This window comes from Nicotiana attenuata, unplaced genomic scaffold, assembly GCF_001879085.1.
Source record: "Nicotiana attenuata strain UT unplaced genomic scaffold, NIATTr2, whole genome shotgun sequence".
Classification (NCBI taxonomy): domain Eukaryota; kingdom Viridiplantae; phylum Streptophyta; class Magnoliopsida; order Solanales; family Solanaceae; genus Nicotiana; species Nicotiana attenuata.
Window position 1 is genome coordinate 9,311 of NW_017674632.1, and position 72,089 is coordinate 81,399.

The following is a 72,089-nucleotide window of genomic DNA, read 5'->3' on the forward strand; positions in this document are numbered from 1 at the left end:
CTGGTTGCATTATTTTCTACATAGGGTACGACATCCCCTAGTAGCATTTCAGAGAGCCACGAGCCTCATTTTATTGCCAACACAGGGTACTACATCCCCTGGTTGCATTATTTTCTACATAGGGTACGACATTCCCTAGTAGCATTTCAGAGTGCCACGATTGCCAACACAGGGTACTTCATCCCCTGGTTGCATTATTTTCTGCCAACATAGGGTACGACATCCCCTAGTTGCATTTCAGAGTGCCACGAGCCTCATTTTGTTGCCAGCACAGGGTACTACATCCCCTGGTTGCATTATTTTCTGCCAACATAGGGAACACAGGGTACTACATCCCCTGGTTGCATTATTTTCTACATAGGGTACGACATCCCCTAGTAGCATTTCAGAGTGCCACGAGCCTCAGCACAGGGTACTACATCCCCTGGTTGCATTATTTTCTGCCAACATAGGGTACGACATCCCCTAGTTGCATTTCAGAGCGCCACGAGCCTCATTTTGTTGCCAACACAGGGTACTACATCCCCTGGTTGCATTATTTTCTGCGAACATAGGGTACGACATCCCCTAGTTGCATTTCAGAGTGCCACNTAAATTATTCACTAAAAAAAATGCTAGTTTGGGAATAATTATTGAATTTTGTAGTATTAAAATAGACAATAAATTGGTTTTAAAATCTTAAACAATAAAGGAAAAATACCAAAACTTTGGGGCATGCTTATATATGCCTGTACATGCTATTTTGAAAGTATTTAGCATATATAAAAATATAGGAAAAAATTGGGTATCAACAACTGTCCAGTTGGACAAGGACTTGACCTATGAGGAGGAGTCGGTGGCTATTCTAGACCGACAGGTTCGTCAGTTGAGATCAAAGAGTTCTCCGTCGGTTTGTGTTTAGTGGAGAGGTCAGCCTATTGAGGTAGCTACCTAGGAGTCCGAGTCTGATATGCGAAGCCGATATCCCCATCTTTTCACCGACTCAGGTACTTTTCTATGTCCGTTCGAGGATGAACGATTGTTTTAGAGGTGGAGAATATCATCTCTTGTTTTAACAGTCAAATCTGTGTTTTCAGGCCTTAAAAACCTCCTTTTATCTCACCTTGATTTGCGTGCGCAGTCTGGGCGTATATCCGGAAAGCCTTTATGTGAAAACTTGAGAAAAATGCTAATTTTGCCTTTAAAATTAAATTTAAGTTGACTTCGGTCAACATTTTGGCTAAACTGACCCGGTCCCGTGATTTGACGGTCCCGGAGGTCCGTGGAAAAATATGGGACTTGGGCGTATGACTGGAATTGAATTCCGAGGTCCCTACCCCGAGAAAAGAATTTTTAAAGAAAATTGTTTGCTGGAAAATGTAAAGACTTTTGGAAATGAAATGGTGTGTGTTCTTGATGGTATCGGGCCCATATTTTGGTTTCGGAGCCCGGTACAGGTTTAAAATAATGTTTAAGTCGAATTTGTAAAATTTGGTAAGAATCGGAGTTGATTTGATATAAATCGGACCCTCGGTTGTGAAAATAGTAACTTTAGGTGTTCTTGAGAATTTCATTGATTTTGATGCTAAATTTATTGTTTAAGATGTTATTTTGGCTAGTTGATCGCACGAGCAAGTCCATATGATATTTTTAGACTTGTGTTCATGTTTGGTTTGGAGCCCCGAGGGCTCGGGTGAGTTTTGGATAGGCCACGAAGTGTTTTGAGACTTAAGGAAATTGCTGGTGTGATTGCAGGTCTGCAGACTTCGCATTTGCGAAGTCTGGCTCGCAAATGCGAGCACCGCAATTGCGAAGGCTCATCGCAATTGCAAAGACTGGCTGGGCAGGGGACCTTCGCAACTGCGAAGTTCATCGTCGCAAATGCGACATGTACAATAGCCGCAATTGCGAACAAAGTTCGCATTTGCGAAGGTAGTAGGCCAGGCCAACCTTCACATTTGCGAAGCATTGGTCGGATTTGCGAGTTCGCATTTGTGAACCTGTCATCGCAAATGCGATAACTGCGATTATGTAAATTATAACTTAGACGGGATTTTCATCATTTTTCAAATTCTCTCAAACCCTAAGCTCTCATAGGCGATTTTCCAAAGAAAAGTTCTTCCCCGTATCATAGGTAAACAGCTTCTAACTCATTTCTCTCAATCTACATCATCTTTTTACAAGATTTAATCACAAAATCTAGGGATTTTCATGGGAAATTGGGTGTTTTTGGGTGAAATTTGGGAATTTCGAAATTTGGGGAATTAGACATCAAATTGAGGTCGGATTCCACAAATAATTGCATATCCGGGCTCGGGGTGAATGGGTAATCGGATTTAGGTCCGAACCTCGAGTTTTGACCAAGCGGGCTCGAGGTCGATTTTTGACTTTTTGGGGAAAATGATAGAAAACCTATAATTAAGCATTGGAGTTGAATTCTTTAGCATTTATTGATGTTGTTAAGTTTATTATGGCTAGATACAAGTGAATTTGAGACGAAATCTAAGGGGAAAGCGGTATTTGAGGCTTGAGTTAGGCCGTAGAATTCGAGGTAACTATTTGGCCTAACCTTAGCTTGAGGGAATAGGTGTTGTGTCTTATTTGCTACGTGTTAGTGTTGTGTACGACGTATCGATGTGGTAACGAGTATCTATATGTTGGTGTCAAGTATGCACGTAAGTCTTATATTGTGATTGTGGTGATTCTCATTATGTACTATCCATGCTTAAATTGAAGATTACCCCTGTTGAACAAGATTATGATATTTTTTTTGGTATTTGATCATTGTTGAGTATTGGTTCAAGTTGAGATTCATTTTGTGAAGATAACTGTTGGAACGAGATTGGTTATAGCAGATTCCCTTGCCGGGATTTGTGTTTGTTTCCATTGTTGATTCCCTTGCCGGGATGTTATTGTTTCTATTGTTTGGGTGAGGAAAGAGTGATAAAGCACGAAGGGTGATGCCGTGCACATTTACATTTATATTGATGCATATGGTGAGTAAGAGAGATAAAGCACGAAGGGTGATGTCATGCACATTCATACTGATGCATATGGTGAGAAAGAGTGATAAAGCACGAAGGGTGATGCCGTGCACATTTACATTTATATTGATGCATATGGTGAGGAAGAGTGATAAAGCACGAAGGGTGATGTCGTGCACATTTCCATTATTGATTGCATGGTGAGGATTGAGAGTAAAAGCACGAAGAGTGATGTCGTGTATTTGTTTTCTGTTGCTGTGATTATTTCTTGTTATCGGTTCAAGTGCCTTGATTGTTTCGTTTCCGTTATTTATGTGTTTTCTTATTCTGGTATCCCCCATAGCATGTTGCCCCTTCCCGTAAACTTCTGATAGCTTCTATTATTGTTATTCTGTTAGATATCGTTAACTGCACAGGTTTATGATGTTGGTCGTGTCCTAGCCTCGTCATTACTTCGCCGAGGTTAGGCTCGGTACTTACCAATACATGGGGTCGGTTGTACTGATGCTACACTCTGCACTTTTGTGCAGATCCTGATACTGGACCCTACGGACCATAGTTCGAGGTTGCTGCCTTCAGTCTAACGGAGACCCGAGGTAGTCTTGCAGGCGTCCGCAGGCCTTGTCTTCCCCTTCTATGTTGCTTCTATTCTGTTTTATCTATTTCTGAGACAGATTTGTATTTTCTTTTTCAGACCACTATTTGTAGTATTCGTAGATAGTCCGTGAAATTGTGACACCAGTTTTGGGTGGAGTTTTATTATGGATTTCGTATTGTATTAAGTTAAACTGTTAAATTCTGTTCTTCCGCATTTTGATTTCCGCTGATTTTCTTATATCATTTGGTAAATTGTTAAAGATAAAGGAAAAAGGCAAAATAACCAATAACGTTGGCTTGCCTAGTGGGTTCAATGTTAGGCGCCATCACGGTCCTGGCGGTGGGAAATTCGGGTCACGACAAGTTGGTATCAGAGCTCTAGGTTTCTTAGGTCTCACAATTCACGGACAAGCTTAGTAGAGTCTGAGGGATTGGTATGGAGACGTTTGTGCTTATCCCCCAGAGGCTACAGAGTTAGGAACAATTTCACTTCTATTCATCTTTGTCGTGCGGTTTGAATTCTCAATGCTAATTGAACTTCTACTCTGTTCTTTCGCAGATGGTGAGAACACGTACCGCTTCGTCAGCTGATCAGCAGCCCGAGCCCCCAGCGGCAGCTCCTACGAGGGGCAGAGGACAAGGCCGAGGTCGTGCTAGAGGCCGAGGCAGGGGCAGAGCTCAGCCCAGAGCAGCAGCACCAGCGGCGGAGCCTCAAGTAGAGTTTGATGATGAGGTTCCGACCTAGACAGTTTCAGTGGGCCCAGCTCAGGTCCCAGAGGGGTTCATCGCCACCCCGGTACTCCAAGATGCTCTGGTCCGTCTAGTGGGCCTTATGGAGAGTGTCACCCGGGAAGGCTTTCTTCCTGTAGCACCAGCCGTCTCTCAGGCTGGAGGAGGGGCCCAGACTCCTGCTACTCGCACTCCGGAGCAGGTGGCTCCCCAGTTTCAGACTCCAGCAGTTTAGCCAGTTGGAGCGGTTCAGCCGGGTGTGGTAGCCTAGACCGGTGACGAAGCAGCTATGACTCCCGATGCCTTGTGGAGATTGGATAGGTTCACCAAGCTCTTCACTGCCACTTTCAGCAGTACATCTTCTGAGGATCCCCGGGATTATCTAGACAGCTGTCACGGGGTTCTCAGGAACATGGGGATAGTGGAGACCAATAGGGTCGATTTATCTACTTTTCGCTTATCTGGATCCGCCAAGACTTGGTGGAGAGATTATTGTTTGGCTAGACCAGCCGGATCACCAGCTTTGACTTGGGAGCAGTTTCCTTAGCTATTCTTGGAGAAGTTTCTTCCCGTTACTCAAAGAGAGATCTATTGGAGGCAGTATGAGACCAGGTTTATCGAGTTGGCCCGTCATGCTCTACTTATACTTCCCACTGAGAGAGAGAGAGTGAGGAGGTTCATTGAGGGACTTATCCAGCCTATTCGACTTTAGATGGCTAAGGAGACGGGGAGTGAGATTTCTTTCTAGGAGGCGGTCAATGTGGCCAGGAGAGTTGAGATGGTTTTATCGCAGGGAGGTGGTCAGGGGTCTGACAAGAGGCCTCGTCATTCAGGCAGATTTAGTGGCACCTCGTCAGGAGGCAGGGATTCGTATGGTAGAGGCCATCCTCCTAGGCCTTTTCAGTCGGCACTTCAGGTTTCTCACGGTGCTTCAGGTGGCCGTGGTTCTCACATGCAGTATTCTGATCAGCAGTCCTACAGTGCACCACCAGCTCCTATCAGTGCGCTGCCGCTCCAGAGTTTTCGGGGTGGTCATTCAGGTCGTCAGGGTCAGCAGTCTCAGCAGCTGAGAACTTGTTATACTTGTGTGATACGGGTCACATTGCTAGATTTTGTCCTCGAGCATCGAGCATCTCTTAGCATCCGGGTTCCTGTGCCATGGTTCAGGCACCGAGTGTTCGACTGCCCGCCCATCTAGCCAGAGGTGGAGGTAGAGGTGCTAGAGGTGGAGATAGAGGTGTTAGAGGTGGAGCTCAGGCTGCTAGAGGTGGAGGCCAGCTAGTAGCATGCCATCCTAGAGATGTAGTCCAGGGTGGTGGGGCCCAGCTCTGATGTTATGCTCTTCCATCTAGACCTGAGGCTGATGCTTCCGATGCAGTTATCACAGGTACGGTTCTGGTTTGTAGTAGGGGTGCTTCAGTGCTATTCGATCCAGGGTCTATATACTCTTATGTGTCATCTTATTTTGCGCCGTATCTTGGCATGCCTAGTGATTCTTTGAGTGCTCCTGTTTGTGTGTCTACACCGGTGGGTGACTCTATTGTGGTAGATCGTGTTCATTGTTCTTGCGTAGTTGTGATTTGGGGTCTTGAGTCCCGAGTAGACTTGTTACTGCTAGATATGCTTGATTTTGATGTCATATTGGGGATGGACTGGTTATCACCTTACCACGCTATCTTGGATTGTCATGCAAATACTGTAACCTTAGCCTTACCATGTCTACCTCGTTTAGAGTGGAGAGGGACTCCTGGTCATTCTACCCGTAGTGTTATCTCATATATGAAGGCTCAGCGTATGGTCGAGAAGGGGTGTTTGGCTTATTTAGCATATGTTCGTGATTCTAGTGCTGAGGTCCCTTCTATTGATTCTGTGCCTGTAGTTCGTGAGTTCCCTGAGGTATTTCCTTCAAACCTACCGGGTATGCCACCCGACAGGGATATTGACTTTTGCATTGATTTGGCTCCGGGCACTCAGCCCATTTCTATTCCGCCGTATCGTATGGCCCCGCCTGGATTTAAAGAGTTGAAGGACCAGTTGCAAGACTTGCTTGATAAGGGCTTCATTAGGCCCAGTGTCTCGCCTTGGGGTGCGCCGGTGTTGTATTTCAAGAAGAAGGACGGGTCGATAAGAATGTGTATAGATTACCGGCAATTGAACAAGGTCACAATCAAGAATAAGTACCTGTTGTCGAGGATTGATGATTTGTTCGACCAGCTTCAGGGTGCCCAAGTGCTTTCTAAGATCGACTTGAGATCGGGCTACCATCAGTTGAGGATTAGGGCATCCGATGTCCCTAAGACAGCTTTCCGCTCGGTACGGACATTATGAGTTCTTGGTGATGTCATTCGGGTTGACAAGTGCCCCAACAACTTTCATGGATTTGATGAACCGAGTGTTCAGGCCTTACTTGGATTCGTTCGTGATAGTCTTCATTGACGATATTTTAATTTATTCCTGCAGCCGGGAGGAGCATGAGCAGCATCTGAGAGTGGTTCTTCAAACTTTGAGAGATAGTCAGTTGTATGCTAAGTTTTCGAAGTGCGAGTTGTGGTTGAGTTCAGTTGCATTCTTGGGTCATGTGGTATCAGCAGAGGGTATCCAGGTAGATCCGAAGAAGATAGAGGCAGTCAAGAACAGGCCTCGGCCCACATCAGCTACAGAGATCCAGAGTTTCTTGGGTTTGGCAGGCTATTATTGTCGGTTTGTGGAGGGGTTTTCATATATCACAGCCCCAATGACCAGGTTGACACAGAAGGGTGCCCAGTTTAGGTGGTCGGATGAGTGCGAGCTGAGCTTCCAGAAGCTCAAGACAGCTTTGACTACGGCGCCAGTGTTGGTTTTGCCCACAGGTTCAGGGTCATATACAGTTTATTGTGATGCATCTCGTGTTGGGATTAGTGCGGTGTTGATGCAGGATGGCAAGGTCATTGCTTATGCTTCACGTCAGTTGAAAATTCATGAGAAGAACTATCCAGTCCATGATTTGGAGTTAGCAGCCATTGTTCACGCGCAGATTTGGAGGCATTATCTGTATGGCGTGGCATGTGAGGTGATCACGGATCATAAGAGTTTGCAATACTTGCTCAAGCAAAAGTAGCAAAATTTGAGGCAGATAAGGTGGTTGGAGCTGTTGAAAGACTATGATATCACCATCTTATATCATCCGGGAAAGGCCAATGTGGTGGCCGATGCTTTGAGTAGGAAGTCAACCAGTATGGGCAATCTTGCGTATATTCCGGTCGGTGAGAGACCGCTTGCTTTGGATGTTCAGGCTTTGGCCAATCAGTTCGTGAGGTTGGATGTTTCTGAGCCCAGCCGTGTATTAGCTTGCACAGTTGCTCGCTCTTCTTTATTGGAGCGTATCCGAGATCGGCAGTATGATGATCCTCATTTGTGTGTCCTCAGAGACACGGTGCAGCACGGAGGTGCCAAGCAGGTTACATTGGGAGATGATGGAGTTTTGAGGATGTAGGGTCATATTTGTGTGCCTAATGTGGATGGACTTCGGGAGTAGATTTTAGAGGAGGCCCATAGTTCCCGGTACTCTATTCATCCGGGCGCCGCCAAGATGTACCAGGATTTGCGGCAGCATTATTGGTGGAGGAGAATGAAGAAGGACATTGTTGCGTATGTGGCTCGGTGTTTGAATTGTCAACAGGTTAAGTACGAGCATCAGAGGCCTGGTGGTTTGTTCCAGAAGATTGAGATTCCTGAGTGGAAGTGGGAGCGTATCACTATGGACTTCGCTATTGGACTCCCACAGAATCAGAGGAAGTTCGATGCAGTGTGGGTTATTGTTGATAGGCTGACCAAGTCAGCGCATTTCATTCCTGTGGCAGTCTCCTATTCTTCTGAGAGGTTAGCTGAGATCTATATCCGGGAGATTGTTCATATTCATGGTGTGCCCGTGTCTATCATCTCGGACCGAGGTACGCAGTTTACCTCATATTTCTGGAGAGCAGTTCAGCGAGAGTTGGGCACACGGGTTGAGTTGAGCACAGCGTTTCATCCTCAGACGGACGGGCAGTTCGAGCGGACTATTTAGATTTTGGAGGATATGCTCCGAGCTTGTGTTATTGACTTTGGAAGCTCATGGGATCAGTTTTTGCCTTTAGCGGAGTTCGCCTACAACAACAGTTACCGTTCGAGCATCTAGATGGCTCCTTATGAGGCTTTATATGGTAGGCGGTGTCGGTCTCCGGTTGGATGGTTTGAGCCGGGGGAGGCTCGGTTGTTGGGTACGGATCTAGTGCAGGATGCCTTGGACAAGGTCAGGATCATTCAGGATAGACTTCGTACAGCTCAGTCCAGGAAAAAGAGTTATGCCAACTGTAAGGTTCGTGATTTAGCATTCATGGTCGATGAGCGGGTATTGCTTCGGGTGTCGCCTATGAAAGGCGTGATGAGATTTGGGAAGAGGGGCAAGCTTAGCCCTAGGTTCATTGGCCCATTTGAGATTCTTGATCGAGTGGGAGAGGTGGCTTACAGACTTGCGTTGTCGCCGAGCTTATCAGGCGTGCATCCAGTGTTTCATGTGTCCATGCTTCGGAAGTATCATGGCGATCCATCCCACGTGTTAGATGTTAGCACTGTCCAGTTGGACAAGGACTTGTCATATGAGGAGGAGCCGGTAGCCATCCTAGACCGGCAGGTTCGTCAGTTAAGATCAAAGAGTTTTCCTTCTGTTCGTGTTCAGTGGAGAGGTCAACCTGCTGAGGCATCGACCTGGGAGTCCGAGTCCGATATGCGGAGCCGTTATCTCCATCTTTTCTCCGACTCAGGTACTTCTTTCTCATGTCCGTTCGAGGACGAACGATTGTTTTAGAGGTAGAGGATGTGATGACCGAAAAGGTCATCAATTGTTTTAGAAACAAATTCAGTGTTTTGAGGCCTAAAAACCTCCTTTTACCTCACCTCTATTTGCGTGCGTGGTCCAGACCTATATCCGGAAAGCCTTCTATGTGAAAATATGAGAAATAGAAATTTCTAGAGTTAAAATTTGATTATGGTTGACTTCGGTCAACATTTTGGATAAACGGACCCGGACCCATGATTTGACGGTCCCGGAGGGTTCGTAGGAAAATATGGGACTTGGGCGTATGCCCGGAATCAAATTCCGAGGTCCCAAGCTCGAGAAATGAATTTTTAAAGAAAATTGTTTTCTGGAAAATATATGAGTTTTTGGAAAGGAAATGTGTTTGAAATTTATGGTATCGGGCCCGTATTTTGGTTTCGGAGCCCGGTATAGGTCTTATATGTGATTTAAGTTGAGTCTGTGAAATTTGGTAAGAAACGGACTTGAGATGACGTGAATCGGACCTTATTTGAGAAAATTGGAAAATTTGATGTTCTTAAGTGATTTCATGATCTTGATGCTAAATTCATAGTTGTTGATGTTATTTGGGTGATTTGAATGCACGAGCAAGTCCGTATGACATTTTTTAGTTAGTGAGCATATTTGGTTTGGAGCCCCGAGGGCTCGGGTGAGTTTTGGATAGGCCACGGAGTGGAATTTTAACTTAGAAATTGCAGGTTTTTCAGCTGGTATGATCAGGTCTGCAGGCTTCGCAAATGCGAAGCCTGGCTCGCAAATGCAAGAAGACCGCCGCAAATACGAAGGGACCTGGTCTGCCTTGGGGTCGCAAATGCGAAGCATTCATCGCAAAAGCGATGTCGCAAATGCGAAAGGGCCATCACATTTGCAAAGTGGCCTGGAATCCCCCTTGGTCGCAAATGCGAAGATCCGGTTGCAAAAGCGACTTCGCAATTGCGATACTTAGTCGCAAATGCGACAATAGCAGATATCTGAGGGGTTCGCAATTGCGAACCCTTGTCGCAATTGCGACATCAGAGACCTGTAAATTCATGACTTAGACGCATTTCAACTATTTTTCACACTCTTTCAAAACCAAAGCACTCTTGGGCGATTTTTCAAAGACAACTTCTCTTCCGAATCAATTATAAGTCATTTCTAACTTGTTTTCTCTAATCTTTAACATCTTTTCACATGATTTCAACTCAAAATCAATGATTTTCATGAGGGAAATTGGGTGTTTTGGGTAGAACCTAAGTTTTTCAAATTTTGGGGATTTGGACCTCGACTTGAGGTCCGATTTCAAAAGAAATTGTACATTTGAGTTCGTGGGTGAATGGGTAATCGGGTTTTGGTTCGAACCTCGGGTTTTGACAATGTGGGCCCGGAGTCGATTTTTGATTTTTTTGGGAAACACTTTAGAAAACTTGTTTTCATGCATTAGAATTGATTCATTTAGCATTTATTGATATAATTAAGTAACTTGTGGCTAGATACGAGCGAATTGGTGGTGGAATCAAGAGGTAAAGCGATAGCTGAGGCTTGAATTGTGTTCAAGGCATCGAGGTAAGTGTTTGGTCTAACGTTAGCTTGATGGATTAGGAGTTGTGTCCTATTTTCTATGTGTTATTTGTTGAGTACGACGTATAGGCATGGTGAAGAGTATCTATACATTGGTGTCAAACATGCCCGTGAGTCTTATATTATGATTATTATGACTCTGTTTGTATTGTTTATGCCCTTTTGTGATGATTTCTATTGTTGGGCAAAGTTTGTGGAAGAAATGGTAATATTTGAACATTGAGGAGCGTTGGCTCAAGTTGTGAAGTGAATTGTGAAAGAATAATTGGCAATTGAATCTTATAGAGCATTGGCTCAAATTGTGAATCGAGTTGTGATGTAAATGTGAAAACGAGAAGAGGACTATGGTATTATTCCCTTGCCCGGATGTTGTTGTTTTGATATTGTTCCCTTGCCGGGATCTTATTATGAGTCATTTATTTTCTTGCCCTTATTGTTTGTGTTTGTTGTTTGGGTGAGGAAGAGTGTAAAGCACGAAGGGTGATGCCGTGCATTGTTTTGGTGAGAGAGTGTTAAAACACGAAGGGTGATGCCGTGTATGATTTTTGTGAGGAAGAGTATAAAGCACGAAGGGTGATGTCGTGCCGCACGATGTACCATTCCGTGCCGATTATATTGATTTTATGGTGAGGATGAGAGTAAAAGCACGAAGGGTGATGCTGTGCAGTTTATATTGATTTTTATGGTGAGGATGAGAGTAAAAGCACGAAGGGTGATGCCGTGCACTTGTTTGATTTTGATTCTTGTTGAAAATTGAGTTATGGTGTTCCTTATTTTTACATGCTGTTCTCCCGTTATCATTTGTTATTCCCCCGCAGCATGTTTCCCCTCCCATCCTTGACTGTACATTTCTGCTTTTATTTTTCCGTTGTATATGATTTATCTGCACAGGTTTATTTGGTAGTCTGGTCCTAGCCTCGTCACTACTTCGCCGAGGTTAGGCTAGGCACTTACCAGCACATGGGGTCGGTTGTGCTGATACTACACTCTGCACTCTTTTGTGCAGATCCCAGTGCTGTAGATTTCGGACCGCATTGAGATTGCTGCTTCTTGTTCATCAGGCGACCCAAGGTAGTCCTGCAGGCGTCCGCAGGCCTTGATCCTCCGTAGTTCGACTAACCTACTATATATGTGTTCAACTAGCTAATGTGTCCGCGCTTTACGCAGTCGGACATAATTTCTTTATAAACTTAATTGATAGAGAAGCCATAAAGTCGCATGTGCTTGGGCCAGGATATGATCCCCATCTGATGTCTTTCCTTTTAGAGAAAGATGAAAATACATGGTTAGTGAAAAGAGGACTACTCTATTTTACAGTTTTGTTGCTATGAACAGTTAAGATAGAAAAAAACAAAAGGAGTAAATGAACTATGATATAGTTATACAAATGATCATATGAAACTACTTTTAACCTTGTAAACGTCCTTGGCTCCAAAACAGTGGAATATAACAATAGATTCCTCAAAATATTGCAACTTCCTTTTGTTGTCTTTTACCTATGTGAATGTGCCTCGGCTAGTGGAACACAAAATCTGATTTTAGCTTAATGGATCTCATGTATGGTATGATGTATCAGTTTGTCTTCGATTTCCTTCTACCTTCTTTCCTTTCTTCTTACTGATTATGCTTTCTCTTAACTAGTAAAACTATAGAAAAGTTTTATAACACTTGTCATGTTAAATGCTTTTCGTTCTTTTACTTTCTATTATTACGTTATGTCTTTTTATTTTGTATAACAATGTACATGCTCTTATTCTGGAGTAACGACGAAGTACAACTGGAGTTCCGAGATACATGGATAGCTGGCATGTTGTGAAGGAAACTGCAAGGTCAGGATAAATTTCAACCATATTTACTGCTGATGCACTTGATTGGCATCAAGCATTGAGTTTCTTTATATTGAACTGTGTTTAGAATTTAAATCTGTTCATTGAATTCTCTTAATTGTGGCTGACAGTATCAGGGAATCAAACTGAGAATAAACAAAAGCCAAAGAAATTCTCATTCCTTTTTATTTATTTTTCTAAACTACACTGTAATTCTTTTTTAAGACCGTTAAGTTTAAAAGGTATCCAGTCCGTATAGAACTCTTTAAAAGAATACTTAATACAAAAGGATGTGCATGGGGAGCAAATTACATGCTTCAAGTTTCCTAAGTCCTCTCTCAATCCTTATTTTTTCCCATCCCGTGTCTTCCCGTCATCTAATAAGAGAAGAAAGTAGAACCCCCTTCATTGGCAAAAGTACTCCTTAGTTTTTCCCCTCTTGTTCTTTTCTTTCACATTGTAGAAACCGGTAAACAAATAATATGAAATTTGAGTGAACTTTCATCATTTAGTTATTGAAGAATTTGTAAATTATACATTTGATTGTTTCTTATCACCAACAAAAGAAAAAAAAGAATCACACAGTTGATTGTTGGAAATTTTGTGATTTCCTTGTCACGACCCCAGTTCACCCTCCATGAACATGTCGTGATGGCACCTAGTTCCTACAACTAGGTAAGCCTAACAATGCGGAAATAACAACCTAACTTGCGGAATAATGAATTAGAACTGAACATATCAAAATAATAACTGCATATAAGGCCGCTCGGCCTATACAACTCAAGGAAATGCGGAAGTCTACAACACCATCCCAAAACCCAGAAACTCACGGGAACCACAGGCTAATAGAAACAATGTAAATGCTCTAATCTCCAGAATATCTACACCAAAAGTATGATAGAATCTAAACACTACAGATAGAATGAGGAAGGAGAATCTTCGGTCTGCGGACGCTGCAGATATACCTCAAAGTCTCCGTAGCTCTCCCCGTCTCAAGGATAGCGCGCCTGAGTGGAGGTACCTAGATCTGCACATGAAAAACATGCACAGGAAGGGCATGAGTACACCACAGCGGTACTCAGTAAGTGCCAAGCCTAACCTCGGTTGGGTAGTGACGAGGAAGGTCAGGGCCCTACTGAGGTTAACCAATATAATAATAAATCAACAGTATGAAAATAGGCAGTGATAGTAAGTGGAACAGTGGAATAAGACAGACTAAACAAGGCAATAACAAATACACAAAGAACGGAGCAAACACAGAATAAGTACAGCTCACTACCAATGGTAACAATGAGGATCTCCCAAGATACCGTCCTGTAGTCCCTTTTTCTCAACTGTCCAGTGGATCTCCCGGGACACTGTCCTGTAATCCAACCATCAATGTGCAGGGAGGCATCTATCGGGAATCTAACCCGCAGTCCCAAAGTAAATAGGCAGGGGGATCTATCGGGAATCTAACCCGCAGTCCCAAAGTAAATAGGCAGGGGGATCTATCGGGAATCTAACTCGCAGTCCCAAAGTAAANTTTTTATTATTATTATTATTCCCATCCCCTTAGGTTAGTTCGATCATACTGGCCTCATCAGCATATTACACCAGATCGAGAGGCCCTCCACCACCTCCTCCTCCAAGCAACACAAAAAGCAGAGGGAAAGCAAAGATGGACGATTTAAGTGGAATCCGAAAGGAAACGTTGAGAATGCAGAGACTTCCGACGGCCGCAGTACTCCGGCCCCGAATGACCTAGTCCTAAGACTAGAACAAAGGATATTAGAACTGCAAGGAGAACTTGAGCAGGTCCGCAATTTGGCAAATTTGTCACTAACCCTCAATGTCCCTAATATCCACCAACAGAACCCAAAGAACCCAACACCTCCTCAAAATACTCAAAACCAACAGCCACTTACTTCGAACCGGCTCAAAATCAACTAGAAATCACGCCTTTGCCACGAGTATCCGACTCCAAATGGCCCAAATCTATTCAATTCAATTACATATTGTGAATAACATCGCAACCAACTGGTTTTACTATTAAATTCAAAGCTACGGCGTGAAAGTAGGTAAAATGAACAAAATGCCCTTCAGGCCAACGCCTCGAAAAGGAATAATTTTCACATTATCAGAACCCTCGCACTCTCACGAGTGAAACCATATAAAAATCTCCCAAATCGGAGGTCAAACACTCACTCAAAAACCCAATAGTTTAGCCTATGAAGTTTCACCCAATTTTCCAATTTTTGATCCCAAATTCGAATTTTTAATGATGGATTTAACTACAAAATGATGAAATATAACTAGAAGGGATTAAAGAAACGTTACCCAATAGTCTTCTCTTCAAGACCCTCTGAAAATCGCCCTTCCCCGAGCTCAATTTGATTTTTCCAACTTATGAAATCTAACCCTCGGAATTTTTTATATCTGCACAGGCATTTTCGCTTCTGCGGACAAGGGACCGCATCTGCGGTCCCGCTTATGCAGAACAAATGCCGCTTCTGCGGCTATTAACTAAAATCCAGGGGTTCTGCTTATGGGGTCTTAAAACGCACCTGCGGTGGCCGCTTTTGCGAAATGCTTACCGCTTCTGCGGTTTATCACAAATGACCCAGGGCCGCATCTGCGATAGAAGTCTCGCAGGTGCGTAACCGCATCTGCGGTTAATCTTCCGCACCTGCGAAAAGCTGAGGGAGCCCAAATTCCGCTCCTGCGATGGGATGGCCGCTTATGCGGCTCCTCTTCTGCGGTTCCCAAGCCGCAGAAGCGAAAATACCAGAAGAGGAGAATTCAGTTGCTGCAACACTTCAAAATTTTCTCCGTTAACCACCCGAAATCATCCCGAGGCCCCCGGGACCTCAACCAAAAGCATCAATAACACCTAATACCTCATTCAAACTTGTACCAATCCTTAAACCTCCTAAAACAACGCCGAAACTTGAATTAAACAAGGATTTGAGCCTAAGAACTTCGAATTTTATCAAAATACACTTTCGATCAAAAACCTAACTGAAACACGTCTGAATGACCTGAAATTTTGCACACACATCCCAAATGACATGACGGAGCTACTGAACTTCCGAAATTCCAATCCGACCCTTGGATCATAAACTCACTATCGGACCGGAAACTTCAAAATTCAAACTTCGGCATTTCAAGCCTAAATGAGCTACGGACTTCCAAAATACATTCCGAACACGCTCCCAACCCCAAAATCACCTAACGGAGCTAACAAAACCATCGGATTTCCATTCCGAGGTCGTCTTCACACTGTTCCAACTACGGATCACTTTTCAACACTTATGCTCTCATTTAGGGACTAAGTGTCCCAAAACTCTCTGAAACTAACACCGAACGTCCCGGCAAACCAAAATAGCAGAAATGAACTTAGGGGAAGCAGTTCATAGGGGATCGGGGCATAAATTCTTAAGACGACCGGCCGGGTCGTCACATCCTCCTACATTTAAACATTCGTTCATCCTCAAACTTGCATAGAGAACATACCTGAAGTAGTGAAAAGATGAGGGTAGCTGCTGCGCATATCCTGCTCGGTCTCCCAGGTCGCTTCCTCGGCCGGCTGACCCCGCCACTGAACCTTCACTGAAGCTATGTTCTTTGAACTCAACTTCCTGATCTGTCTGTCCAATATAGCTACTGGCTCCTCAACATAGGATGGATCCTTGTCCAACTGCACTGAAATCCAACACGTGCGACGGATCACCGTGATACCTCCGGAGCATCGAAACATGAAATACCGGATGAACTCAGGCCAAACTGGGAGATAAGGCAAGCTCATAGGCAACCTCCCCAACTCGCCTCAAGATCTCAAAAGGGCCAATAAACCTCGGACTCAACTTCCCTTTCTTCCCTGACCTCATGACGCCTTTCATAGGCGAAACCCGAAGCAGAACCCGCTCACCAACCATATATGAAACATCACAAACCTTCCCGTCCGCGTAACCCTTCTGTCTAGACTGGGCTGTACGGAGTCTATCCTGAATCATCTTAACCTTCTCCAATGCATCCTGAACTAACTCTGTGCCCAATAGCCTGGCCCCACCCGGCTCAAACCAACCCACCGGAGATCTACACCTCCTACCGTATAAGGCCTCATACGGCGCCATCTGAATGCTGGACTGATAGCTGTTGTTATAAGAAAACTCCGCCAATGGCAAGAAATGATCCCAAGACCCTCCAAACTCCATCACACACGCCCGAAGCATATCCTCAAGAATCTGAATAGTGCGCTCGGACTGTCCGTCCGTCTGGGGGTGAAATGCTGTGCTCAACTCCACCCGAGTACCTAACTCCTGCTGCACGGCTCTCCAGAACCGCGATGTAAACTGAGTACCTCTGTCTGGAATGATAGAAACTGGAATACCATGCAGATGGACGATCTCCCGGATATAAATCTCCGCCAACCGCTCCGATGAATAAGTGGTACACACAGGAATAAAATAAGCGGACTTGGTCAGCAGATACACAATAACCCAAATGGAATCAAACTTCTTCAAGGTCCGTGGGAGTCCAGATACAAGGTCCATGGTGATGTGCTCCCATTTCCACTCCGGAATCTCTATCTGCTGAAGTAACCCACCGGGGCGCTAGTGCTCATACTTCACCTACTGGCAGTTGAGGCATCTAGACACATAACCAACTATATCTTTCTTCATCCGCCTCCACCAGTAGTGCTGCCTCAAATCCTGATACATCTTCGCGGCACCCGGATAGATGGAATACCGCGAACTATAGGCCTCTGCTAGAATCAACTCCCGAAGACCATCAACATTGGGCACCCAAATCCGGCCCTGCATCCTCAATACCCCGAACCAGTAGGCAATATCAAAACTGGGGCTGTAGTCAAAGCTGTTTTGAGCTTTTGAGAGCTCGCCTCGCACTCCTCTGTCCACTGAGATGGAGCACCCTTTTGGGTCAATCTAGTCATAGGGGCCGCAATCGATGAAAAACCCCTCCACAAAACGACGGTAGTAGCCCACCAGGCCAAGGAAACTGCGAATCTCTATAGCTAAGGACGGCCTGGGCCAACTCCGCACGGCCTCTACTTTCTTCGGATCCACCTGAATACCCTCACTCGGTACTATATGGCCTAAGAATGCCACAGAATCCGACCAATACTCATATTTGAGAACTTGCATGTAACTTCCTCTCTCTCAAAGCCTGAAGCACTGTGCATCAAATGCATAAAAGCTGCTGGGGCATTGGTCAGCCCAAATGACATAACAAGGAACTCGTAATGCCCATACCGAGTCCTGGAGGCAGTCTTCGGGACATCTGGCTCCCGAATCTTCAACTGATGGTAACCGGAGCGCAAATCAATCTTAGAAAACACATGTGCGCCCTGAAGCTGGTCAAACAGATCATCAATACGAGGCAAAGGATAACGGTTCTTCACTGTAACCTTGTTCAACTGGCGATAATGGATACACTTACGCATAGAACCATCCTTTTTCTTCACAAACAAGACAGGAGCACCCCACGGTGGAACAGTGGGTCGAATTAAACCCTTATCGAGCAATCCTGTAACTGATCCTTCAATTCCTTCAACTCAGGAGGAGCCATACGATTCGGAGGAATAGAAATGGGCTGAGTGCCCGACAACAAATCAATGCCAAAATCAATGCCCCTATCAGGCGGCATGCCTGGAAGATCAACTGGAAGCACATCGGGATAATCCCGTACCACTGGGACCGAATCAACAGAAGGGGTATCAACACTGACATCTCTCACATAAGCTAAATACGCGACACACCCCTTTTCAACTATGCGCTGAGCTTTGAGGAAAGAGATAACTCTACTGAGAGTGTGATCTAAAGTACCACTCCACTCAACACGCGGTACACCTGGCATAGCCGGCGTCACGGTCTTGGCGTGACAATCAAGAATAGCATAATGGGGAAACAACCAGTCAATGCCCAAGATAATATCAAAATCAACCGTGCTGAGTAACAATAAATCTGCTCTGGTCTCAAAACCACAATAGTAACCAAACATGACCGATAAACGCGGTCCACAACAAGAGATTCTCCCACAGGAGTAGAAACATAAACAGGGAAACTCAAGGAAACTCCGAGGTACACCCAAATGCGGAGCAAAATAAGAAGACACATAAGAATAAGCGGAGCCAAGATCGAATAGAATCGGTACACCTCTATAACAAACCATGACAATACCTGTGATGACAGAATCGGAGGCAACAACCTCGGTACGGGTAGGTGGGGTAGCAACTGGGGCTGTAACTATGGCCTGAGAACTCTGCGGGGCACGCTGTGGCGGAGGAGGCTGCGAAGGTGCACCCCTCCTGAGTCTGGGGCAATCTCTCACCATATGGCGTGTGTCACCACACTCAAAACAAGATCTGGGGGGACGTGGCGGTTGTGACTAGCTCGGGCCAGGTCTGCTGGACTGACCACTGGAAGCACCCCGTGCAGGAGGCGCACTAGAGACTGGAGGTGCGTAATAAGGCTCCTGAGGCCTAGGTGGAGCTGGAATACCACTGGCTGCTGGAAGAGCTGAATGAACGGGACTATCCATATCACCCCTACCATGACGACCTACAGCTGGGGAACGGGCACCAGAATAATGGCCCGACTCTCGAGGACTCTTGGCCTTCCTCTCCTCTCTGTCCCTAGCATGCATACCCTCAATCCTCCTAGCAATACTCACCGCCTGCCGATAATGAATATCAATCTCCAACTCGCGAGCCATGCTAGACCTGATGCTAGGAATAAGCCCCTCAATAAACCGGCGAACCCTCTCGCGAACAGTAGAAACCAAGGCTGGTGCATGTCTAGCCAAGCTGGTAAAACGGACAGCATACTTTGAGACGATCATAGTACCCTGGCGCAAATGCTCAAACTCTGCGCGCCATGCGTCCCTGAGGCTCTAAGGAACATACTCTCTCAGGAGCATATCTGAAAACTGAGTCCAAGTTAGGGAAGCTGCCTCATCTGGACTGTCTAACTCGTAAGCACGCCACCACTGATAGGCGGCTCCTCGAAGCTGGAAAGTAGTGAAGGAAACCCCGCTCGATCCTGATATGCCCATAGTGCGGAGAATACGGTAGCACTCCTCCAAAAATCCCAAGGCATCCTCTGATGCTAACCCACTGAATACAGGGGGATCATATTTCTTGAACCTCTCTAGTCTCCGCTGCTCGTCCTCTGAAGCAGCTGACCCATCCTCAGGCTGAACTGGCGCTGCAGGCGCTGCAGGAATAATCTCGGGAGCCTGCTCAGCCTGCACTCACTGCTCAAGAGTGCGGACGGCGGGAGTCTGTGCTCCTCCCCCAGCCTGGGATGTGGCTGCAGCAAGGGGGAGCAACCCTGCCTGAACCAAGGTGGTGTACATACTCATGAACTGAGCGAAAGTCTCCTAGAGCGCTGGAGTAGTAGTGGCAGTAGCAGGTGTGCCAAGTGCCTGGGCTCCGGCTGGATCTACTGGTGGTACCTCGGTGGCAGCTCGCGCAGGTGCTCTGGCTGCACCATGTGCGCGTCCTCAGCCTCTCCCCCGGCCCCGGCCTCTGACAGCTGCAGTAGGGGGCGCGGGTGCCTGATCATCCCGAGTAGCACGTGTCCTCACCATCTGTGAGAGAATAGAAGTCGGAAGTTTAGAATTGATGTTCAAAAATATCGCACGACAAGGAATTCAAATGAAATGAAGATTTTTCCTAAACGGTTACAAAGCCTCTCGTAGATAAGTACAGACGTCTCCGTACCGATCAGCGAGACTCTAATAAATCGGCCTGTGTTCCACGACTCCTATGAACCTAGAGCTCTGATACCAACTTGTCACGACCCCAGTTCACCCTCCATGAACATGTCGTGATGGCACCTAGTTCCTACAACTAGGTAAGCCTAACAATGCAGAAATAACAACCTAACTTGCGGAATAATTAATTAGAACTGAACATATCAAAATAATAACTGCACATAAGGCCGCTCGGCCAATACAACTCAAGGAAATGCGGAAGTCTACAACACCATCCCAAAACCCGGAAACTCACGGGAACCACAGGCTAATATAAACACTGTAAATTCTCTAATCTCTAGAATATCTACACCAAAAGTATGACAGAATCTGAACACTACGGATAGAATGAGGAAGGAGACTCTTCGGTCTGCGGACGCTGCAGATATACCTCGAAGTCTCCGTAGCTCTGCCCGCCTCAAGGATAGCGCGCCTGAGTGGAAGTACCTGGATCTGCACATGAAAAACATGTGCAGGAAGGGCATGAGTACACCACAGCGGTACTCAGTAAGTGCCAAGCCTAACCTCGGTTGGGTAGTGACGAGGAAGGTCAGGGCCCTACTGAGGTTAACCAATATAACAATAAATCAACAGAATGAAAATAGGCAGTGATAGTAAGTGCAGCAGTGGAATAAGATAGACTAAACAAGGCGATAACAAATACACAAAGAACGGAGCAAACACATAATAAGTACAGCTCACTACCAATGGTAACAATGAGGATCTCCCAGGATACCGTCCTGTAGTCCCTTTTTCTCAACTATCCAGTGGATCTCCCGGGACACTGTCCTGTAGTCCAACCATCAATGTGCAGGGAGGCATCTATCGGGAATCTAACCCGCAGTCCCAAAGTAAATAGGCAGGGGGATCTATCGGGAATCTAACCCGCAGTCCCAAAGTAAATAGGCAGGGGGATCTATCGGGAATCTAACTCGCAGTCCCAAAGTAAAAGTGCAGGGGGATCTACCGGGAATCGAACCCGTAGTCCCAAAGTGAACAAACAAGGGGGGGGGGGGAGCTACCGCAATCCCACATCCGTAGTCCCAATATAAATGCGCAATCACACCGAGAAGATACCAAGGAATGAAGTACAAAAGACAAGCAACAGATAGTACTAGCCTAGCATGCTTCACGTAGTACAGTCAAGGCAACTTAAGCAATTAGGCAGGTTAAATCAACTAAATATGCTTCCCTAATCTAGCACAGGTTATAATTTGCAGGTAGAGTAAAGCAAATATGAAAGAAACTCGATCTCAATGTTTTAAGCAAATCAGGATTTTCAACAATCGGCTTAAGTACGCGCTCGTCACCTCACGTACAAGGCACTCAAATACCAAATAACAAATCCTAAGGGGAAAGGTCCCCCACACAAGGTTAGACAAGCCACTTACCTCGAACCGGCTCAAAATCAACTAGAAATCACGCCTTTGCCACGAGTATCCGACTCCAAATGGCCCAAATCTATTCAATTCAATTACATATTGTGAATAACATCACAACCAACTGGTTTTATTATTAAATTCAAAGCTACGGTGTGAAATTAGGTAAAATGACCAAAATGCCCTTTAGGCCAACACCTCGGAATCGAATAATTTTTACATTTTCAGAACCCTCGCACTCTCACGAGTCTAACCATATAAAAATCTCCCAAATCGGAGGTCAAACACCCACTCAAAAACCCAATAGTTTAGCCTATGAAGTTTCACCCAATTTTCAAATTTTTGATCCAAAATTCGAATTTTTAATGATGGATTTAACTACAAAATGATGAAATATAACTAGAAGGGATTAAAGAAACGTTACCCAATAGTCTTCTCTTCAAAACCCTCTGAAAATCGTCCTTCCACGAGCTCAATTTGATTTTTCTAACTTATGAAATCTAACCCTCGAAATTTTTTATATCTACACAGGCATTTCCGCTTCTGCGGAACAAATGCCGCTTCTGCGGCTATTAACTAAAATCCAGGGGTTCCGCTTTTGCGGTCTTAAAACGCACCTGCGGTGGCCGCTTCTGCGAAATGCTTACCGCTTCTGCGGTTTCTCACAAATGACCTAGGGCCGCATCTGCGATAGAAATCTCGCAGGTGCGTAACCGCATCTGCGGTTAATCTTCCGCACCTGCGGAAAGCTGAGGGAGCCCAAATTCCGCTCCTGCGATGGGATGGCCGCTTATGCGGCTCTGCTTCTGCGGTTCCCAAGCCGCAGAAGCTAAAATACCAGAAGAGGAGAATTCAGCTGCTGCAACACTTCAAAATTTTCTCCGTTAACCACCCGAAATCATCCCGAGGCCCCCGGGACCTCAACCAAAAGCATCAATAACACCTAATACCTTATTCAAACTTGTACCAATCCTTAAACCACCTAATACAACGCCGGAACTCGAATTAAACAAGGATTTGAGCCTAAGAACTTCGAATTTTATCAAAATACACTTTCGAAAAACCTAACCGAAACACGTCCGAATGACCTAAAATTTTTCACACACATCCCAAATGACATGACGGAGCTACTGCAACTTCCGGAATTCCAATCCGACCCTCGGATCAAAAACTCACTATCGGACCGGAAACTTCAAAATTCAAACTTCGACATTTCAAGCCTAAATGAGCTACAGACTTCCAAAATACATTCCGAACACGCTCCCAAACCCGAAATCACCTAACGGAGCTAACGGAACCATCAGATTTCCATTCCGAGGTCGTCTTCATACTGTTCCGACTACGGATCACTTTTCAACACTTAAGCTCTCATTTAGAAACTAAGTGTCCCAAAACTCTTCGAAACTCAACACCGAACGTCCCGGCAAACCAAAATAGCAGAAATGAACTTAGGGGAAGCAGTTAATAAAGGATCGGGGCGTAAATTCTTAAGACGACCGGCCGGATCGTCACATTCCTGATGCTCTGCAGAAAGAAAAATTCAGACCTTGAAAGATTAACACAAACTCAACTTGAAGAAAGAAATCTAAAAGTTTGTCATGATTTAATGAGGTAGTTCTTAAAAGAAACAAAATAGATTTATGCCACATTACAGAAGTGTTCAACCTTGGAAGAAGGTATAGTTCTTGGTATCCCTTATTGAATCTTCTTGGTGTAAATTGGAATGGTAGATTATAGTGAAACCCTGTTATAGTTCATTAAATCTTATGTACAGATAGTGTTTTTCTCCTTCTTTATATTTCCTTTTGCTATCTTTTCGGATGTAACTACAACACTTTCTTAGTGGTGGCTTCTGACATTAATAATACTTACCATTTCAAATAAAAGTTGTATACCATATTTCTCTATAAAAATAAAATAAATAAACATGATTTGCTAATTACTCTTAAGTCTTAATCCACGTCACCAAGTTAGCACCCACTTGTGTAGAATGTTATTGCACTTATAGTGTAAGATATAAACTACTTTATCTCAAAAATCTAGTAAAGCAATTGCAGTTTAATGCTAGGGGTTTTGAAGAGTCAATCCTGAATTCTTATGAAGATCTTCACGACTTATAATACTAGAGAAACGGCTAAAGTTTCTGTCATATCATGTATCAATGGAGTTATAGTTGTTACCAGATATTGAATTTTTTGTGCTTACAGGTTTGAGGGCATACAAGGCTTTTACAGAGGTATCACCGCGAACATGCTGAAAAATGTCCCTGCAGCTTCCATTACATTCATTGTCTATGAGAACGTACAAAACCTGCTAAAATTGTCTATGAGGCATCATTGTGGTGTGGGGATAACTGGGAGGGAGGTGATTGCACTCCACTGGGAGTTTGTAACAAAAGGATATGGGGGTGTTCTGGTGAGATACTGAGAGATGCAGTCGACTTTGTATCCTCTGGACTTGTTGTTTATTCTTGTTCTTATGTGATTCTTCTGTAGTCTCATAAGTATTCTATCTTATTTATCTTGGCAGGTGAATAGCAAAAGAGGAAACTGTAAGAAGAGGTCTATTGTGGAGGTAATAGCAAAAGAGGAAACTCTTAAAGTTCTTTTTCTTCTTCTTGAACTTCTTCTTAAAGTTCTTGGGGATGTTTCCTCCTCCTTTCTCTGCTTAACTACTGCTGGTTTTTTGCGCCCAAACGTCACCTTTGTTCTGGTTCTATTGAAGTAGATCCACTGGAATAGGTTGTGACATCTAGGAATTCTATGTTAGCGAAATTGATAGTTAGGAGCAGTTTTCTATGTTTCCCACTGATGATATGTATCTATTAAGTTATTGTTTTCTGGGGATGAACTGGGGTGCAAAAGGCACAATTTCTCAGTTGAAAAAGCTACCTAAATGCACAACCACAGGGCCTTGAGCTTACTAATCCCGAAAGCTGGTGTACATATCAGAAAGGTGTACGTATCATAAAGGTGAAAAAGCTACAAGTATGCATATATATTTTTTTTGTTGAAACTTTATAAAATTCTTGTTGTAAGCTTCATTAGTGATATAATAATGTCAATAGCTCTGATGTTTTGAGGAGGTTGAAAATTTTGGGATAGTCATATTTATAAAGGAAACTCTACCGAAAAATTTAAGAATTTAGGGAGTTTGAAAATTTTCAAGTTATCAAATTGGTCATTCAATTACTTTGTGATTCAATTATCCTAAAAATTTTATTTAATTATTTCTCATTGTGTTTTGTAGGTGCAGCGATTGCGGATGAAAGCAGTGACGAAGACCTTACTTGAGTGTTGTTGATCGTTGTTAGACTTTCTATTATTATGTTTAAGGATATTTTAGTTTAGAACTTTTTGTATGCAAACTCATTTATTTTGACTTTTGAATTGTTTGACCAAACAATGTATCCATATTTTATTTTTGTACATGGATAATGCTAGTTGGATATGGTGTAACCAATTTCATAGAACAGGAAACTATTTCTCATTTTGCTTCCATAAATATCAGAAATTACAATTTGTTGCAATAGAGAATATAACCGTTCCAATAGACCTAGCAAATAATAAGAGCAGCCCCTAATAACCGTTCCAATATGTTATAATATCCATTGCAATAGGGGTACTAATAATTGTTCCAATTAGGGGTGTGCATTCGAATCGGTTTATCGATAAATCAAATCGATTATTTGTTATCGGTTTATCGATTTATCGATTTCGTTTTCGATTTCGAAATTTTACTTATCGAGTTATCGATTTCGATTTCGATTTTGTCCTCTTCGGTTTATCGGTTTATCAATAAACCGATAAGAAATAGTAAAAAAAGTTAATTTTTTTTAAATTTTTTTTTTTAATTTTTTTTTTACCCTTATTCTATAATACCATTTCCTTTACCCTAAGTCCCTAACCCTATTATTTCATCTACCACATTTAAGAAATGATAATACTTAAAGCTCAAGGGAATGAAGTTCAAATTAATGGAAAATAGAATTAGCTGTGATGATGTTTTTTTTTTATACCGTTGGAGTGTTGGTGGCATACATTTGATCCCTTACTTTAGTTTCGTTGCATGTGCTTGTTGACACAATTTTTATGTTATAAACGGTGTTCGTCTTATTTTAGCTTCTTTTGGTCCATATTAGTTAGGCGTGTTTATAGCGATATACATTCCGTGGAATCCCGCAAATTTTCTTATTGGTGTAATCGATAACCGAATCGATAAGCCCCAAAAATCGATAAATCGAAATCGAAAAAATCGAAACCTTATTAAAAAGATAACGATAAGCATATGTACAAATCGATAATCGATAAGTAATTATCGATAAGGGTCAAAATCGAATCGATAAATCGAATGCACACCCCTAGTTCCAATATATCACACAAACCGTTGCAATATATCATGACAACCGTTGCAATAGACTTAAAAAAATCGGCTGTATTATTTACCAGGACGGTTTATAACCATCCCAAATGACAGGGAAACCGTTCCTGTAGATAGAATAGTGGTAGCAGTCCAAACCGTTCCAATACCATATCTATGGAGACGGTTTGTAAACCGTTACAAATAACCGTTCCAATAGACCTATTGTAACACTAAATCCCGGAACACATCCAAATCCGTCCCATTAGCCCTATAGGGACGGTTAGCTTATTTATTGTAACGGTTTTCGAAGGGTTGCCATAGCTCCAATTTCTAGTAGTGTTGGCGTCTCCTTCTATTTATTATTCTTGTTTTCTTCTTGTATTTTCAGAGACAGTGTTGTATTATTTCTTTCAGACCTTTATTTGTAGTAATCTTAGACAGTCTGTGAAGTTGTGACACCAGTCTTGGGTAGATTTGTTATGGAATGGTATTAGCAGTATTATTAAAACTTGAAATTAAATCTTCCGCTTGTTAAATTTTGTTGATTATTAACTGTTGGTTTATAACTGTTAACGAATTTAAAAAAAAATATAAACAAGGTAAATAATTCAGTTGATTGGCTTGCCTAATTTTCACTAGTAGACGCCATCACGATTCCCGAGGGTGGGAAATCCGGATCGTGACAAAAGCACCACCCGAAAAAAGGAGTCAGGTATGTATCTTGGTATTTCATCATTGCTTGCAAGAACATATATGCCATATGATGGTGGAATTATTTCTAATGTCCAAGCATATTAAAATATCCTGGAAATATTTAGAAACTATTGGATCGGCCAAGTTCAGATAATTTCTTTTATCTTGGCCTATTTAAACATGGAAAAGAAAATAAAGCTTATGGAATACCATCTCTTTATATAAAAACAAAATTTGAATTCATAGGGTACACGATTTGGAAGAAGGTTAATTTGGTGTGAGGACTATAGGATGTCATTGGTACAAACAATTTCAATTTTTTAAAAAAAAGATTATGATAATGACATGATTGATCTAGAGCATATATATATATATATATATATATATATATATAGATGCTTTAAGGGGATAAGAAATCTACAATTCCTGTGCCATTAGATAATTGGAACGGGCTAGTAGGCTACCCGCTAGGCCGCTACAACTTGATACCACTCGCATGAGTAAAAGTAAAATATATTATTTTTTCTGGACAAGCTAATACTGTTAGGTTTTCTTACTTTATGTCGTTCTGTCTGAAATTGCTTGCTTAGACAACAAAGTGCGACAGGACATTAGAAGGAAGAACATGCTAAATAGCTATGACCTTAAGGACTTCTAGCCACTCAATTTTGAGACCCTTAGGAGTATAATTCCTATAATCAGAGGGTCCACATGGATACTTGCAGACATGAGTTCCACTCAGATGATAAGCTGAAATTAATGCCATAACTCAAGTACTAACAACAGAGATAGAGCAATTCTAATAGATTATGTCACAAGATACAAAGAAAATCGAATAGAGAATATCATTAAACAAAATGAGATGACCATTCCATTATACAAATGTTCAAACTATAGTAATTCACCATACAAGCAGGAGGTGAAGTTTAACATAGTTGTTCAGTTCATCATCTTCCACTTGAACCCTCCACTCTTCTCCCCGTTTCATGTCCCTCAGGATTCCAACCTCAGTGTTGTGCTCACAAAGACACAAAAAGAAAAAGGATTGAAGCTTATTTTTCAAACAGAGCCCTGTGACTCAAGGTAAGTTAACATCTACCAGGGCATGGGCTATATCTGGAAGAAGATGGGGAAGATGTAACACTGAGTTTTGATTCAGAAAAGAGAAGGCGGAGTGGGATAGGAGTGAGATGAAGATGAAGATAAAACTAAAGGAGTACAAAATCTCATGAGTTTCATTTACCTTCCCAACATGCTCGAACAAGAGATCTATTTCATCAGATGATCTCAATTTATTGGATTCCTTTCACCCTTAGAAAAGCATTACATCACATGCTGCACAGAACATATAACACTTTGTGATAGAAGGAAGAATTACGACTGGCTTAGTTTTAATAACTACCCACCGTTCATTCTTATTTTTACACGTCGACGGATAAGGAGCGTAATACACTTGATTCACATTTTGTGCTATAACAAATGGATCATAGCTTTCGTACTCCTTCGCATGCTTAACTTCTACTATTTTGTATTGTGGGTGTACCTTTGTACCTCTTTTTGGTGTGGGATCAAACCACTTGCATCGAAAAAGTACCAACCTTTTCTTTGGCCAACCAACATACTATATTTCTAAAATCTCCTGAAGCACACCATAATAATCAATATCCCCACCTTGGTAACCATCACCACCTTTCACTCATACCCCGCTATTAATGGTTTTCTTATTCTTAGACCATTCTTCCGTATGAAACTTGTATCCATTGACAAAATACGTAGACATGGTTTTGACTTGTGGGGTAGGTCCCCAAGCTATATCACGCAAAAAAGGATCACGTATTCCATTATTTGGATTATGAACCTATATAGAGTTAAAGAAAATCGAGAAGTTAGAAAATCATATAGTGTGTAAATAATGAAAATTTTGTTACATATTAATTAACACTTAATCTCTAAACCACTCTGAAAATCTAGGATAAACATCAGCATGGCCGAACTAACTCACAAAGTAACTGTCAGACATTTTACAATGTTTATTAGTTAAAAGAGGAATAGATTATGCACATAGGTCAATAGTATAATTCCAAATCTACTTGTAAAATTGTTGAACTTCGGGGCAATTCAGTGATACATGTGTTGTAGCCGATTTTTTTCCTTATCAGTCCAACTTCTTTTTTGACGACTTCTCGGACCTCTACCCAATTGATTGAATATGGATACAGGGAGTGCCAAAGGATCATTATCGCCTTCATCATGCTGATTCGGCCTATTTATCAAACATGGAACATGATTCTCAAAATAATACGAACAAAAATGAGAGGTTTCTCTAACTAGATATGCTTCACATATTGATCCCTCCAATCTTGGCCTTTTGTTTCACGGTCCGTTACATTTGCCAATAATCCTGCATAGCATACTTTTAGATAGGAATTCTTTTTACCAAAATACATAAAGAGAAAATAATTAATGGCCATTACCTCTCGAAGGAGTACATTCATCTACATTGAACCGGTCCTCCAAGTCGTGCCTCTTGTGCAAGGTGAATTGGCAGATATTCCATTACATTGAAGAAACCACATGTAAAAGCTTTCCCTAGTTTATTTATGATTAAAGGAATATTACTTTCCATGAAAATTAGATTTTCATCCCTTAATTTGTTAGAACACAAGTCCTTAAAAAATAAGCTTATCTCTGTGATGGGTTTCCATATTCCCTCAGGCAATGAACTAAATGCAATAGGAATTAATGATTCCAAGAAAATGTGACAATCGTGGCTTTTCATATACATCAACTTTTCTTCTTTCATGTCAACACACCTGGATAAGTTTGACGCATACCCATCGGGCATCTTCAAATTCCAAACCCAGTCACAGATCTTTTGTTTATCATCCAAAGTGTATGTATGACTAGCCTTAGGCTTCATCATCCTGTTATTTACTTCTTTTAGTTCTAATTCTCTTCGCCTGCAGTATTCTTGTAAATCCATCCTGGCCTTCAAGTAATCTCTTGTCTTGTTCTTGTCATCCATAACAGTATTAGATAGGTCATCAAAAAATATTTTCTCAATATGACATCCAAATTATGTCGAAGAAGATTATGCTTCCAATAAGGTAACTCCCAAAATATGCTTTGTTTAGTCCAATTATGCTCAACGCCATAACCAGGTATTCTAGCTGATGGAGACTCCAATTACCTTAGGTAGAACTTTAACCCTCTTCCAAATTTCCTCACCTGACAAGGTTGGTGGTGGCTCATCATAATCTGTTTGATTCTTCATAAACGCACTAGTATTTCTCCTGAACTCATGATCCATTGGCAAGAACCGCCGGTGACAGTCAAACCATGTGTTTTTACCTCCACGTCTCAAAGTGAATGCTTTTGTATCTTCCATAAGTAGGGCAAGCTAACTTTCCAGCAGTCGACCATGCAGGAAAAATATTAATAGTCCACATCAAAGCAGCACACAATCTAAAGTTTTGCTTAGTTGATATGTCGTATGTTTCAACGCCTTCATACCACAATAATTTTAGATCATCAATCAACGGCTGCAAATATACATCAATTGAACCTTTTGGATTACTTGGACCCGGAACTATTCAAGTTAGGAACAAATATGGACTTGTCATATACATTTCAGGTGGAAGATTATATGACGTAACAAAGACAGGATAACATGCATATGGTGCAGCAGAGACAGAAAATGGAGTGAAACCATCTGCACACAAACCCAACCTAATATTTCTTGGTTCATTAGCGAAGTTTGGAAACATCCTATCAAAATGCTTCCACGCTTCTCCATCCGAAGGATGACACAAGACACCAGGTGGCCTTCTATTTTCATGGTGTCATCTCATATGAGGAGCAGAACTCATTGATGCATACATCCTCTTTAATCTAAGTATAATTGGTATGTAATGCATCTTCTTAACTGCAACTTTCTTACCTTTGGCATTTGTGACTTCCTTAAAACGAGACTGTCCACAAAATTTGCATGCTTCTAGGGCCGCATCATCTTTATAATATAACATATAACCATTTTCACAACAATCAATTTTTGTTGAGGAAAGTCCTAACTTGGAAACCAATTTCTTTGCATTATAGTAATCATTGGGTAAGTTAATGCTCGGACTAACTTCACTCATGAGCCCAATTTTAGCATTTATGCCCGCTTGAGAAATATTCCAATCTGATTTAATAGTTAGCAATTTAACTGCAACAGACAACTTAGAGTGCATTGAGCCTTTATAGAGTGGACGACTAGCCGACTCTAATGATTCATAGAAGCGCTTTGCCTCATCATTGGGAGGCTCAACTACATTTTGTTGGGATTGAACCCCTGGGTAAAAACCAAAAGCATCTGACACCATTTCATGTAATCGAGAATTTTCAATATTATTCTCCATTTGTGTACTTCTCTCACCACTAACTAGATTTAGAAAATGAACATCACGAACCCTACAATAGTTCTCTCCATGAACAGTCCACACATAATAGTTTTTCCTAAACTCCTTGCTATAAAGATGAACTTTAACATTTTCCGGTTGCAACAACTTTGTACACTTGCATATCACACAAGGACACCTAATTGTTCCTTCGTTACAAAATTCAGGAAGTATTTTTGCATGAGCAATAAATCCTTTAACACCTTCAACAAATTCTTCCTTTAATCCACAACGATTAGGATGATTCCTATCGTACATACATCTACGATGTTCACGTTCCATCTAGTACACAAATACACACAAACAAATGAATAGACATAGAACAATTTCTTTGTTTCAAGTTAGTTTACAATTAATCTTGAATAGTATACCTTAAAGAACTCACATAATTTACAATCAATTATGAATAGTATACCTTAAAGAACTCACTTTTATTCGTCTTTTTATAAGTCAAGAAAAGGCTATGGTTATAGATCAAATTACTATGAATGAAAAGTATTTTTTCATAGAAATGCTCCTATTAAGTTCTTGGAATCAATTTAAAAGTCAAACCAAGATTCTAACACATTGTTTATCATCCATAAATAAATTTAAACTTGGAGGATAGATATAATATTCACAATAAAGGATTTTTTATCAAGGTAAAAGCAACATAAATTCATGTAGTTGTTCTAGTAATTTAACATCTAAACTTACATTTAACAACTAAAACCAACTTAGAGATTAGCAAATGAAGTTACCTTAAGACTTATGACCTGATTTTGTCTTCTTTCACACTTTTGTATCTTCACTTCCTGGTCATTTTAAAAAGCTGAAAACTTGTAAGCATATATTCCATGACAACTGTTTGGAGAAATAACTATTAATGCACAAGGATAAAAAAACAAATTAATGATATATTTACATTGATTAAGGTGGCTATGGAACTTTAGAAGAACTTCTTGAAGTTATAGCTTGGGCTCAACTTGGAATACATGATAAACCAGTAGGACTATTGAATGTTGACGGTTACTACAATTCCCTTTTGATATTCATTGACAAAGCTGTGGAAAAAGGTTTCATCTGTCCTAATGCACGCCAAATCTTTGTATCTTCCCCTATTGCTAAGGAACTTATGAATAAACTCGAGGTAATTTCTCTTTCACTAGTATTTTTAGCAGACCTCAACTTGTTTGAGACTGAGACGTAGTTATTGTTGTTGTTGACTTTTGCAGGAGTACTCTCCTAGCCAAGAGAATATTGCTTCAAAACTTAATTGGGAAAAAGAGGAGCTAGAATATCCCCCCAAATGTCAGATACGATTAAGGTAGTCTATTAGGAAAATCAGCAGAAGCAAAGAAGATGGTATTACGAAAATCAGCAATTTATAGTAACATGATTGCAGACATCCTTAACTCTTTTCAGACCTTTCTGTCTATATGAAGGTTGTCAATTGATATTGATGAGATCAATTCATGTAACACAAGTAACAAACATATTTCTATTAATCACACAAGTAACAACTTTACATAACCATACCCAGCCTTGACATAGCTAGCTATCAAAAAGAAAAAACTGTACAGACTATGAACTGATACAACCTAACAACAGAAAACTATCTAAATGGGATAAGGGTGTAAGTGAAGTCTCATTCATCAGGTTCATCCCATCTCTACTAACATGCATAGATCTATTCAAGTACACACATGTTTTAAGACTATGTTCAACCAGGCTACAATAGTTACATTGTGAGACATTGACTTCTTAAAAGCCACAGAACACTTCAGAAATCTTATAAGAACGCTAATCTGCTGATTATAGTACACTAGCTAAATTGAAGCAAAATGAATGAATATCTAATGCAAACCCTTTAGCACTATGAATATCTGATACAATTCTGAAAACTATCTCCTAGTTTTCTACTCTTACCCCCCAGTTCCCTAGTTGCTGCTTATTCTATTCCTAATAATTGTCTTAAATGAATTGAATGTTTCCAACTTCAAGATCACTACTTTACTTGTTTCCAAGAGATAAGCTTGAAACTTCTTTCTGTTTGGCTTAATGTACCACATCTACTAAATTTGGCAGCTTAGTAGTATTCAACAACTGAAAGAACCAGCTCCAGAGGATCAAATTTACCTTGTTCTCTTTGATTTTATATTTACTTCAACTATAATTCATCAGTCATCGTTCAGGTAGTCGGAAAACACCGTTGTACAAGGCAGAGTGAAGAATCATATGTTAGATCACACTTTGTAGGATCAGGCCAGCTTGCCAAATGCAATGCTTTCTTACTTGTTTAAGTCTTCTTTTATCTCTAGGTACTTTTCCTCAGAGATGGAAAGGATGTATATACTATAGGTTTGAAATTTCATTTTCTAAGATGAAAACAGCAAAATATTTCCAGTTCAAAAGACTAAAAAATGGAGGATGAAAATTATCAGGTATCATAGCGGGATCACATTCTTATGTCCTTTTACTCCCAAGTCCCAATGGTTTTAAGAAACATGCCTCTGTTGCATATAACCCAAAAATGAATCAATTTAACAACGTTAACCGAATAAGTATTTAGGATTCATAACATTTACTGAGCATTCATAACAATAACTGTTGAATCTATACGTTATGCACACTTCGCTAATCCCTCCACCAACTCGAAACTAAAAACAGAAACAAATTTCCAATATTCGAAAAACTTTAGTCTGTATCAAAAGAGCAAGTGAGAAACAAAATCTAGCAAACAAAACATAAATTACATCAATTGGAAAAGATTACAAACATTTATTACTATATAATGGGATGATTTGCACTTCCCTCTCTAGATTTTCAGGCATAGAGGAACCCTAGGTTTTTAGGCATTTAGGGTAAAATCAGAAAAGGGAGAAAGAAAGGGGAGAGAAAGAGAGAGGCCTTACCGATTTTGCATGAGCTTAGTGAAAGCTCACTGATTTCTGAAAATGGGGGAAAGGTCTGGTCTGCAAAGAGAATGAGAGAGAAAGAGAAGAATGAGAGTGAAAAAGAGAAGAAAAATTGTCACGACTCGGATTTCCCACCCTCGGGAGTCGTGATAGCGCCTACTCGTGAAAGCTAGGCAAGCCAACTACTATGATTTTAACACAATAGCAATCAACCTAAACAAATATAAACAGTAACTGTAACTAAGCAGATATAAAATGCAGAAGTGCTATAACAAAATCAATACTCCAGTACATGTCTACCCAAGAATCTGGTGTCACAATTTCACGAACATCTACGAATGTCTACAAACACTGGTCTAGAAAGAAAAGTACAACTGTTCTCGAAATGAAAAGAGACAGTATATAAAAAACATAAGGAAGGGGACTCCAGAGTCTGCGAACGCCGGCAGATCTACCTCGGGTCTCCTATGGACTGAAGGCAGCAACCCACGATCTACTCACGAGGTCCAGCACCGAAATTTGCACAGGAAGTATAGAGGGAAGTATCAGTACAACCAACCCCATGTACTGGTAAGTGTCGAGCTTAACCTCGGCGAAGTAGTGACGAGGCTAGGACACGAAACCATATAAACCTGTGCAGTTAAATAATATACAACGGATAATAAAAACAGGAAATAACAGATGAAGAGGGGAAGGGAAGCATGCTGCGGGAAATATCAAATACTCAACAGAAAATTCAGTAAAGAAGCACAAAGAACACCATAATGATATCAACAGGAATAAGGAAAACAGTAACATGTGCACGGCACCACCCTTCATGCTTTTACTCTCGTCCTCACCATAAGAATCAACAGAATCGGCACGGCATCACCCTTCGTGCATTAACTCTCATAATCATGGCACGGCATCACCCTTCGTGCATTAACTCTCGCAATATTGGCACGGCATCACCCTTCGTGCTTTAACTCTCATAAACATGGCATGGCATCACCCTTCGTGCATTAACACTCACAATATCGGCACGGCATCACCCTGCGTGCTTTAACACTCACTCACAACATCATGCACGGCATCACCCTTCGTGCTTTACACTCTTCCTCACTCAAACATTAGAAACAATACGTCCCGGCAAGGGAATCGACAATATAAACAATAACCTCCCGGCAAGGGAATCAACAATATGAACAATAACATCCCGGCAAGGGAATCAGCTATAACTAATTTCGTTCCAACAGTTACTTCAGAAAACAAATCCCAACGTGAGTCAATACTCAACAATGGTCAATTAACAAGGATTTAACATGAATTATGTTCAACATTTATAATCATCAACCTATGCATGGACAATACACAATAGAGTCACAACAATCATGATATAAGACTCACGGGCATGCTTGACACCAACGTATAGATACTCGTCACCATGCCTATACGTTGTACTCAACACTAACACGTAGCAATTAAGACCACAACTCCTATTCCCTCAAGCTAAGGTTAGACCAAACACTTACCTCAATTCTACGGACAAAAATCAAGCCTCAATTACCGCTTTACCTCTCGGTTCCACTTCCAATCCGCTTGTATATAGTCATAATTTACTTAATAACATCAATAAATACTAAATAAATCAATTCAAATGCATGAAAATAGATTTCCCAATGATTTTCCCAAAAGTCAAAAACCGACCTTGGGCCCGCTTGGTTAAAACTCGAAGTTCGAACTAAAACCCGATCACCCATTCACCCACGAACTCAAATATGCAATTAGTTTTGAAATCGGACCTCAAATTGAGGTCCAAATCCCCAAAATTTGAAAATTCTAACTTCTACCCAGAAACACCCAATTTCCCATGAAAAACCCTAGATTTTGAAGTGAAATTATGTAAAAAGGTGAATTAGATTGAAAAAGATGAGTTAGAAATCACTTACTTATGATTTGGAGGAGTTTGAGCCTTTGAAAAATTGCCTAAGGATGTTTAGGGTTTGTGAAAGTTGTAAAATGATGAAAAATCCCGTCAAAATCCCACTTAATAGGTCGCAGATGTCGCAATTGCGACAGGAGCTTCGCAATTGCGAAGCTCGCAAATGCGATGCAAATGCGAAACAGGCATTGCATTTGCGAACCTGTTGCATTGTCTGCTCCCCTCATAATGGTGAGCAATTAGTCACAATTGGGATAACTGACCCTCCCTGATGACTTCGCAATTGCGAAGGTAGGGATCGCAAATGCGATCAAGTGCTGGCCTGACTTCTTCGTAATTGGGATGAAGTCCTCGCAATTTCCAGGCCTGTTAGGCTCGCAATTGCGATACCTGACCTCGCAATTGCGAGATCAGAGCCTGCAACAAAAACACCAACTGCAGCAGAATTGTTCTAAGTCCAAATTCACTCCGTGGCCTATCCAAAACTCAACTCCAAACCAAACATGCATGCAAGACTAAATACATCATACGGACTTGCTCGTGCGATCAAATCATCAAAATAACATCAACAACTACGAATTTAACCTCAAATTCATGAAATTCTTCAAGTACATTGAAATTTCCATTTTCTCAACTAAAGGTCCGATTTATACCAAATTTCACAGGTTTGACTTATATATTATTTTAAACCTGTACCGGTTCCGGAACCAAAATACGGGTCCGATACCATCAAGAACACACACCATTTCATTTCCAAAAGTCTTTATATTTTCCAGCAAACAATTTTCTTTAAAAATTCTTTTCTCGGGCTAAGGACATCGGAATTCGATTCCGGCATACGATCAAGTCCAATATTTTACTACGGACCCTACGGGACCGTCTAAACACGGGTCGGGGTTTGTTTACCCAAAAAGTTGACCGAAGTCAACTTAATTCTATCTTAAAGGCAAAACTGCATTTTTCTCAAATTTTTACATAAGGGCTTTCCGGATACACGTCTGGACTGACTGCACACGCAAATCGAGATGAGACAAAAGGAGGTTTTTAAGGCCTCGGAGCACAGATTTGACTTCTAAAACACGAGATGACCTTTTGGGTCATCACAAAAATAAGGGGTATACCTAATGTAATAGAAAATACTTTCCCACTGATTCACAGGGTCAATTTGTGGGAAGTGTCTTCTATACATTCAATGTTTTTGGTGAAATAATTTTTAAACTCGCGGGTTTTTGGACAAAATGTAAGAATTCAAAATTTTGAGCTTCCCACTACATCAGTGGGAATATTAAAATAATTTTTTATCTTAGGTTCCCATCGTTTCACTGGGTAGATTTTAATAATTTTATTTTTGATGACATTACCATTGATTCGGTGGAAAATAAATTATGCGCTTTTTTGCGCCAACTAGTTCCCACCTATAGTCTGCGGGAACGTTCTTAAGAAAAAGGTAAAAGAAAACTTTTCCATTTCCCACTGAATATTTTTATATTTCAGTGAAAACTGCCACTGATAATATATCTGTGGGAAATTTCACTGTAAAATTTGCATTTTTCTAGTAGTGTTCAAAACCAAATCAAACCGATGATATCACCCTTACCTCTGAGAACATCTGGAGAAAAAAAAGGAAAATTGTAGGAGACTTTGATTGTTAAGAAATGTTGTATTGCATGTTCTAAGAGTGTGAAACATTTAATTAACAACTACTTTGGCAAGAAGTATTGGGCTCACAAAAGGGCAGGACCCTTGAAATATGGAATATCATGTTGATTACAACGACGATGACGACCCAGTAAAATCTCACTAGTGGAGTCTGGGTAGGGTAGTGTGTACGCAGACCATACCTCTACCCTGAGGGAGTAGAGAGGCTATTTCCCAAAGATCCTCGGCTCAAGAAGACAAAAAGAGACAATATCAGTACTACGAATAGAAAACATAGGAAAAATGAAAAAATAGATGCAAAGCAAAAGCGATAGATAGTACATAGACCCGACACTATGAAAAATGAAAGAGTAGTAAGACACAACATTGACACCAACTGACTTCGACAAAAATCCTACCAGACTAGCCTCACAAAGGTACAAAGTAAGGAAAGACTCAACTATCTCCTACAACCCTAATACTCGATCTCCACAGCTTCCTATCAAGGGCCATGTCCTCGGAAAACTGAAGTCTTGCTATGTCCTGCCTGATCACCTCTCCCTTATACTTCTTAAGTCGTCCTCTACCTCTTTTCGTGCCCTCAAAAACCAGCCGCTCACACCTCCTTACCGGAGCATTTGGGCTTCTCCTTTGTACGTGTCCGAACCATCTGAGCCTCGCTTCCCGCATCTTGTCATTGTGGGAGCCACGCCCACCTTGTCCCGAATATCTTCATTCCTAATCTTATCCATCCTAGTGTGCCTGCACATCCACATCAACATCCTCATTTCTGCTACTTTCATCTTCTGGATATGTGAGTTCTTAACAGGCCAACACTCAGCCCCATACATCATGGTCGGTCTAACCACCGCTTTGTAAAACTTACCTTTGAGTATCAGTGGTACTCTCTTGTCATACAGGACTCTAGATTCTAACCTACACTTCATCCACCATGCCCCAATATGGTGTATGACATCTTCGTCGATCTCCCCTCCTTTCTGTATAACCGACCCAAGGTACTTGAAATTGCCACTACTTAGGATGACCTGTGATTTAAGCCTCACTTCCACGCCAACTTCCCTCGGCTCAGCGCTGAACTTACACTCCAGGTATTCCGTCTTCGTCCTGCTCAACCTGAAACCCTTAGACTCAAGAGCCTATCTCCAGACCTCCAACCTCTCGTTAACACCGGTTCGCGACTCATCAATCAGAACTATGTCATCGGCAAATAACATACACCATCATATGTGTTTACCTGTAAAACGGTACAGTTATATTTGTTACGTAGTTTATAGCAAGCAAACTGATTTGATCCCAAGAATATTAAAGAAATAAAATTAAAAATAAAGCTTAGCAATTGAAATTGAAGAAGATGACAAGCATGGCTCCGAGAGCAGTGTCTCCGAGGACAGAAATGAGAGCAATGTAAAAGAGCAAATAAAGTTATTTAATTGAGCGTGAAAATGAAATATAACATAAGTTTTATCAAGAATTTCGTGTCTTACAATGGCTGTTGAACCTGCTATTTATAGCTATACTTAGGGAAACAAGATCCTTGGATCAAGCTCCACTTGAATGATAATAAAGGAGTCATTGATGAATATGTAACGACATGCCATGAACGCAAATATTCTCTACAAGAACTACCCATTTAATGTTAGAGAATATTATTCATTGAATGCTATCCGATGGCAAATATTCGATCTGCTCCCGTTGGCCATGCTCCCTTTAGGGTTTATCCGATGTCAACTGCAGTCTGCAGCTGTTGTTCCAGGTACTGGTTGTTACTTGATTCACCTTTTACCTGTCGTCGGTTTCACGTGTCATGCTATCATTCGACCATTTATTATAAACCAAATTTTTCCTATACAATATGTTGAGCATGACTTGGGCTCAGCAATACAAGCAAGGGTATGCTGTCCTAGACATGCAGTTGTGGAGTGCGGTATATTATGCGAGATAGAATTATATTGCAAGAGCAATATTTGGCAATGACACAAGACACTTGTGGGCGTTATAGGACAGACGCACACACGACATAGGCTAGAGGCTTAAGAGTTGCTCTACTCGCGCAAGGCATGTGCCCGGTGCAACATAATGAGGCACAAAATAAGTGTCAAGCTTGATGATTAAACTATACGCGTGCGACCGACGCTTAAATGTCATGTTATACAATTTTTGAGTGTGCCCATAGAAAAGAGTCGGTATACGAGACAACACTAGGAATATGCTAGTTAGTTAAATATGTGTAGTCTTAACATGAAATGAGCAGCATAGTTGAAGTTATGTCCTGTGCTATTGGGGTAAAGACTGAGATGCTTTCAGGGCCGGCTCCATAGTTATGAAGGTTAAGGCTTGTGCCTTAGGCCCCCAAATTTGGGGGGCCCCATTTTTTAAAAATAATAAGTTCATAAGTATTTAAAAAATAATATTTAGTACTTTTAACACAAAAATAAAGTTTTTAATATAAAAGGAAAGAAAACTTTTTGGATATATAAATAAGGTAATAATTGGACTTACTTCAAAATTGGTAGATGAATAGTTTTCCCAACGTTTCAGTTTTTCACTTTTTACTCCTTCATTAAAAATTTATGCTCTCTTCCTTAGTTTGTCCAAATCAATCTTTCTTTTTTCTAATCTCTTCATATTTCAGAAAATCCTACATATTTTCTGTCTTTCTCTTTGATACTCTTACTCACTTTCTTTCTCCAAGATTTCTTACTCACCTTCTTTCTCAAAGATTTCATTAGTTCAAGTGTTCAACAACACTTTTATGTTTTTGATAGTTCTATACTTCTATTGCACTATAAAATTTTATTGAAGATCAATAATATCTCAAGAAAGATTAAATGAGTTGGTTATAATATCAATTAAACATGAACTATTAGAGAAAATCGATTATAAAAAAATATTAACAACTTTATATCTCAAAAAGTTAGAAAAATAGACTTCAAATAAAAACATTTCTTATAACTTTCTTTTAAAAATTTGTGCTTCATATTAAACTATAGCTTTAGGCCCCGTATGTGCTTGAGCCGCCCCTGGATGCTTTATACAGAGTGAGGGGTGGGGGAGACAAGCAGTGAAGTTTGTTTATAGAGAAAACTTCCAGAGGCCTAACCGCCTAAGTTTGGTGGGTTGTCTATTTTTATCGGTGGTTTTTGTTGTAAAGTGAGAATCAGGTTTAAGTGTACTATTTTAGAATGAGAAGCACATTTCATTTCATTTGTGTAGAGACAAAGACAAGAACGCACTTAAATCCATGACCTTTCGTCCTCGTATGTAAACGTAAACTTTAATTGCATGCCAGGATCTTAAACATAATAATCTTACACAAAAATCATTACAGAAAACATACATGAAGCGAAATCTATTATCGTGAAGCGGAAGCGTTAATTGGTAAATTGATTTCTCGCCCCTTGCCTAACTTTATGTTACCGCCGCCTTTAGTGATGGAAGAAAGAAAAAAAACCAAATGGGTGGGGAGAGGACCAATTTATAGAGGTTCTCACTTAATCCGGTACGTCCATCAAGTAATCGATCAGACGGATAAGATTTGATAATTAATTAAATATTAATTAAGGGCCTTAAACCTATTGGGTCACATACACGTAAGAAAACAACTTATATTCTCCCACTTGGCCCAATAATCACATAATATTAATATTTAATATAGGAACATTAGTTGCGCATAAACAAATATCTTCTATAACGTCCATCATAAATACCATAATACGATAAACTACTAAATGTGAGTTATGGCGGTTATATATAATTTATCTACATTCTCCCTTCCATACACTACAACATTAGTAACTTATCGTACTAGGTCCATAAGATATAAAATATTATGGTCCACAATAATGTCTCATTGAGACGTATCCTGTTATATCTCAAAACAATAACGTGTACACCATTATGAGAAACAGGAAATCACTAATGTTATCTTAAACACATAAATGAAGCCAAGACCCATTCTATGTACATGTTCTTTAAATATCTTTGGTTGTAAACCTTTCGTTAACGGATCTGCAATCATGAGATCTGTTCTAATATGCTCAAGTGACACTCTTTGTTTCTGAACTTCCTCCTTAACGGTAAAGTACTTTAATTCCATATGTTTGGCACATTTGGAGTACTTATCGTTCTTGAACAAGAATACTACTGCAGAATTATCACAATAAATTTTCAGCGGCTTGGTAATGGTATCGACAATCCCAAGTCCTGAAACAAAGTTTCGCAGCCATAATGTATGAATTGTGGCATCAAAACAGGCCATAAATTCTGCTTTCATCGTGGATGTAGCAATGACAGACTCTTTGGCACTCTTCCACGATATTGCACCTTCAGCTAATTTGAACAAATAACCAAACGTGGATTTTGTAGTATCAATACATCTAGCGAAATCTGAATCCAAGTATCCAATAACTACCAAATGCTTGGATCTCCTATACGTGAGCATGTAACCCTTCTTTCCTTTCAGGTACCTCAAAACTTTCTTTGCAGCATTCCAATGATCAATTCCTGGGCTACTCTAATTTCTTCCTAGCATTCTGACCGCAAAACTAATATCCGATCTAGTGCAGGTCCGAGAATACATCAGACTATCAACAATTGAAGAGTAAGGAATTGATTCCATTTCTTTTCGTTCTACATCATTCTTAGGGCATTACATGAGACTAAATTTGTCCCCTTTTTGAATTGGAACAATTCCTGCTGAACAGTTATTCATGTTAAATCTCTCTAAAACTCTTTTGATAGATCATAAATACTCTTGCCTTATGTTTTGATGATCTAACAAACTTACTGTTAAGAATCAAATAGGGAACCTGGCCTACTTGGATTGCTGCAAACTTTAACGGATTCCAGCTAAAGGTGAACTGCTACAGCTTCAGGAGCTAGGAATCAACACAAGGACCTGATACTCTTGTGGTTTCCTCATAGTAATACAAAGTCAATTGGACACAGCTGGAAATGAAGTGACTGACGGCACTGTTTCTGCCGCACTGCACTGCACTGTCCGCCCACTCATTCTCTAACCAATCAGGTGATGTGATCAAGATGTATCCACAATGAGCTTTATACAAAACATGACTGGAAGGCTTCTGTTTCTCATTCAAGTCTCTTGCAAAAAAACAGAAAAATCAATCCTCACAAGCTTGAAGAACAAGGTTGAACACTACTACGGACCAGTTCCTAAAAGATAGATTGTTGTTGTCCTAGTTGAGTTGTAACCTTGTTATTGTACTTACTGTATCTCCTAAACTGCTTACCTAGAAGCATTTTGATTAGGAATCCTCTTGTAAATCCGTGAACTCCTTGAGTTTATGTTGTAACTAGATTTAGTCATAAGGAAAAGTCTTGTAATCGTAGAGTTACAGTGTAGCTTGTGGTGATAGCATCACAAGTAAGAAAAAGCCTTTGTAACTAGGATAGTCACGAAGTGGCTTGTGGTAAAGGTACCACAAGTTAGTTGAGTAAATCCTTTGCAATAGGAAGTATTGTAAAGTGGCTTGTAATAGGTAGATTACAAGTTAGTGAAGTTAAAAGCCTACAGGTGTAGGTCGTGGTTTTTTGATCCCCTTGTGTGGGATTTTTCCACGTAAAAATCCCCTGCCTCATTTACACACTGTTTTATTATGTACTCTCAGTAGAACCTTGTATAGGACCAGGTACTCTACGATTTGGTGGACCATACAAACTAACAATTGGTACCAGAGCAGGTTCCTCCTATCAGGCTAACACCTAAGAAGGATCCTCATGGCGGCTCCAATAAATTTTGAAGAAGGTCAATCCATATACCAACCCCCCAAGTTTGATGGAAAATGCTATTGGTGGTGGAAAGCTAGAATGCACGATTTCATCATGGCTGAGGATTGTGAGCTATGGGATATCATTTGCGATGGTCCTTATGCTCCAATGAAGGTACTAGATGAATTTCCATTTTCAACGGAAAAAACCAGCAAAATACACTGAAGCAGACAAGAAAGCTGTGGAGAAGAATTTTCGTGCCAAGAAAATTCTGGTATGTGGAATGGGACCTAAAGAGTACGACAGAATCTCTACCTGTGACACTGCAAAGGAAATATGGGAGACTTTGCAAACAGCTCATGAGTGAACTACACAAGCAAAACAGTCTGAAGATAAACCTGATACTGGTGATAGTTCCATGATGGCAGTTGAAGGCGAGGAGATTGGATATAACTCAACTTTTGCTTTGATGGCTTAATCAGATGATGATGAAGACAATGGCAACAAAGAGGTAAACTTTAGGGATGTTCAGAGAAATCTAAAATCCTATTCTCCAAAAAACTCATGTGTTTAGCTGATGTTTTAATCACTGCCTTTTGTAGCTTGCGGAGGATAGGGATTCCTTGATCTTAGAACTAGAAGAATCTGAACATACTAGAGAAGACTTAGTGGCTGCAGTTACTGACCATAAGAAAACCATTGAAATCCTTAGAAAAGAAAAGAGTGATCTGTTGGCAGAAATTGCAAACCAAAGGGAAACAATAGTAAAACCATAGACTAAGTCAAAACCTGAAAGTTCTAAAAGAGGAAAGGAGATAGCGAGTGAGGAATACCTTAGGCTTGAAGATGAGGTGAAAGCTATGAGATTTAGGATGTGTGCTGAAATTGAGAAAAACGAGCTCCTCCAAACCAATGTAGAAAGAGTAATGAATGATCTTGAAAGGTCTCTAAAGTGGACCTGGACCTCAGAAGCTACCATTGCCTTACTTAATAATGATAGTGGAAAAAGGCAGGGAGCAGGGTTCCAAAGGGAGAAAACTCCTCACAACCCTCACAGTAAGTGCGTCACTGTCTCTGATAACTGGCCTCGTACCCAATGTGGGAACACTAGGCGCTTCAAGGAAGGCATCCAGGCCAAGAATCAATCAGTTTAGAAAGACAAAGTGGCTGCTGAAACTGTGACCGCAAAAGAGGGACCAGGTTCCGCTTACAAAAAATGCACATTACCTACATGGACTAAGAGAGCTATTATTCATCCTCTTGCTTACTACAAGGGACCCAAATTATTTAGGTTCCTAAAACTAACTCCTGATCTCTTGTGCAGGGAACAGTGAAAGGAAGCGGTCAACAATGGTTCATGGATAGTGGATGTTCGAAACACATGACTGGGAACACCACAAACTTTCTTTCACTAAAAGCCCTGCAAGGAGGGAGTGTATCCTTTGGCAATGGAAAAAAGGGGTATATTCTTGGAGTTGGAAAAGTTGGGAAGTCACTCACTCATTCTATTGAAAATGTATACTATGTCAATGGGCTTAAGTACAGTCTCCTGAGTGTTTCTCAAATCTGTGATAAAGGAAACAAGGTGGAATTCTTGTCCAAAATATGTACAGTCACCGACCTTGTGACCGGTGAAATAGTACCGGTGGCCAAAAGATACAAGAACATCTATGTTGCTGATTACGAATCTTTACAGAGTGGTGATTTGAGTTGTCTGAAAGCGGTTGACGATGATGCTGAACTATGGCACAGAAGACCGGGCCATGCAAGCTTTTCCCTTCTAAACAAACTAATTCAGAAGGACCTGGTCCATGGTCTGCCTATGTCACAACTCAAGATTCAAAAAGTCTGTGATGCCTGTGCTAGAGGAAAACATATGAAGTCCTCCTTTAAGTCTAAAAGAGATGTAAGCACCTCAAAGCCGCTTGAGCTCCTGCATATGGATTTGTGTGGACCTATGAGGGTGCAAAGCAGAGGAGGAAAGAGATACATTTTTGTAATCGTGGATGACTATTCCAGATTCACATGGACTCTGTTTCTCAGAACAAAAGATGAAACTATTGAAGTATTTGTGGCCTTTGTGAAGAAAATCTAGGTGAAGATGGAGTCTAGAGTCGTATGCATTAGATCAGATCATGGGACAGAATTTGACAATGTCAAATTTGATGAATTCTGTAATGAAAATGGCATCACTCACAACTTCTCAGCTCCCAGAACTCCCCAGCAAAATGGAGTAGTAGAAAGGAAGAACAGAACTCTGGAAGAAATGGCAAGAACAATGCTGATTGACAGTGGAATTGCAAAGAATTTCTGGGTTGAAGCTATCAACACTGCCTGCTATTTAGTGAACAGGTGCATGATCAGATCACTTCTGAATAAGACCCCTTATGAATTGTTGAATGGAAGAAAACCCAAGCTGACTCATCTAAGAACATTTGGATGCAAATGTTATGTTCTCAACCATGGAAAGGATCAGCTTGGTAAATTCGATGCCAAGAGTGACGAAGGAATATTTCTTGGGTACTCTTCTCAAAGCAAGGCTTACAAGATATATAACAAGCGGACTCAATGTGTTGAGGAGAGTGTCCGTGTTATCTTTGATGAATCTTATCCATCATCTGAGAAGAGTGCTGAGGAAGATCAAGATGGAGAACTCTTACTCGTTCCTGGTGAAGTTATTCACATGACAAACGGAAAGGCAGATATGATGAGTCAAGTAAAAGAGCCAAATGAAGAGAATGCCGCCTCATCATCAACAGAACCAAGCACCTCAATCACAACCACAGAAGCTGAAGAAAGGGTGGTTGATGCAGTTCAGGGAACTCCACTAGCACCTGAAAGAAGGATAGAGGAAAATCAGCCAAACGTACCTTCCTCCTCTCAGAATGAACCTCAGGCATCTAACTGGAGACGCCAAAGCTCTCACCCTATAGACAACATCATCACTCCTCTAGATTCTGGAGTACAAACCAGGTCAAGAGCCAGAAATTCACTTGCCTTCTCAGCCTTTCTCTCCCAGATAGGAAGTATTGTAAAGTGTCTTGTAATAGGTAGATTACAAGTTAGTGAAGTTAAAAGCCTATAGGTGTAGGTTGTGGTTTTTTGATCCCCCTGTGTGGGATTTTTCCACGTAAAAATCCTCTGCCTCATTTACATACTGTTTTATTAAGTACTCTTAGTAGAACCTTGTAGAGGACCAGGTACTCTACGATTTGGTGGACCCATACAAACTAACATCTTTCAATATAGCATTTCTGAGACAATCCCAATAATCCTTGTGATCTATCACGGAATATTTTTATTCCTATCACATAGGATGCCTCACCCATATCTTTCATTTCAAAATTCTTAGAAAGAAAATCTTTAGTCTCCCGCAATATGCCTAAATCATTAGTAGCAAGTAGGATATCATCAATATATAGGACTAAAAATATAAACTTGCTCCTATTGATCTTTTGGTATATACACCGATCAACTGTATTTTCCACAAATCCAAATGATGTTATGGTATCATTAAATTTTATATACCATTGTCGTGAGGCTTGTTTAAGTCCATATATTGACTTCTTCAGTTTACATACCATTTGACATTTTTCTTTAGTTTCGAAACCCTCTGGTTGGTCATATAAACTTCCTCCTCGAGATCTCCATTAAGAAAGGCAGTTTTCACATCCATTTTGTGTAACTCTAAATCATAATGAGCCACCAAAGCTATAATAATTCTCAACAAGTCTTTCTTTGAGACCGGTGAAAAGGTCTCTTTATAATCAATGCCTCCTTTCTGCGTATAACCCTTGGCAAAAAGTGTGGCTTTGTATCGTTCAATATTGCCATTTGAATCGCGTTTGGTCTTAATGACCCATCTACACCCGATTCTTTTAGAACTTTCTGGCAATTCAACAAGATCCCAGACTTTATTGTATTCCATGGATTTTAAATCTTCCTTCATGGCATCAATCCATTTGTCAAACTCATCACTTTCTATGTCTTGTGAACATGAAACCGGATCCTTATTAAGACCAATATCAAAATCTGACTATTGTAAATAAACCACGTAATCATCCGAAATAGCCAATTTTCTAACTCTTTGAGATTTTCTTAATGGCATTTCTTGTGGCTCATTTGTGTCAGATATTTGTGAGTTAGTTTCTTCACGAAGTGTTTCATCCAAATGTTGCTCGGTGTTGTCAAAGTATTCTTCAACAACTGGAACAATATTTGGTATTTGTGTGGAAGTAGGAACATTTCTGGGTAATAGAATATTGACCCTCACCTCTTTTATTTTCACACTTTGCTTTTCAATACTCCCACTAACTTCACCCTTCTCAATCTTGCATTACCGTTTCAATAATTTTCGAACTATGGTTTGGACAGTAAAACACATACCCTTTAGATTTCTCTGGGTAACCAATAAAGTAACCACTTACTGTTCGTGAATCTAATTTCTTTTCTTGTGGATTATAAACTCTGGCTTCCGTTGGGCAAACCCAAACATGCAGGTGCCTTAAACTAGGTTTCCTTCCTGTCCACAGTTCAAAAGGAGTCTTTGGAACTGCCTTACTAGGAACCTTGTTTAATAAATATACAACGGTTTTAAGAGCATACATCCACAATGATTTGGGTAATGAGGAATTACTCATCATGCTCCTAACCATATCCATAAGTGTTCGATTACGACTTTCTGCAACACCATTTTGTTGAGGTGTTCCTGGCATAGTATACTGTGCACATATGCCATGTTCCTCGAGGAACTTTGCAAATGGACCTGGACATTGTCCTGATTCATTTATATTTTCCATAATATGCACCACCTTTACTGACCTAATGATTTTCACCTTTTTATCTAATTGCCTTTCAACCTCATTAACAAACACCTTGAGGATATATGTTGCTTGAGATTTTTCTTTCAGCAAATAGATGTATCCATAACGTGAAAAATCATCGATAAAAGTGATAAAATATTTCTCTCCACCAAAAGATGAAACATCAAAGGGTCCACAAATATCGGTGTGTATTATTTCAAGAAGCTGGGTGCTTCTTGTGGCACCTTTATTACTATGCTTGGTCTGCTTTCCCTTAATGCAATCCAAACATATAGTAAGATCAATAAAATTTAGATTCGGAAGAATCTCATTCTTTACAAATCTTTCTAACCTTTTATTTGGATATATGACCCAAACGCCTATGCCACAAATAAGAAGAACTTTCATCTAGTGAACTACGTTTAGTTCTAACATTATGTTGAACAATAAGAAGGGAATTAGAAAAATCAATATCGAGTTTCAACTTATATAAACCATCACTAAGAAAACCAGAACCATAAAAATAGCATTCTTATATAAATTGAAACATCCATTTCCAAACTTTAAATCAAATCCAGAAACATCAAGTCTTGAAAGAAAAATCAAATTCCTAAAAACTGAAGGTACATAAAGAGTCTGTAATAGATCAAGGTGACGTCCAGTCTCCATGATCAAAGGATAAGTCCCTATGCCTTCAATTGTAGCCTTCATACGATTTTCCATAAACAAGAAACCCTTATTTGGATTTGTAGTTTGGATCGTAAGGAATCACTGCAACGTAGTAGATACATGAGCAGTTGCACCAGAATCAAGCCATCAAGTATTATTAAGAACTTCTATTAAATTTGATTCGAAACATACAAAAGCACTAATTATACCTTTATTTTCGAACCCAGCTTTACGTTTCAGGTAATCTTTCTGATAGTGTCCTTCCTTGTTACAGAAACGACGCGTATCTACCTTATGTTCCTTCTTAGCATCCTGTGGAGCTTTAGCAGGTGCTTTCTTCTTCTTGAACTTGTTGGGCTTCACTTTAAGTCCTTTACCAGCTCCTTGACTCATGAGGTTAATTGAATGACTCCCTTATTTCTTAAGTCTTGACTCCTCCTTAGTAAGCATGCTGGACAATTCACTAACATTCCACTTATCCTTAATAGTGTTATAGTTAATTTGAAAAGGTCCATACTCAGGAGGCAACGAGTTCAGGATAAACTGAACCCATCTTTTTTATGCAAGATGAGCATGGTTCTAAAATATGGGTCAAGTTGGGCGGGTTGGGTTATGACATATTGTTTAGCCCATTTTGACCCAGCCCATCTTAGCCAAGTACACTTTGGGCTGGGTTGGGCAATGACTCATTTATTGACCTAACCCATCTTGACGCGCATAAATTCAGCCCAACCCACCCATTTGCCATCCCTAGGGTGGCCTAACTTATTGTTTTTGGCTTGTTTTGGGTATTTTAGCTTAAAAGTATTTAGCTTAAAAGCACTTTTATGATTTATCCAAACACTCAAATAAGCCCAAAAATATTTTTAAGTTAGTTTGACCAGCTTTTAAGCCAATCCCAATACCTTCAAATGCTCTTATGAAAAAAGACAAATAGAGTCAATAAAAACACATCCCAAAGATAAAAAGAAAGAAAGTAACCTCTTATATTTACCATTCACCCGAGTAATTTCTACCTATATTGCTTGAACATTTTAAAAATGTTATTGCATTCTTGTCGAATTCTTCAAAGATACATTATTTTCGAGAATTCGACACAAACCTAACAACAATTTGAAGTGTCAGTGAGACAAAGCCTACTATTACAACATAAGCCTAATATTGATATAACAAATAAAATCTTTATCTTACAAATATTATCAAACAAGTCTCTAAACTAACACAAAACCTCTAACTAATTCATGATTCAGTCTTCACGAATTAACCAAAAAAAAAGTGAATTACAAATCTACTGACCATCTGTCTCTCTGCGTTCCCAACATCCTTATTCTCAACTGAAGTTGTGCTGTTGCTGTCAAAAACCTCAAACTCTGCAAAGGATTTAATATCCCCACCACCCTCTCTGTTGTTCTTGTCCTTAATCTATCTGCATCTTTTATCACATTTTCTAGAGCTGATCTCAGTGTCTCTATATTTTCATCCACTTCTCTTATTTCTCCACCTTCCCCTGTTATGACATAATTTAATTAAATAATTAAGATGACTCTTTTTAATCGCTTAAACTTTTAAATAAAATGATCGCGCATTACAACATGAAATTAGAGTGGACAAAATGTTCTAGGTTCAAACTTTAGGGTCATCCAACAAGCAAAATAATATTTTGTATTTGGTACGGAAAAAGGAAATCAGGCTTTTGAGAAATGAGTAATAATTTTTAAATTGTTTTTTATAAAAGATAGTATAAATCATTTATTAAAGAAAAAATACTTTTGAGAAAAAATAGTTAATGGTTTCTTAAAACAAAATTTATTTTCAACCAATTTAGTTTGGGTATAACAATATTTAGGAAGGACCAAAGTAACAAAAAAAGGCCGACCGGTAAAATAAGCTTATGCAATGTGCGGGGTTCGGAAAGAGGCAGACCACAAGGATCTATTGTACGCAGCCTTATCCTGTATTTTTGCGGGAAGCTATTGTCAGCCCCTAACCTCCTGGTCATAACTTTACCAGTTACGCCAAAATATGCTTTATATAAAAAAAAGTTACTTTTATATTAGATAGTCATACAATTCAATACCTTTGAGGAGTTCTGCGCCGAACTGTTGTGCTAGTCCTATAAACGGAGGGGCTGCCACACTTTCTTGTATTTTGGCCAACTCATCCATAAGATTCTTCTCTTGAACCCTTGTTTCAAATTTCAGCCTATTAATTCTCTCAACTTGATTTTCACTCAAATCATCTACAGAATTCATTACCAAGGAAAAAGCTAAACCCGGTTTGAACCCTGCAATCCATAAGTAACTTTTTTCTAATGGAGTAAACCATGCAGGAGAAAAGACGTGGAATACATTTCTATGAGACATTCTTGATTTTTCTTCAAAGTATTCTTGATAATGAACTAGGACACCAGAAATAAGGTTTTTAATAATACCCTCTTGTGATTCATCATATGTGTTTTGTGCTATTATAAGTTCATTCAAGAATTGTTCTTGGCGTAATAACCAGCCTTGAAGAAAAGCCTCAAATGAATCAACAGTGATGCTGTTTCCAAATGAGCCAGGTGGCGCCATATTTGTTTTTTTTCCTGAGTTCTAAGAAGAAATGTAAAAAAAAGAAACAGAAGAAGCAGAGAATAGAAGAATAGAAAGAAAGTGGTGACAGTGATGAAAGAGAGAGAGATAGTGTAGGGTGTAATAAAGAGGGAATTTGGTTACAATAAATATACAAAAATTGATGAAAAGGGGTTTGTATTTTAGTGAGGATTGAAATGAATCCCTATATTTTTTTCTTTTTGTTGTTGGCCTGGTGTGTTGCTCGGTTGTAAAGAAAGAATTCCCTGGAAATCTCTAGATGAAAAGGAAGTATCAAGTAAGGGGTCGAAAGAGGTATACTAGCAGGAGCGGATTTATATTTAAAAATTGGGTGCGCGAGCACCCATTAACCTCGATGCGGAGTATGTATAGTTATATTGAAAATTTAAGAAAACATATGTATATAAAAACAGTAAGCACCCAGCTAACAAATAGGAGTGCTTTGGTTTTACGGTGGGTGCTGGAGTGCTACATATGTCAAAGGTTGGGAGATCGAATCTCTTTAGTAAGTGTCTTTTTCTCAACCATTTTATCAAGCACTATCTCACTCTTTTTTGAGCCAACACTACTACTTTTATTCTTTTGCTTCTGAATTTGTTTTACCTTCTTTCCTATTTCTTTTTTAACTTTTCCTTTTTTTTACTTTATCCAATTCACTATAGCGAAGAAAGAAAAAGAAAATTTTCTTTAAAAAAATAGAGTTCCTCCAAAGCAGCAAAATTCACTAATCTTTTTTCTCGCTTCACAATTTTACGGCGTCCGTAATATTAATATTATGATTTTCTCATTAATTTTCTTATCTCTGTATTTAAATAGTTGTACACTTATACGATGTGTATAGTAATAACTTCACGTCAAAAAAAATTAAGCACCCACGAATTCAAAATCTTGGATCCCCCACTGTACACTAGCAGTGTGGCGAAGTCAAAATTTTCATTAAGAAGAATCTAACTTTTATAGAAATAAGCTAAATCAAGCTTCTGTTTCAGTTCAAGAAAATTCGACGGTTATGCTTATTTTCAGCTTGTAGTATGCATTACATAATAAGTGAATTTTTTTAGCAAGCGGTATTATTTGAACCCCTTGATTTTAAGGTAGCTCCACCCCTGACGCTAGGCAATAAGAAGAATATCCTACTTGGCTTCATAAGATGAGATCAAAAAAGTTCTATTTTTAGGTGACGAAATTAAGAGGCAAAGCCAAAGTGGTCTTTTAAACATGTCCTATAAGGAAGTCGGTGGCACGGATTTCTAAGTTCTTATTTTTTTATTTTAGTTGATGTTATACCGAGGATTTGTATGTATGTTGCTCGGTGGTGAAGAATTTTCTTGATTCTTCTAGACTAGGGGAAAATATCAGTTGAGAAGGAAATAAAGCATGAGAATTATATTATGGGCTGTCTTCGTGCAATGTTTTGGCACCCGTAACGTTGCTATCGGATTGACTACACGAGTGTCAATTATGCAGGCAGCACTTATTTAAGAGCCAAGGGGTTCAATCGGATCTCTGTTGACATGAGCGGTTTAGGTTTTGATGATTGACAAAGGAACACATGGATCAATTAGGTTCATGGACACTATACACAGGAAAGAGTTAGAAGCTGAAGATAACTAAAACACGCGTGTTAGTTATGCAGACATTATTTTAGAGTTAAAAGGAAGTGGAAAAATTATACGGTATATAGACAAGATAAAAATAAATTATTTTAGTTATATATAAACTGTTGAATCCCCTTGACATAAGAGAAGATTTTAGTATACAAGCAAGGGGTTTCAAAAATTATTTTAGATCACAGGTTAAAATCCGAAATATAACATTTTAATATTTTTTGAATCGTCTCTGTAGACCCATTGAACTTCAGAAAAGCATCTGAAAAAATAAAAAGAAACATTGCGAGAGTCGAATGACTTATCTCTCGGTCTATTATCGAATGACTTATCCTTCGATCTATTAGTGAACCACCTCTGCAGGGATGTTGTGCACCCCATTCATGTTGAACATCTGAGAAGCATCCGAAAAACTAAATGGAACATTGCGGGAGGCTTGAATTATTAAGAAATATTGTATTTCATATTCTAAGAGTGTCAAACATTTAATTAACAACAATTTTGGTGAGAAATATTCGGCTTAGATAAAGGCTGGAGACTAAAATGTGAAGCTTGAAGTTTAGATTATGCGCGTGTGATGGGCGGTAAATGTCATATTGTTCTCAGGATGAATCTATGTGTAAGGAATAGGGTGATACGCCACCCGCAAACTTTGATCGAGACTATATAATAGTATATATACATACATGTATATATATAGAAAAGAAATGGTACAAATATTTTCAGTGGCACCCTCATTTAATGAAGGTGCCACTAGCAGTGCGCTATCATTCCACCTTAGTGGCGTGAGATCCCATCTAGCACACTTCACGCAGGAGTTTTGTTTGGTGCATTTTAGACTTCTATAAATATAGAAGGAGGTTTACTCCTTTATTTATTTTTTCTCTTTCCTTAATTGCTCTTTTTTGTTTATTAGTAGTTGCTATTGACTTTTTCTTTCTTTATTAGTTTATTTTAAAATTTCGTTTCTCCTTTTTTTTTCTTTAAACATTAAACATAAAATATAAAAATATTTTTCTTTCAAGAATCTAATACTGTTGCGTTTTCTCAACTCCTCCATGATTTATCCTCCATGATTTATCAATAGACGATATTTTTTTTTCCCAGAAACACAATTCCGATAAATCTATTTGCAGAAACAAAAAAAATAGAAATCCTTGAATAAGTTATTGTTCTAATCAAGGATGAAAGTTTATTTTATTGTCAGATTGCTCTAAAGTAGGATAATTGTATATAATATTGAATGAGTTAATTTTCATTGAAAAATAGTAAATTGAAAAATGTCCATAAACTTGCTTCGATTTTAATGTTTAGAGTGCTTATTAGTATAAGTTTTTGGCTTGAGTATCCAAATTAAATTGATAACGCGTCTTTTTTCTTATATAAAATGCATAATCCAGTTGAATTTTATGCTTCTTTTTCAAGTTATCATAATAATTACGTAATATTTTTTCTCGATCGATTTCAAAGATCCAGATAGACCAAACCGATTAAATTTATACCCTATTTACAGAGAAAACATAATTCCGGAGGCCAAACCGCCTATGTTTGGTGAGTGGTGGGGATTTAAATCGGTGGTTTTCATTTCAATTTATTATGTAGAGCCAAAGGACAAGAACGCGCTTCAAATCCATGACCTTTTGTCCTCATCTGCTTGTCATTTTTCTAGCCACTTGCATTTGCCATGTATTATTAGGAGAGTAAAGAAGTAAAACTAGCTGAATATATTCCCACAATCGGCTTCCAACTCACCAGTCATTCTTCAATTAAATCCTATTTACACAATATAATTTTTATTGAATTTAGCTCCGCCACTTAATAAAGGCAGTGGTAATTTTTCAACCCCTTTACCACTACATTTTAAAGCTTCTCTTATATCAAGCAGACAAAAAACCAGTGTATGCCCCTATTTACATAGTATAATGCCGGATGAAGGGAGCTTAGCTCCGCCACTAAGGGGAAAGTGAAATCTGCACAATGGTCAAAGCTTACTCAACTTTGTGAAAAGGAAGTCAGTAAAAAAAAAAAAAAAATCAACACACTAGATGCACTTGAAAGGGAAAATGACAACTTTCTACTTAATAAAAGATGGACAATATCTGCTTGGAATCTCTTATATATTCTACTTACTATATTGCTTACACCGCGAGATTCAAATCCACTATGCTGGACAGAAGATGGGATGCCCCTGTTAACAATATAGGCGCCACTTATTGGAAAATATAAGGAAGAAACATTTTACAGTAAGATAATTCCATCTGCAGCTTTCTTGACAAATGCCATCACGAAAATTATTCAAAAAGAATCTAGAGAGGGCACTCTCCATCTTGTGTAAGTCCTGCCATTGTCTGTTTTCGTTATCCAATACATTTTCAAGTACATCAACAGAGAACATGAAGATCCATATAGGAGTTCTTTATGACAAAAAAACCCCAAAATTTCCAAGTTGCTAGTTATAACAAAGTTCTCTTATACACAGAAACAATGAATTCCTTTTCCAACTACTCCACTATTTCCAGACCACCAGATACACTGATGAGTGAATTTAGTGCAATGACATATATATCTCATGTCAACTCTTACAATAAAGCTACATTCTTTACTGCTAATTGAACATTTAGCTTTTGAACAAGTTGGTAAGTTCACCCTTCTCGTACATCGAGGTCAAGATATCACACCCACCAACCAACTCACCCTTCACAAAAATTTGTGGAAATGTAGGCCAGTTACTATAGTTCTTCAACGTCTCTCTCAATCCGTAGTTGTACTCTTCATCAAGGACATCAACACTTTCATAATCGACACCTTCACTTTCAAGCATGGCAACCACCCTCTGTGAAAATCCACATTGTGGTGCACTTCTTGACCCTTTTATGAAAGCAATCACCTTGTTTTCCTTCACAAGCCGGTCAATGAGGTCCTCCAAGGGCACTGTCAATTGCACATGACGACCAGGTGTTAACCTCAGATCAGTCTTCTTCTTTGGTGGCTGACGTACCCATGTTGAGTTTCCTGGTTCGTTACCCGGTGGTACCTTTCCGGTGGCTGCAATATGCTCTTCCATCCATGATTTCCATGATTCGGTTAAAGCTGTTCTATCTGGCTCATCTACCACACCAACCTACAACACAGTAATTTCAGTTATTAAGTATTCAAAGGAAAAATATAATCTAAAAATAAGTGAAACCATAAAAGGAGAGAAAAACAGATGTGAATCATTTCAACAGAAATAATAACCGGTACAGATTTGTCTTTCAGTGTTAATAAGATTGGCAATTTACTATGCTTACACTGCTTAGAGGATTCCGTTATAATATTCAGGGAGCAGACAGGAATTGGTCACAGCAGTTGAGATTCTAAGCAAGAATAACTGTGCATGTGATGTTTGACAAAGTTATAAGAAAATATTCATATGTCAAATAACAGTAAAATGTTGATAGTATAATTTATCCAAACAAAAAGTAAAAGGCTGTTACAATAACTAATTAGCCGTGTTGGAGAACACATTGGTAATATATTCCTGTCAAGATCTTCTTATGCTCTAGACTAAAGAGGATGTTTATTTCAGCTGTGTGCCTTATGTTCACTGTAATGAAAATTCCACATATAGAGTACCAACTAAAGAGGATGTTTATTCAGCATGGTGTGCCTTATGTGCCCTGTCCACATATAGAGTACCAATCCAATATTCTCGTTATGTTTCCCCTTTGCAGTTGTACTGTGTCTTATAACAAATGATATTATGATAAAGAGTGCTGATTAGATGCCGAGCAGCGATCAAACCAAATGCCAATCTGTCCCCTTCCGAAGCATAATGTAGTGAAGTAAGTGACCAAGAATAAAATGAAATCATGAATGCCTTCAATCAGAAATGTGGACCACCTGTTTTGTGTTGTACTAGCAGAACCTTCTCTACTCTCTAGCCACATTAAGCACCGGAAACAAGCTTTCTATGGCCTCTTTGGGCATAAATGAATTGATTTTTAAACCTTATCAAGCGGACCAGCCCAGCAGTGGCAGCAGCAGGCAGAGGCAGAATGATGATCAGTAACAATGAGGACAGTGATGCTATTCTCGCTCTTCTATCATTAGTTAGTCAGGAAAAGCAGATAACATGGATCTTTCCGACCAAAGAGTACACAGTTCCAGTGGCTGGATTGTGCAATAAAGATTCATAGTCGAATAAGTATGTTTTCTGACTCTATAAGGAGTTTCTCTTTGAGTTTCTTCCATTTAAAGAGGCACCATTGCTGTCCTATGTTCAAGACAGTTCTTTTCTTCTTTTTTTCCCTTTTGAGAGCTGGATTAGAGGGAAAGTCTGGTTTCCAAGTTAGTTGTCAAGTCATAATCAGAAACTGAACAGTTAGCTTGGGACAAAGGAGGGAAAATATCAGGAAATCGTCACCCCGGGAACTAATTGCAGATTTGCAGTAACTAGTTCCCGTTATCTTCTCTCAATTGTGAATAGAGATTAGAGACCAAAGAGACTCACTAGAACAGGCAGAAGAACCAAAAGGAGGACCCTTAATAATACAAATGAGGCTACTGCAGGCTATGCAACCATGTTATTAGCTCCTTTAACAAGTTGTTCCATAATGATTTGAAGGAATTGCAGGTCATACTTCACGCATGAAGTATTCTCCGGCAAAGGAGTAAAGGGAGAGTGGACATATACAATATGCAGCCTTTTTCCTTACATTTCTGCAAAGAGGCTGTACCAAGCACGTACATACTCAACGTCTCAACCACGTGACCAACCGGTCACAAGAGGAGCAACTCTACTTATGCTCCAAGTGTGCTCTCATGATTTGGAAGATCCAACATAGAAGTTAATAGTTTTTGCTAGCAACCGAACTATGGGAACTACCCGCTCTCAAACTGAGACAGAACTTTCACCTATGTTGCTCGGACTCTCCGAAAATGCCGTCGATCCTCGAATAGTAGTGCATTTTTGGAGGATCTAACACAGGTGTGGAAGCATTTTGAGGAGTCTACACAACATAGACTTTCACTTAATCGAGTAACATAAGGTGAAACAGGGACAGTGCACAATGGAAGATCACACAACAGAATAGCCTGCTGAAACCAATTTTTAAGAAGAAGAAGAAGAAGAAAAGCAAAATTGGCTTCATTTCTCGGGTCACAAAGTGTATTTGACTAACTCAAAAAAGAACACCCAAGAAGAAGCATCCTTTTTATGACAAGAAAACCAAGATATGTGCATTTAACTATTAATGCATTACTTTAACTTGAACTTGGCCACACGTATTCAAATCCATTCTAGTGGAAGAATCACATGAAGCAGTTGTTTACTGAAACCAATGTTTAAGAATAAGAAAAGTAAACTTGGCTTCATATCTCTAGTCAAATGTATACGACTAACTCGAGAAAGAACATGCAACAAGAAGCAACCTTTTATGACAAGTAAAACCCAAGGTGTTCCGTATACTGTCACCACAATGTGCATTTCACCATAATTGCACAGCATATTACTTTACTCTAACTTGGACATGCTAATTCAAATCGATTCTAAGTCTCTGTATCCCAACAAAGATTCAGCAAGTGGTTTTACTCAATAGCACCACCAAGAAGCACCATGATCAAAAGTTTCACTTCTATATACCCTTTTGTCAACAAACCCAAAAATGAGAAATATGTTCTCTCCATCATAAACTAATTCTTACAGCATCAATCAATTAACTACGCCTCAATCCCAATTAGTTGGGTCCACCATATGAATCCTCCGTATCCTTTCCGCTCCATTCATGTCCATCCAACACCATCTAACCCGTGCCTAGGTGAGCACGCCCCAGTTATTAATAAAGTTACAAACCTTTAACTTGTCCCATCAACTTACTACAAGTTATCCCGACCCTTCTCCTGAGTATGGAATCCGTTAAGCTTTGCATCATGACAAAAAATTTCATAAATATATAAAATTTTGCATTGCTTATCACTCCCTGTTAAGAGTGGGGACAAAATTTGAGTGGGCACATTTAAGAGAGATACACTTTAGAAAATTGGGTCTAAAAAAGCCATGTATATTTGTGTTTGGCTCTAAATCATGTAATTTGGAAAGTTTAGAGTTAAAGTAATTCTAAATTAGGAAAGATAACATTCTTTTAGGGACAAACTAAAAAAGAAGTGTCACATAATTGGGACGGAAGGAGTAACTGAAATCTTGTACATGTGAATAAGCAAAGTTGTTACCTTTACGGAAGAGCAGAGTTGGGGTATAGTATTCTTATGAGAAAGAACACTGGCGGCAATGTTTCGCGATATGCCAACAAATTGGAGAACGCCATTATTATCATACACCGCATATACACCAGATTCCTTCGGGAAGCTTCCAGAAATTTCGACAGGTTCTAGAGGCACGGTTAAAGGGTCTGTTTCTGATAGCTTTTTTACAGCTGAAACGACGATGCTTACGTGGCGAGTTCTGGTTCTGATTTTGGGTCGGAGGGCAATCGAAGGGAAAAGGAAAGAGGGTTTGGGAAGAGAATATGAGGAAAAAGAAGGGGTATTTTGGGAAGAAAAATTGGAGAAAATGGGAAGAGAAGAATTGGGTTTTGTGAGATATGAGATGTTCAATGAGGCCATGGCTATAAGACCAAGAAGATGAAGAAGGTGAAGAAGAACAAGAAGAAATGGTGGATACTGAAGAGTGGAATGTAGTTGGATGAGTTAAATCTCTTTTGTTTGGGCTCAACAATTGGGCTATTTTGATCAATTGGAGTACTTCTAGCCCATCAAAGACGCACGAGGTGAACGCTAGTGTTTAAATGGCGAATTTTTATGGTAATAGAGTGTTGGAGGCCAGTGATGTGTTTTCTTTTCTTTTGTTGAATTTCAAATAGAAAAATGAAGATGAAATGTGATTAAGAACGAGAAAGGATGAAGTTGTGAGAGACGCTGTTTTTTTTGTGTTTTTTTGGGTTTGAAATGGAATCATCATATTAATGGGTCGCGACGTAGTGGTTAATGGTTTGTCTTTATGGGTATTTAAGTGGGATCAACGAAGAGCCATGCATGATGCGGGTTAAAAGGATGGAAAAAGGTACAAACTTATCCCTCTAGTTTTAAATATTGTTTATATCTAACCTCTGTTATATTATTTGGTCAAATTTATCCCTGCCGTTATATTATCCGACCAAATTTACCTGTACCATCAGCAAACTTCTAAAAATGACCCAGAATCTCCTAAATCATTTTAGTTAAGTCACGTATTCTTCTTCTTGATCCACTATTTTTAAAATAGTTGGCATGTACCTGCTTTTTTAATTGAAAAAAAAAAAGAAATAAGAGAAAGAAATATTAAAATAATACAACAGTTAGAAAATAAAGTATAGTAAATTGAAGAATCTAAATTAGATAGCTTGTCTAAATTTCAAAAGTATTTACAATACCCCAACTTTATTGAATTCGTTCCACAAAAGGTACGAGGACTTTGCAAGTATTAGTGATAGAAGTTGAAGTTCCTTGGGGACTTTGCATTGTCGAATCCAACTTTGCTTTTGTGACGACCCGGCCCGTCGGCCCATGTGTTACCGTCCCGTTTTTCCCGTTTATTGCTTCTTCATGTTCCATTATCGGCATTTGGTGAGTTAGAGTCGAATTGGTTTGGCTTTGGTAGAAAATGAGACACTTGGTCTCTTTAAGGAAGGCATATATTGAAAAAGTCAACCAGATGTTGACTAACGAGTTAGAGGGCTCGGATGTGATTTCCGGTGATTCAATTAGCTTCGGGGGATGATTTGTGACTTAGGAGTGTGATCGGAAGTGATTTTGGAGTTCCGGTGTAGAATTAGGCTTGAATTGGCGAAGTTAGTATTTTTGGCGAATTCCGGTTGGTAGGTGAGATTTTGATCCGGGGCTCGGAATGGAATTCCGAGAGTTTCAGTAGCTTCGCTAGGCGATTTTGGATATGCGTGCAAAATTTCAGGTGATTCGGAGGTGATTTGGTTGGGTTTTTGATCGAATGTGAGTTTCAGAAGAATTTGAAGAACTTAGGCTTGAAACTGATGAAAAATGAGGATTTTTGTGTTGTTGGATGTGTTTTTAAGATTGGAACAAGTTTGAATAGGGTATTGGATCATGTAGAGACTTCTGGTTGAGGTCCCGGGGGCCTCGGGGTGAGTTCGGGTGGTTAAACGGAAGGTTTTTGGAGTTTAATTGCAGGTTCAAGTTGTTGGTATCTGTTGGTTTCGCACCTGCGGTTGTGGGGCCGCAGGTGCGGTCTCGCTGAAGCGGTTTGAGGAGCACGGAAGCGGAAAACTTGGCCCTTGCCAGGTTCCGCAGAGGCGGGATTAGAATTGCTTAAGCGGTCCCGCAGATGCGATTGGGGACCGCAGAAGCGAAAAGTGGCCTTAAGTGAAAAGTCCGCAAAAGCGGACATTGACCGCATAAGCGGAAGTCACAAAAGCGGTATTTGGTCCGCAGAAGCGGAAATAATTGGCAGTTAAGTGAGTTTATCTTCTTCGCGAATTTTTGAAAGGGTAACATTTTGGACTCCGAACCTTGAGGACTTTGAGGCGATTTTGAAGAGGGTTTCGAGGGCTTTGATCAGGTATGGATTCTTGGACTTAGAGTTTGATTTTATGGTGTATAAACATGGATTTAGACTGAATAATCAAGGAATCAAAGGTCAAAAATGGTGGTTTAGGGCTTGAACTTAAGAGAGTCTAAAATGGGGATTTGAGGGGTCAAATGGACTCCGATTTTTATAAATTCGATATGCATGGACTCGTGGCGAGACGAGGAATCCGGTGATATGAATTTTGTAATTTTTCGAGAAGTGGGCCCGGGGCTCGGGTTTTGCCAACTTCATGATTTTTGGTGTTTTTCGAGTCCTTTCGATTGGGTTATGTTTCTTTGGCCTATAGTAATGTATTCCTTGTGGTTTTGACCAGATTCGGCACACGAGGAGGTTGATTCGAGAGGAAAAGGCATAGCGAGCTAGACTTGTGGCCGGCTTGAGGTGAGTAATAGATGTAGATGATGACCTGAGGGTTTGAAACCCCGGTATATCGCATTGTGACGCTATATTGAGGCGGGACACGTACTCTATGATGAGTGCGGGGTCGTTTGTGATTGGGGACTGTGGCTTAGTCCGTCCCGAGTAATGTTCATACTGTGTTCTTGACTAGAGATTTATTGGTAATCATCCTACTTGGATTTTATGGATATATTTGGGCTTTGTGCCGACTATTTGAATCCTTCAGGGATTATTATCACTGTTTCCATGATACTTAGCATGTTAAATGATTTCAGTCCTGAGTTAAACATTGTTTTGAAATGTTCAGTCATATTTCTACGATTTAAAAACTTAAACTACATTTTTCTGACGTTTGGAGCTGAGAGCTATTACTTAATATTGCCCGAGTAGCTTACTTGCATATTCTGGACTGAGCATGGATCGGGCTGCACGCCGCAGCGATGTTATGTCGATATTGCACTTGGGCTGTAGGAGCCCCTCCGGAGTCTGAACCCCCACAGTGAGCGCGGGTACCCAAATGGATCGGGCTGCGCGCCGCAGCGGTCATATGCATTGCATTGCATTTATGCATTGGTATTTATTTGCTTTACCTGTCATTTGATTTGCTGTTATCTCACCGTTAAATGTGCTGGCTTGCCGATTATAGCTTTACATTGTAATATTTCGTGATTTCTTATCTTCAGCCATTATATATGCTTATTACTCACTGAGTTGGAGTACTCACTTTACTCCCTACACCATGTGTGCAGATACAGGTGTTCCGGAGGCTTAGTAGAGTTGTTGTTGCTCTCTAGATTGTCACAGGAGTTGTCGAGGTAGCTGCCTGGCGTCCGTAGGACCCGACTTCTCGCCTTATCCCTTTGCTTTTCCGCATCCTAGACTTTCATATGTTTAGATTTTGCTACTCAGTTGTATTTAGAGGCTCTAGACTCGTGACCCCAAATCTGTTGGGAGTTGTATTGGCATTTGTTATGGTTTTTCCGCACTATTTCTGTCTATTACTACGGGTTGGAATTATGTTATCTAATAATTTAACTCTATTAATGGGTAATGGGTTGCGTATTTGGATTTGGGAATGTTTAAATGGTCCGGCTTGCCTAGCATTGTGTTGGGCGCCATCACGATTGGGATTGGGGTCGTGACAACTTTAATCAAATGCCTACGCGTTGTGCACTCTTAAGTTAGTCGACTGAACTCTATCCTAACTAAACAATTATAAAATATATTCAAATGTACAAGTACATACATAATGAGCAGCTTCACATAATACATAAAAATAGACCCAAGGAATTATGCGGTGTGTATATGATTATTTTAAATCAATTCCAAAATTATTTTCACAAGAAAAAAAGTGGGTGCAATGATAACTAAAAATATCCATGAATAATTTGTATAGTTTAGTAACTTTAGCATCCATATTAACAGTAATTTTTAAAAATAGTGGATCAAGAAGAAGAACAAGTGATTTAAATAAAAGGGAATTGGGAGATTTTAGGTTACTTAACGGTTGGAGGGGTAATTTTTAAAAGAGTATTGATGGTAGGGATAAATTTGCAGATAATATAACGGTAGGGGTAAAGGCGGCGTTGGGATTTTTTTTTCTTTTTATCGGTTGATTGTTGTAAGTAGTTTATAGACAGCTGTAGAAAATTTTGGGTCCATCCATAAGGGGTGCTTTAAAGCCCAATATAGTTATTAGTTAACCCTAGTATTCCCTATTTAAAGTACACTTACAGTGTACATTAAATATACTCTTTGCAGTATTTTTCTTTAGCTCTCTCTCAATTCAGACGAGGGTTTAGATTGTGATATAGGGGGTTGCTCCAATACATTGTGACAACCACCACCGACCAGTAATCTCAGCCGCGGTTCATCCATTTTTGCTTCCGCCACGAAGAACAAGTAAGTTCTCGTTTTATAATATACGCGCTAAATTAATGTGTTTAGTTTATCGAGTTCCTTCATTTGTATCAGAGCCATAGGCTGGTTATATATATATATATATATATATATATATATATATATATGTGTGAATCTAGAATATCGTGTACATGTATAATTTTGAACGTTCATTGTGCAATTGGTTGGTTCATCTGTTGTATGATTTCTTTTTATCAGTTCAATAAAATCAGTTTTCGGATCTGATAAAGAAAGAAATAAATAAAAACATAGATGTCAGTTCTTTTTCTGTGTGAATTTGAATCTATATATATTTTCTTAATCTGTGTGCAATTGGGTATAAAGTTCATACACAGATTTGAATTAATGTTTTAAACCAGTGTAAATTTTTTTTTATCAAGAAGAAGTCAGTTCTTCTTTTCAAAACTGCTAAAACAAAATACAAAAAAAAAAAAAAAAAAAATCCCGATCATCGCCCGCCCTCGTTGCCGTCTGAGATGCGCCTGACTGTCGACGATCCAATAGCTCCGTTAAGGAGCGCAACCAGTGAAGGCGCCATGGCAAAAAACGGAGAAGCGAAGTGGCTTCTCCATTAGCAAATTCCTTTTGTGCTCCATTAATGGAGGTATTGACCAAGAAGTGAAGGAAGTGGAGAAGAAAGTATTTCCTCTTCCTATATTAAAAAAAAAAAAAAAAGGACCGTCGGAACTTGGTGCTCCGATGCCCATGGCAGTGGAAAAGAAGAGAGGAAACAAAATAGAAGAAGAAGACTAATGTTTTCTCTTTTTAATTTGATTTACTAATTTAATAATTCAAAAAAAAAGTTCAAAATTAGGGCCGCACACAGAACTAGTGAATAGGTTTTAAGTGGCTACTCAGGCCTCCCTTTATTGGCAGATTTTTTTTAAAACTGAGCTAAAAGGTCATTTTAAATGCTTTATTAAATTACATGTCATGGGCTAAGGGTCCACTTAAAATTGGTCTATTATTTTTGGATTTTTACGGGGCATTTGCATCTATACTCGCTTTTTGTGCCACATTTTAACCTATGTCCGCTTTACAAAAAAAATTGCAAGCGTACCCGCTTTTTCACATAACTTCAGCCCACGGGACTGATGTTTTTCTTTTGTACTGGAAAACTTCAGCTGAAGTTTTTGTCTTTGTAACCGGAAAACTTAAGGTTTTCCAGTTATAAAATAAAAACTTAAGCAGTTTTCCAGCTTAAATTTTTCAGTTATAAAATAAAAACTTAAGCTCTAGAGCTTAAGTTTTCCAGTAATAAAATAAAAACTTAAGCTCTAAAGCTGAAGTTTTTTTTTTGTACTGGAAAACTTCAGCTCTAGAGCTGATGTTTTTGTCTTTGTAACCGGAAAACTTCAGCTCTACAGCTGAAGTTTGCCAGTTATAAAATAAAAACTTAAGCTCTAGAGCTTAAGTTTTCCAGTTATAAAATAAAAACTTAAGCAGTTTTCCAGCTTAAGTTTTCCAGTTATAAAATAAAAACTTAAGCTCTAGAGCTTAAGTTTTCCAGTTATAAAATAAAAACTTAAGCTCTAGAGCTTAAGTTTTCCAGTAATAAAATAAAAACTTAAGCTCTAAAGCTGAAGTTTTTTTTTTGTACTGGAAAACTTCAGCTCTAGAGCTGAAGTTTTGTCTTTGTAACCGGAAAACTTCAGCTCTACAGCTGAAGTTTGCCAGTTATAAAATAAAAACTTAAGCTCTAGAAGTTTTCCAGTTATAAAATAAAAACTTAAGCAGTTTTCCAGCTTAAGTTTTCCAGTTATAAAATAAAAACTTAAGCAGTTTTCCAGCTTAAATTTTCCAGTTATAAAATAAAAACTTAAGCTCTAGAGCTTAAGTTTTCCAGTTATAAAATAAAAACTTAAGCTCTAGAGCTGAAGTTTTTCTTTTGTACTGGAAAACTTCAGCTCTAGAGCTGATGTTTTTGTCTTTGTAACCGGAAAACTTCAACTCTACAGCTGAAGTTTGCCAGTTATAAAATAAAAACTTCAGCTCTAGAGCTGAAGTTCTATGTTGTAACTAGGAAACTTCAGCTCTAGAGCTGAAGTTTTTGTCTTTGTTTCTTGTACTGTTTCTTGTACATTCATCAAGGGAATTACATGGAAATATCTAGCAATTTTTGGCGGATAGTCTTGAAATATCATGTTTAAGTAGCTACATATTATTTCCCGTTAAAATTTGTTAGAATGGTCAATGAAAATCTGACGATTACATATCGTGCAAAGCTAAATCCAAAAAATCTATCTTCTTCAGTTACAGCAAAGCATGAAACTAGCAAGTTCCAATCTCATATTCTATTTGTAAAGGCTTATCTCAAACACTAACTACAGTGAAGAGCAAGAACTGTGGTATTGAAGAAGAAGAAGAAGAAGAAGAAGAGGAGAAGGGGAGGAGAAAGGGAAGCTGAAGTTTTTTAAAAAGTGGGTACGGGTGCAAACAGAAAGACAAAGCTGCTACAAGTTAAAAGGGGGCGCCCAAATAGGGCGCCCCGTGCAATTTTTACGATTTTTACCTAGCTATACTATAATAAAAACTTATTTATTACCTTTATTTAGGTTCCTTATTAATAACTTTATATACCTATATTACTAGTTTTATTATAGTATTAGTAGGAAAAAATCCCTATTGTTTTTGGGTGCTGGCATACTTATGACATTGGGCTAAAGGCCTACTTTCATATGTCTTGTTTAGTTTTATTTTGGGCTAATGGCCTAAATAAAATTTAAATTAACTTCTGTTATTTTTTTAATAAATCCCAAATTTCAAAAATTAGTCTATGGACTTAATTTTCAGAATATAAATTTTGTATTTATATTTTTTTATGAAAATTTTAATTATTTTATTATCCCAATTGCTTGAAATGTTAATTTGTTTAACATGCTTTAAAATATTGATTAGCTTTACATTAAACTTGCTTGTTAATTTGTTTAACATGCTTGATGTTAATTTGTTTAAAATTAAATTTATTTGTTAATTTGTTTAACATGCTTTAAAATATTAATTAGTTTAACATTAAACTTGCTTGTTAATTTATTTAACATTATACTTATTTGTTAATTTATTTGACATGCTGAAATATTAATTATTTTAACATTACTTTGGTTAATTAGTTTAACACATGTTATGTTAAATATTTAGCATGAAATCAATATTAAGTAGTTTAATATTAATATTACTTGTTAATTTATTTAACATATATGATGTGTTAATTAGTTTAACATTAAAGAAAAATTTACGTGAATTTGTATAGCATGTAAGAAATATTAATTAGTTTGACATTAAGTCTATTTGCATGCTAATATAAGTTATTAGTTAACTTATGATCCACATAGGATTGTAAAATTATGATAGATAACTATGTTTTCTTAAACATGATTGCTTAGCTAGATAATTGAATAGGTTAATTTTCATAATTTTTTAATTTTTGGATGATGATTGGGAACATAGTGAACTTTCGACCCCATGATTAATATATGTGTTTATTAACTTAATCAATTATTGCTTAGTGTCATAATATGTATGTATGTTGAACATCGTGCCTTGCGTTATTTTTTTATTTTTACATGATCCTCATAATATTTTTTATTTTGTTAAAGAATGACTACTGCTTCGAAAAATATTATTGAGCTCAACAAAGGGTTGAAACTCAATGGTGACAACTATGAAACCTGGAGCTTGAAAATCCAGTATGTGCTAGAGGAGCAAGAGGCTCTGGAGGCTATTAACAATGTCATGAATGAGCCTGAGGAAGGCAACACTGCTCAGAATAGGCGTGAGCGTGAAGCCTATGACAGTTGGAAGAAAAAGAACTCTATTGCTCACATTACGTTGTTGAGCACCTTGGATGATGACATCCTAAGGGAGTTTAAGGATCACCAAAGAGCTATGGATCTTTGAAATACTTTGAGGAAAAGGTTTGGTACCTATTCCACTACAAGGTTGCGATCCTTAACGATCAAATTTGATTCATATAAATATCGCCCAGAACATTCAATGAAAACACATCTGAGGTAAATTACAAATATGATCGGGGAGTGGAAAGATATGGTCATGTGTTGACCAATGAACAACAAATCCAAGCCGCCATACGCTCTTTACCTAGTTCTTGGGATTATATGAAAATGCATTTGACCCATAATGAGCGAATCTCAACTCTGAAAGATGTCCGGAGGCATCTTGAGTTAGAAGAGGAACGACTTGAGGCTGCAAAACCAATAGTTGAGTTGCACATGGCAATAACCTCCAAAACCAAGAGTGATTCAAAGAAAAGGAGCCGGGGAAAGAAGAGAGGGTCACCTCAAGCTCAGCCAGCTCAGCATGCAAAAAGGGAAAAAACTAAAAAAGGCAAGAACAGACGTCCCAAACGTATCAAAGTTGCTAAAGTTAAATGCTATAATTGTGACAAAAAGGGTCACTATGCCAGAGATTGCCCTGAGCCTCCGAGAAAAGTATTTCACGGTGCTCGAATTAGTGAACTTTGTATTTCTAGTTCTATTTTTTTGACTGAATCTAATCCTTTGTGGATTGTGGACTCGGGAGAAACGGACCATATAGCATGGGAATGCAGTGCCTTTGTTGAATTTCGGCGACTTCCACATGGAGCAAAGTAGATATATGTGGACAACAACAATAAAGTTGTTGTTGAAGGTATCGGTACATGCATGTTATTCCTGCGTGGTGGTCGAGACCTAATAATACATGATGTTCTCTTTGCACCAACAATTTGCTGAAATGTTATTTCAGTTTTAATTTTGCTTAAGCTAGGATTTGACTTGTTTTGTCATGGCAATTCTGCCAAGTTGACTTTTTGGTTCATTTTTATTTGGTTTTGGTCATGTGACCGGAGGTTTGATTATTATGGATTTGGATCATGATTCATTTAATAATAATGCTAGTTTTCTATGTTTGTTTCTTCACATAAATATGATAGTGGTGTAAACATATGGCATGCTAGACTTGGTCATATTGGACAACAAAGAATGCAAAGGTTAGCAAAACAAGGTTTTCTTTCCAGCATTGAAATTGTGGAATTGTCCACTTGTGAAAATTGTCTAGCAGGAAAATCTGCAAGAAAACCTTTTAGTCAGGCGACTAGAGCTGAATATCCTTTGCAATTAGTCTATTCGGACATCTGTGGGCCTATGAATGTTAGGGCTAGGCATGGAGTAAGTTATTTCATCACATTTATTGATGACATCACCCATTTCAGTTATGTATATTTAATTTCCCACAAATCAGAAGCAATAAGTTACTTCAAACGCTATATGAGCTTAGTGAAAATCAATTAGACAAGAAGATAAAAGCTCTTCGAACTGCACATGGTCGTGAATACTTATCAACCCAGTTTAATAATTTATGTGATGAAAAGGGAATAGTTCATCAATTGACTATCCCAAATACTCCACAACAAAATGGTGTTACAGAGAGACGAATTAGAACGTTCCTAGAAATGGTTAGGTCAATGATGGCACAAGCTAACCTGTCAATTAGTTACTGGGGTGATTCGTTGCTTACTACCACATATGTACTTAACCGAGTGCCTACAAAATCAGTTACCACTACTCCATATGAGTTATGGACTAGAAGACAACCCAACCTGAGTGTATTAAGACCTTACGGTTGTGCTGCCTATACACATGATTCCTCTCACAAATATGGGAAATTGAGCCCGAGGGGAAAGACAAGTATTTTTATAAGATACTCTGAAACCCCAAAGGGTTATGTGTTTACAGGTTAGTAAGACAGTGGGAGTGTAACTGAGTTTGAATCACGAGATGTCACATTCTTAGAGGATGAGTTCCCTAAGAAGGGAGAGGTAGGTCAAGACCTAACCTTATTTGAGATAATGGATCAAGAAGTACAAGGATCACTTCATTCGAGTGGGAGAATTTTAGTAGATGATGAATTAGTTTCTCATCAAAGACCTCCTTCATCATCAGATGCAAATGAAAGTAATCCTTCTACATTTAGTGGAAGTGACCAAATGGATCTTGTTCCAAGTGGGAGCAGGATAAATGTTCTTGATACGAGTGGGAGCAACATTGATCCGAATGGGAACAATGATGAATCACAAATAAGACGTGGTTCTCGTAAAAAGATTTTCTGCGACGATTTGATGTTGAAGGCGGCGAATTATTTATGATGCTCCCACAAGAAGTAAACGAGCCTAAAATATAAAAGAGGCTCTCTCATGCCCTTCTAAGGAAGATGAATTGGAGTCTATGAGAGTCAACAAAGTTTGGGAACTAGTTGACCTCCCCGAAGGACGCAAAATAATTGGGAGCAAATGGGTTCTCAAAATTAAGCTCAAGTCTGATGGCATAGTTGAGAGATATAGGGCTCAACTGGTGGTGAAAAAGGTATACACATTAGAAAGGAATAGACTACGAAAAGACTTTCTCGCTTGCTGACGATTTACCTCTATTCGCCTGGTTCTAGCTATTGTTGCAAGCTTGGATCTTGAATTACATCAGATGGATGAAAAGACTGCCTTTCTCGATGGGGAACTAGATGAAGAAATCTATATAGAACAACCTGAGTATTTCATTGAAAAGGGCCACGAACAAAAGGTTTGTATACTTTTGAAGTCTGTTTATGGCCTCAAACAATCTTCAAGGCAGTGGTATATACGCTTTTAAAATGTTGTTGTATCCAATGGTGATGGATGAAGACCATTGCATTTATACCAAAAAATCAAGAAACAAGCTTGTGATTTTAACATTGTATGTAGATGACGTACTTATAGCTGGAAATGATAAGGAGTTTATAACCGAGATAAAGTCATGGTTGTCATCTCAATTTGAGATGAAAGATATTGGTGAAGTTGCATATATTCATGGAGTTAAGATTTCAAGAGCTCGTCCAAAGAAATTATTGTATCTCTCACAAGAGAATTACATTAGGAAAGTTCTTGAACAATTCAATATGCAAAATAGTAGGCCAGTTGATACTCCTATCAATAAAGGCCATGCCTTGGGAAGTCAGATGTGTCCTAAGACTCCTGAAGAGACAGAAAGAATGAGCCGAGTTCCTTATAGGAGCGCAGTCGAAAATCTAATGTATGTTATGGTATGCACTAGATCTGATATCTATCAAGTAGTTGGCTTGGTAAGTAGATATCAAACCGACCTAGGTTTAGCACATTGGCAACCAGTAAAGAGGATCATGAGTTATCTGAAGGGAACTGCTGATTATGCCCTTTGTTACCAAGGCGACAAAGATCTGCGATTAGGTGGATACAGTGATGCTGATCATGGAGGAGATCTAGACAAAAGGAAGTCTACCTCAGGATATGTTTTCTTACTTAGTGATGGCGCCATATCATGGAATAGTATGAAACAATCATGTTTACCTTGAAAATGGTATTTACAATTATATTTGATTTTGTGATTCTAAAAATATGTGACTTATTTTCAATACTAGTTGTTTAGGCAATAGATGCTAAATGTACGTAAAGAGAATAAGATATGCAAACCAAAGCTATCACAAGACTGAGCCTCAAGCTGGCTGGAACAGGGGCTTCGAGGTCTAGCTAGGGCAGTTGGCAATGAACAATTGATGGAGAAACAATGATAACAAAGGCCTTAAAGATAGCCTTTTGCGGTTAATAATGGGTAATAAATGAAGAACAATAAATGTACACAAATGAACAAGTAATAAATCTGTAGAGTAATTGTTGAGCACGTTTTGGCAAGAAAAGCAGAGAATGTTCTATTGTATTCAATATTCATATGTGTTACAAAATGACACTGGTCCTCTTTATATAGAAAGGGGGGGATCCTAACAAAGTACATGTCTAATAATGATGAGGAAATGCTATTGGTACAGTTGTATAATGGCTCAGTATGGATTTGTACTATTCTTGCAGACCTGGTCAGTCCAACCACGTGTCCTTGGGGGCTTTCCCGCCTTTCCATGATGATCATCGATTTATACTGCTCCGAGATTGACCACAGTGAACCTTTGATATGTTCCCTCGAGGGCGCACCTCGGTGTCACACTTTAAATCCTGCTTCGAGCTCCTCGAGGTTGGGCGTGGAGTGCCACAGTGGCCCCTAAGTTGAACTCTCCGATTTTGGCCGTATACAGATAGTCCCGGCGGTTCTTAGAATGAAATGATAAGAAACGATCTTGAGTTCTTGCCTCCTCGATACCC

General features: G+C 39.4%; 3 protein-coding genes across 3 annotated transcripts; 1 reads left to right on the plus strand and 2 right to left on the minus strand.

Moving 5' to 3' along the window:
• Positions 1-31,542: 31,542 nt before the first annotated feature.
• On the plus strand, positions 31,543-32,450 carry LOC109219040 (cytokinin riboside 5'-monophosphate phosphoribohydrolase LOG4-like). Its single transcript, XM_019383444.1, has 3 exons — positions 31,543-31,549; positions 32,055-32,269; positions 32,355-32,450. The coding sequence occupies exons 1-3, from the start codon at positions 31,543-31,545 to the stop codon at positions 32,448-32,450; spliced, it is 318 nt and encodes a 105-aa protein (XP_019238989.1).
• A 17,302-nt stretch (positions 32,451-49,752) lies between these two features.
• Positions 49,753-51,774, minus strand: LOC109219043 (protein DOG1-like 4). Its single transcript, XM_019383447.1, has 2 exons — positions 50,896-51,774; positions 49,753-50,325 (listed from the first exon to the last, which is right to left on the minus strand). The coding sequence occupies exons 1-2, from the start codon at positions 51,386-51,388 to the stop codon at positions 50,099-50,101; spliced, it is 720 nt and encodes a 239-aa protein (XP_019238992.1). The 5' UTR covers positions 51,389-51,774; the 3' UTR covers positions 49,753-50,098.
• A 3,533-nt stretch (positions 51,775-55,307) lies between these two features.
• On the minus strand, positions 55,308-59,845 carry LOC109219042 (bifunctional monothiol glutaredoxin-S16, chloroplastic). The gene is made up of 2 exons (XM_019383445.1): positions 59,227-59,845; positions 55,308-56,137 (listed from the first exon to the last, which is right to left on the minus strand). Exons 1-2 carry the CDS (start codon positions 59,617-59,619, stop codon positions 55,634-55,636), a joined length of 897 nt encoding a protein of 298 aa, XP_019238990.1. The 5' UTR covers positions 59,620-59,845; the 3' UTR covers positions 55,308-55,633.
• Positions 59,846-72,089: the final 12,244 nt, after the last annotated feature.

What these genes read in the sequence shown, in the direction of transcription:
- LOC109219040 (XM_019383444.1), top strand. An exon ending in AACTTATGAATAAACTCGAG is followed by an intron (nt 32,270 to 32,354) that starts GTAATTTCTCTT and finishes TGACTTTTGCAG; the next exon opens with GAGTACTCTCCTAGCCAAGA.
- LOC109219043 (XM_019383447.1), bottom strand. Translation starts at nt 51,388, where the DNA reads ATGGCGCCACCTGGCTCATTTGGAAACAGCATCACTGTTGATTCATTT. An exon ending in CGGCGCAGAACTCCTCAAAG is followed by an intron (nt 50,326 to 50,895) that starts GTATTGAATTGT and finishes ATGTCATAACAG; the next exon opens with GGGAAGGTGGAGAAATAAGA.
- LOC109219042 (XM_019383445.1), bottom strand. Translation starts at nt 59,619, where the DNA reads ATGGCCTCATTGAACATCTCATATCTCACAAAACCCAATTCTTCTCTT. An exon ending in AACTCTGCTCTTCCGTAAAG is followed by an intron (nt 56,138 to 59,226) that starts GTAACAACTTTG and finishes ACTGTGTTGTAG; the next exon opens with GTTGGTGTGGTAGATGAGCC.